Source organism: Tachypleus tridentatus, chromosome 1 (assembly GCF_004210375.1).
Source record: "Tachypleus tridentatus isolate NWPU-2018 chromosome 1, ASM421037v1, whole genome shotgun sequence".
NCBI lineage: Eukaryota > Metazoa > Arthropoda > Merostomata > Xiphosura > Limulidae > Tachypleus > Tachypleus tridentatus.
The window spans coordinates 38,834,356-38,895,303 of record NC_134825.1 but is presented as its reverse complement, the minus strand read 5'-3'; the positions used below and the strand labels follow the sequence as shown (position 1 = coordinate 38,895,303).

At 33.2% G+C, this 60,948-nt stretch overlaps 1 protein-coding gene and 1 long non-coding RNA gene across 4 annotated transcripts; both read right to left on the bottom strand.

The window, feature by feature from the left end:
- Nucleotides 1–6,348: 6,348 nt before the first annotated feature.
- On the bottom strand, nucleotides 6,349–19,600 carry LOC143246962 (uncharacterized). The gene is made up of 2 exons (XR_013026294.1): nucleotides 19,480–19,600; nucleotides 6,349–6,637 (listed from the first exon to the last, which is right to left on the bottom strand). It is a non-coding gene; the product is annotated as an uncharacterized LOC143246962 (long non-coding RNA).
- Nucleotides 19,601–41,133: 21,533 nt separating this feature from the next.
- LOC143246438 (uncharacterized) lies at nucleotides 41,134–60,057 on the bottom strand. Of its 3 annotated transcripts, none has more exons than XM_076493160.1 (4): nucleotides 59,762–60,057; nucleotides 57,953–58,176; nucleotides 44,402–46,194; nucleotides 41,134–42,920 (listed from the first exon to the last, which is right to left on the bottom strand). In XM_076493160.1, the coding sequence occupies exon 3, from the start codon at nucleotides 46,172–46,174 to the stop codon at nucleotides 44,627–44,629; it is 1,548 nt and encodes a 515-aa protein (XP_076349275.1). In that variant the 5' UTR covers nucleotides 46,175–46,194; nucleotides 57,953–58,176; nucleotides 59,762–60,057; the 3' UTR covers nucleotides 41,134–42,920; nucleotides 44,402–44,626. The 3 variants fall into 3 exon arrangements, with proteins under 3 accessions (XP_076349275.1, XP_076349285.1, XP_076349271.1); XM_076493170.1 differs by lacking the exon at nucleotides 57,953–58,176 and having other exon boundaries at nucleotides 44,402–44,498; nucleotides 45,618–46,194; XM_076493156.1 differs by lacking the exon at nucleotides 57,953–58,176.
- Nucleotides 60,058–60,948: the final 891 nt, after the last annotated feature.

Genomic DNA, 60,948 nt, shown 5'->3' with positions numbered 1-60,948 from the left:
AACAGTAAAAAAAGATCTATAGATTTGTAGTAGAATTAAGAATGTTGTGTTATATAGATTATGTGATATGTTTTATATCTTTGTACTCAGTTACTTCTTGAAGAAACTCATTCTGGTTAAATTAAATAGGTAGATGTCGTCTGGCAACCTTGGTATTTTAGGACACACGTTTTGTTCTTCAATTGACCAATAGGAACATGCAGATAGGTTTTACTTGGTCACTGTGTTGCTATAAAAATGCATTTATTTTAAATTCATTTCTTTGTTTATCGCTAGTGGAAGTAGAATACGACATTATCCTTGTTAAAACATGCTCTTAAGCATCTCTTCCTCACTCAATGATTTTACTATGTATATAAAATATCTTACTCGTGTGAACGAATCACTTGACTGTAATGTTTCACTACTTTAGCAGGTCGAAGTCTTTATATATCCATGTTAACTTTAAAACGTGCTTGAACTTTCAAGGTGATCAAACAGAGGTATTCGACTTTTGTTCGGAGTATTTCTTACTTATTATCTAGCCACAGAGATAATAAAATTGTAATAAAATTTTTATTTTGTTTGTTGTATCATCAAAAACGTCAGTATTCCCAGTATAAGTTTCATTAAGTAATCATAATTTGAACATTTTGTGGAACTCTCAAAAAGCCTTTCAACCAATGTTATTTCTGCAGTGCACTGCAGCATACCAACTAAAGAAACGTACATGCAATTACTGAAGAAAATAAGGCTTAACTATTTGTTTTTTTCTTTTTTTATATCTCTTAAAAACAGACATTACGTTTCTACGTTAATGTTGTGGCGATCGGCTATCAGTCATTGTCGTGGTTGGTAGACATATGGATAGTACACCATATATTTATCAAGAAGAGCTAAACTCAAAACCTCTAAATTACCAACGAAGAAATGGACTTTTTGAAGATTACTTTGAGGAGTTAAGTAGATTACCAGCCAATACGTAGAAAAAAAAACACGTTACTAATTACTAGAACACGAAATAATATCATTAATAATTCCACTTAGGCGATTCTATAAACTGTTAATCACAACAACAAGAGTCAGAAAAGTTTCTTCAAAGTAAAATTTATAAATTCTTACCATAAATGATATATGAAGTATTCTTACGATGATTTCAATGGTATACTTCTTTTGGCTATAAAGATCAGTGAAGAGGTCTTAAAATAGAAATTTATATGATGTCCAAATTTGTATTTGTTTGAAATGCACCGAAGGTACAGATTATTCTCTTGACTTAGGCAAAAGAGCTAGAGAAAATTATGTTTCATTGATTTCTTACTAACAGATGTTCTAAGATCAATTATGAAGCTATAGATTTCAGATCTATTTATTATTCAGTGCTGATAGTTTGTTTTAGCTCAATATACTGACATCTAATATTGGTATGAATGATGAAAATATCTAATGAAATTCAGGACTTTAAAAGGGACCGTGAAAGTGAAGAATTGTTTTTGATAGAATAGATTTATTGTTAAGTAAAACATACGTCTCTACTGTATCTTAAAAAAAGAAAAGCTTGCACTAGAGCATTCAGAAAACATGAGTACTGAGTAGTTTAATGTTGATATTGGATCAATGTTATGTAAATCACAATCGTAATCATCTTCTCAACAATTTCATTGGATCTTCTAGCGCTATGAAGAGAATTAAAAATTTTTTTTGTTTATTTTAGAATTTTCGCACAAAACCACATAAGGGTTAACTGCAGATAACTTTGAACTAATAGACCAAAGGGAAGACAGCCAGTCCATAGTATCTACTGCCAATTTTTGAGCTACTCTTTTCTGGCTGAATAGTGAAATTTGACCATCACTTGTTGCCAACTTAAAGTACGATTAATAGTCGTTTGGTTTTGACCATTAAGAAAGTTGCGGGTAATGGCATATCGAATGCCATTAATCACGTGGCAGTCAGTAGTGTCTTCAGAGTTTAGTTATTTTGTTAATCCAGTATTGGATATGACCACCGACTTTTTTAGACAACGGTTAAAATATAACCTTGCGAATTAATTTAAAGATATGACTTATTTTGAAGATTTGTAATATCTTTGTTAATAATAAGATAACCTTCAACTTTAAATTATAAAAAATAGAGGTTAGCATTCTTATACACAATATTGGACAATACACACATGGTGTTTTGCCGTTAGCTTTTGTTTTATTTAGTTTCAGTCATTTAAAAAAAATTCCTTTCAAATAAAAGTAGTTTCATAGTAAGAACCTTCATCTTCTTTTGTTGTCTTGGTTCAATGGTGCATTTAATGAAAACTTTTGTGTGCTGAGGAGAAGAAATACAAGCCGTAATGGAATCAGTCTAATTATTCACAGGAAACATAATTAATTTGAGGTGACATCAACAATATTTATAAAAACCTGCTGTCTTGATGTGCATTCAATGCCTTCCTTATATCCATTACAATAAAATCACATGCGACTCTATTGTGGTTACATTTTAATGTATCGTACACAATCAAAGTGTCCTGAATATTTGTCTAAGAATAATATTAAAAGAAAACTAACAAGCAAAAACTGCAAAACAATGTAATAACCTTTTTTTACGAAGAACATTGTTTATTGAATAAGATCAGCATATCATAATTCTGAGAAAAAATGCACATAATAAAGAACATAAACGTAACAAAATTTCGTAAAAATGTAGACGTTTTCGATGGTGTTTTACGTAAACGGTTATCACTATTAATACTTCGGCACGACGTGGACAAGAAAAATCTTATCTTAAGTAAAAGTAATTTCTAAAGACACCCAATTTAATAAATAGATGTAGAATTAAGTACATGCGCATTTATATTTGAATACGTCTATATTATATATTTTTCATTTTAATAAGGATAAAATATTTTATTTCATAAAACGATTGATCTTCACTTTTATTATTGTAATCCGAGGGTCGCGGGTTTGAATCCCCGTCACACCAAACATGCTCGCCCTTTCAGCTGTGGGAGCGATATAATGTGACGGTCAATCTCACTATTCGTTGGTAAAAGACTAGCCAAAGAGTTGGCGGTGGATGGTGATGACTAGCTGCCTTCCGTCTAGTCTTACACTGCTAAATTAGGGAGAACTAGCACAGATAGCGCTCGTGTATTTTGCGCGAAATTCAAAACAAACCAAATCAATCACTTTAATTATGTTGGAAAAAAAAGAAACCTCGGAAGCCTCGAGATGAATTTAATAAATGTTTAGTAAATATAATTTCTGGTGCATTGAGCTATTAACTTTGAGTTAAATAATTTTGCTCGTTTAAGGATTTTCATGGCAATGCCTCTCAGTTCAACCGTGGCCACGCTATGACGTGAAAAGGAAGAATTTTGCGGCTAGTGGCATTACCTCTTAGTTCAACCTTAGACTCGCTATAATGAAAAAATAAAAGTACACATTTCGGTAATATCCCAGTTAGGTCATTACTATCAAAAACATTTTTATGTTATATGCATATACATTTAATATCATAGTTGAGCCCTGCACAAATGTGTGCTTAACAATTGTTATACCAGCCAGCTCTCATATACTTTGACCGAATAATATATTTCAAAGAGATATATTAAATTCGTACTTTGTTACATGATCTCCAATCAAGCAAATGAGCCCCAGTTATTTTCAGATGCACATGTAAATAATGTTTATGGGACTAGACAAGTCGATCTGTTTACGATGTTATCCAGCACAAAACAAGATGAAACCACGAAGTTATAAATCTGAGTAAAAGATATTTTGAAACACGTATGTCACGTTGTCAATGTAAGTCGATTCGATAAGTAACTATGTTTAATGGGATATTTACATATAGATTAAAAATTGAGATCAAACAGGCTATTCTTCACTAAATTATTAAATATTACTGTAAACCTTTTGTTCGTAGATAACAATAACCGGAGTAGGAAGAAGATAATGGTTTCGAACTGCGCATTACTTTTATGAAACCCATATTTTAAATCCTTCTACTATAAACGTATTTTCATGATAACCAAAATGTTATCGACCAGCGTAAGATGAACATTTGCAGTTTACTTTTACAATTACAATTATTCTGCAACTTACAAAAAAAGCTAGATCAACTTAAACATAAACATATTTACCACTATATATATAGATACATATGACATATCTCACGCACAGCACTTTGACAACTTGATGATATTTTTGTTGCTCCTAAAAGTGATATTTAGAGCCAAAATCAGATAAAACTTAACATAAATATGTTCATTTCTTGTATACAGACACCTGATGTGTGGTTTTTACTCTTAAGATACATGAAAGTAAAATGCCAAAAGTAAGATTTAATTGTGTTATCACTGAATATTATTGTTATTAATGACATCAAATCGTAAAGAGTACTTTAACATGTTGTGTAAATTTTAAACAAAAAATGCCAATTTGGTTGTGTCTTGGGTGTATATATACTCTTCTAAAAAAGAAACGCAAAAGGCAAAATATGAGACAAATTGTTAACAAGTTTATTCCTTGTATGACATGTGTGAAACTTTGTACATTCACTGCTGAACATCCAAAGTCTGCAAAGGCGAAGTCCACGCTCACTAGGTGAAGTTTAACGTCACTCAAGGTCAATAACGAGTATGCCCTCCGTGAGCATCAATAACTGCTTGGCATATCTTGCCCATGGAAGCGATGAGATGATGAATCACATCCTGTGAAATGGCTGTCCACTCAGCCTGCAAAGCTGCTGCAAGCTGAGGTAGAGTCTGCGGTTGAGGTTGTCGCCGTTACAGACATCGGTCCAACTCGTCCCAAAGATGTTCGATGAGGTTTAAATCTGGTGATCTGAAGGGCCAGAGAAGAACGCTGATGTTGTGGTGTCTCAAGAAGACAGTGGTGAGTCGGGCTGTGTGAGGACGGGCGTTGTCATGTTGAAAAACGTCGTTGACTTTCACCATGATGGGTTGCACATGGGGCCTAAGAATCTCGTAGACGGTTGCGTACGGTCTGATCGGAAATCCTACGCAGCCCTGGTATGGTTGAGGCAGTAGACGTCGCAGTGGTAGTCCTATTCCGAAGGTGACGTAACCGGATGTTGCGTTCTTGTGCGGGCGTGGTCACACGAGGTCTGCCAGATCGTGGACGGTCACGAGTTGATCCATGTTGTTGGTGACGATTCCATAGCCTTGTGATGGTGCTTGGGTGGACATTCACAGCTCTGGCAACAACTGATAGAGATGTTGCTGATGGTCGCTTCCAAGCGACCAATGGCGTTGTTGCGTTGTGCTTCAGTCAGTCTTGGCGTAACTGTATTGCGTGTCGGTGGCTTAACACTGAGCTATGGAAACCGAGAACCCGTCACTTTTATAGGGATTTTGTACATGTTGCACTTGCAGAACATGCAGATCTCTCAAACAAATTTATTGGACACGCATGCGTTTTGGCGAAAAATCCGATGTTTTCCTCCGTTTTCAAAGTGCACAACTTTTATTGTCATTTTGGTCTGACAATCAGTGCTTTAACACGTGTAACATCACATACTCTGAGCTTGTAACTACAAGTTATTACATATATTTCTCTTTAAAATAACAAAAATACCCCTTTTGCGTTTCTTGTTTTGAAGAGTATATATATATATATATTAATTACGTTGTATCCTTTTTTGCGTAATCTGTTATTTCTCCAAGTCATATTATTTTTCAACGATAAGAATATGAGTAATAACTTTGGGAGAAACATTAATGATATATGGAGTTAAGGCTTACCTTAAGTTAAAGTCTTGCAGAGTTAAAAACTAGTTTTTTTATTGAAACAATATATATATATATATATATATAAGTATAGAACGTCAAAGTTACGAATTATTTCGGTTCTCAGACTATGTAATAAACAACCTAAGAAGTTTAGTAGTATTTTATCACATTAGGGTGTCTACCGAACATATGTGAAACAAACTGTAATTCTTATGATAACAGTTAGTAGAAATTTATTTTATAACTATCGACTTTCTGTCTTCTATTATATCTCTACAGTTATCAAGATCTTCAGGGATTATTTCAAATTACTACTGAACATCTTTCATGAACCTTACAAACTCTGGATTCTCGTTTAAAATTAACAAACTCTGACTGGAAAGTGCTGGAGCTGGAAGGTTTGTCTTCTCGCGGTAATGTCATTCGTTGCTTCTCTTTGTTTTAGATTGTTATGAGTGGAAATATATAATTGGGGTATTCACAGGTGAACTAATTTCTCTACAAGTCAGGGATAGAATCGCTAATAACACTAGGAATGAACAGAAAATTTGCGGAATTATCCGAGTCTACAAACTCGACTGAGTTTTCGAGTTCTTTGAGAAATAAACAGATTGGACAAGTTTTAAAGATATTTAAACAAACTTTATTACAAATACAGTAAAAAGAAAGACAGGTGTGTAAACAGGTGTACAATCGCCTCTGTTGGATCAATGGTTATCCTTTCTTCCTTCGTGGTAAATCTCTGCAGAGCCACTAATGATGAAAGCCAAGCAAGAAAGATTCTAAATCCTAGGTTTCTTCTTTGCATGAACCAACTGGTATTTTTTTATTGTTGGCGTTACCACTTGATTCATCATTCTTTCGTAACACTTGCAGTCGTAAACGTTACAATATCGTCTTTTCTGTGAACTAAAAGAATTATACCTTTTTAAAGGAAAACGAAATAATATTCATATGAAAAACAAGGAGTACAAGTTCATACTTGAAACTGTTTTGGACCATTGTTTTAATACTGAAAACTTCACAGAAGAAAAACTGTATAAAACATTTTAACTATCGCTAAAGATGGAGAAAGGTACACGATGTACAGAATATTTGATATATTAGCCAATCCCACAACAGAGACAAATTTATGATAAGATATTTTTACAACTTTACAGAAAAAAATTGATAAACAAAGGGTTAACTGGGTTTGTATTTATATAAAATAAAATAAATAAGTATTTTTCTATACTTATAACTTCACTGAAAGCTAAATGAGTATATGAATTATTAAAGATAATGCATAAATAATTCCACAACATAATTTACTGGGTTCGGAAGCTTTGAGTTATTACGTTCAACTTCCTTCAAGTTTTCAGTGAGGAAAACAGCTAACTGTATTTACTAATTCTATAAAAATATTTTTCGATTACCTATTGTCAATAGAAACGGAAAATATTGGATTAAGGTTCAGTTTCATATATATTTTTAAAGCAGTTTTTACTATAAAACGAATGTTAGTTTGCATTTAATCAAACAAAGTAAAATAAAATCAAGTAAATACGATGAAAACTTATTTGTATTATTTAATGTTGATATTGGAAGTTTAGATTCCCATTCATGACTATGTTACTTTATTAGAAAAATGGGTGCGTAAAAAAAGAAGTCAACTTAATGTAGTTGTTAAAAATAGTGTATGTGCGTACTCCAACTGAAAGAACGATGTAAGGGCACGTTCCCCTCGTGCCCTACGTTTAACTTATATGGGACCAAACTATTTGTTTGTACTGCCACTGCCTAAACAAATTCTTGTAATTCACCATAACGTAGTTTTGAACACTTCTCGTGTTTGAAATAGGTGATCATTGGAATTTGTTTGGTTTTCTATAGGTTTTATCTTTAAGGTGGTTCTTAGGATTACAACCTGGAAATATACAAGTCATGTTTGGTTTTCTATAAACTTCAGTATTAGCACAGTTGCTAAGACCAGGTATGACCAGTACGTTATGGAATGGAAAGTAGTTGTTATCTTCTAGTTCAACAGCTATTCGGATGTTGGAGTCAGAGCTATTTAGATACAGATGGATTCTGTAGTGTAAATGTGTCATCTTGTAGTTTGTATAGAGCATTATTAAACAAACAATACTTTAACGTTATAAATAATTTGATAAGGCTTCATACTTCTGTAGCTTCAGTTTCCTCGATGTTGTATTATATAACTTTTTTCTCTATTATTATTAATCGATTTTAAGGTCTCATGTCTAGAAGTGTAATTTTCCTATACATAAGGATAAACACTGGATGATTTATTCAGGTCGTCACGCTTTTGTAAAATTGTTTCAAATGTTGATCGTGAAGGAATCAAAAACGTTGTTTTAAAGAACAAGTGCAGTTAGGATCTTGAAAGTGACAAACATATATCAAATTTGGATAGTACTCTGTGTATCATTAAATGGATTCCTCTTATTAAAACTAAGAATACACGTATTTAAAATGTGCAGCATTTTAAGTCAATGACACAGCAGGATTTAGTCAGGTTTTTAATTTTCGCGCAAACCTACGCGAGGGCTATATACTCTAGCCGTCTCTAACTTAGTCATCATCATCCACAGCCTACTTTTGGGCTACTCTTATATGAATGAATAGTGTGATTGACTGTCACATAATAACGCATCCATTGCTAAAAAGGCAAGCATGTTTGGTGTGACGAGGATTCGAACAAGCGATCCTCAGATTACGAGTCGAGCCACCAGTGTTTGTGTTAAATATTCAGACTCAAATATAATTGTTTCGATTCTTTGGCTATTGTTGTGAAATGTTTGTGGAGTTGGTATTGTTTCGATTTTTTGGCTATTGTTGTGAAATGTTTGTGGAGTTGGTTAATATTCTTTATATGTTTAATGGTATCTTTAAACGTGTTGACTGCTGTAGTTCAGCAATCAATAGTTCACAATCTAAGTTTTTTTAATTGTGACCACAAGCTTGCGTTTTGAACATAAAACTTTTCGAAGGTCAATACTGGAAACTGATGTAATTTCCAACACCCACACAAAGGAGCCAAAAATATAATAATCTCCATATATTATCCATCAAACAGCGTTACCGGACCGTAGTTACAAGGCATGATTAAACATTACATTCATGAAGGAAACTGAAAATCAACTAGTTACCTGTAAAGAGGATTAATTTGAAATATCTAATCATGAAGTACATTTCCCTTCACGCCATGACGGACATTCAATTATCGCGACGTATTTAGTAGGATTCCTCCTGTTTAAGAGCACCGTTAATAAACTGTACAAAGTATTGTTAATTGAATTAAACTTCAGCATACAGTAAATTTGATTATATAAGAGTACTCTTCCGAAAATATTCAGGGACGTATAATAGTCGAAAATATTTAAAGCTTCATAATGCATTGAAACAGATTAATACATGAAACAAGAAATGGTATACACTTGAGAATTCTAGATGCATGATAACCCAAGTAACATAGACACGTGTCAATCATATGATGGAATTATAGGTCTGTGCATTGAATCGTTTTTTAATAAAATTATCGTTCCTGCAATTTTAGTAAATACCAATTTTTATCAGTTCGCGTAGCAGTTTAATCGGCTTTCAGATGTTCATATGTCTGAAATAGACATTTCTATCGAGTAAAAGATTACCCTTAATATAGTAAGCGCTTAGATTATTTAATCTAGCTGACTGCACAAAGTAAGGCATATTGTTGAGAATAAAAGCTTCAACGTAGCTTAGATGTATGAGCTTTTATGATTATAAAGACAATTATAGAACGTTCCAGATTAATACTTATCTCATACATTTACATATTTCAAGCATTGTGTTACGGACAGTTTTTTTCATCATTTTCTAATGTTGTATTACAGATCGTTTTCTTTATTACAGGTCGAATTTATCACAATCGTGCTATACACGCACATCGCTTTCCCTTCAATTTTATTGATGTTTTACTTATTTCTAGCAGAAGTTGATGCATGCTACATTTAAACGTAACAGATTACTACTGTATTAGGCTTAGAAATAGATTTGGTTTTTACTCGCAGCAGTTGTTTCTTCGCCCTTCTCCCTTCGTTCGCACTTATACTTCCATATTGTCTCTCTTTTCTGTGTGTGATTTCAACTTGTATTTTATTTTGTTTTTGTTTTGTATTTTGAGCGAGGCTACTCAAGGGCTATCTGCGCTAGCCGTCCCTAATTTAGCAGTGTAAGACTAGATGGAAGATAGCTAGTCATCACCACCCACCCCAACTCTTTTACCAACGAATAGTGGGATTGACCGTCGCATTATAACTCCCCGATGGCTAAAAGGGCGAGAATATTTGGTGCGACTGGAATTCGAACCCTCGATCCTCGGATTACGAGTCGAGCGCCATAACCACCTAGCCATGCTGGGCCTTGTATTTTATATTTCTTTCTTCAATCCACACGAAACACACCTGTTTTACTTATAACAAATGAAAACGTTTTATAAGTGTAAGATCATTTATAGCTTCCAAATCTACTGAACTAAGAAAGACGGCCCTTTATATCTGAAAAAAATTTACTTTTAGGTAGAAATTTAAAAACAATAATAATAGACGAAATTTTACGGTGAATAAGTTTAAACTGAAACCTTTAAATTTTTATTTTCTTAATCTTGTTGCATAAAAACAATTGATTTGGTAAAAATGTTTAATACTACAAATAAACCTTAGTGTGTGTGTGTTTTCTTATAGGAAAGCTACATCGGGCTATCTGCTGAGCCCACCGAGGGGAATCGAACGGCTGATTTTAGCGTTGTAACTAACGGATGCCGTATAAAGAAACTATACAAATACTAATTAAATGCCAGTCTAAGTCACAGGGAGAAGAACACAGTGCCTATATTTTGAATACAAACACATTGTACACATTGACAAACGAATTGTCTGTCCACGTACACACGAATGTTACACAATCTTAACTAACGTACTAGAAAGGAGACAAACTCTCAATCGCATGGAATTCATATGAATTTCTGATCAAAGCAAGCCACTTAACTAAATCAAGACTAAAATAAGTATACCTAATTTAATATACTGTTGTTACGTTTGCGGTTAGATTGTATTATTCAATTGGTTGTGTATCATCACAGTTAGCGATATTTTCTTTCTCAACACCAATAATATATATTAAGATGCTTGTCCTCATCTAAAGGAAACTCAGGTTAGTCCTAGGTCCATGTTTTGAGCGCAGAAATGTAAAATAACCCTTATAATAAATAAATAATAACAAAGAGGGTTTCAAAGTTGAGCAAGTCATGTCTTACAAATGGTATTCCATATAAAAGTGAAACTGTACGAATGGTGAGGGTGTCATGTGAATGCAAAAGTCACAGTTGTTACATGCTGTTGTCGGGGTGACATTATATTGTAATATTTGATTAATCATGACATCTCTTCAAATTCTACTCCTTCCTTGTAAAGATTACATCGCATCAGTTCAGTGTAACAACGAACAGCACAGCAGCAACCCTCATCTTGAAGGTGTCCCAGCAAGACGTGTGTTACCTGATTACCAGTACATCTATGATATTCGTTGTAAACATTGGATGATACTATGCAATACTGATTAACAGATTCTCGAAAACTTACAGTCCAATAACAAAGTCATCAGTGAAATCATACCACACTGTCTGTCTACCTCAGCATCATGGATATGTGTAGGAAATATTTTGTGCGGACTAGTGTTTGACCATATAATACGTCAGAACTCGCTGATACTTCATTAGTTCAAAAAATACTAACAGTTATCGACTTCCAATCTCGTCAAGAATTGCAAAACCAAATCAACGAGTGTGGTCACATTCGTAACCTTCAGTGCCTGAACCTGATATAGCTTTTACGAAACATTCACAAAACTGACTGACAGACAGCTGAAATTGGCAAATTTACAAGACCAGATTAAATAACATGCACTTGTGTTGGCTTAATCTTTCACTACACGGTTGTCTTCAGTGGGTGTCAGAGTTCTGTCTGCACGTGGTTTATCACAAGTGCAAACGTTTTATCACTTTTATTTTATGAGCCTCTACACAGAAACACTAGAACAAGTCCCTCTGTGAATGTTATGCACTTTGTTGTATACCCTGAAAGCTCTCTCGGCACTCCATCTTTTGATGTAATGACATTTTACTAGTTCACATTTCTTCACACTTATCACTTTAATGTTGGTTGAATGAACTGTTGTATGATCGATAGGCTTATTTGTATTTTTTAAAAAATAGAAAAATGAAACCGTTGTACAACTTGTGACAACTGTGGCGTTCACATTCTTATTATGCCCCCTAATAACCCTGTGTAATGTTATCTTCCTATGCATTACCATTTGAGAAATATGACGTGCTGAGGTTAACCTGAAGATGACGTAAGAAGGTCGTCGAAGCGTTGTTCTCTGCTTTATGTTGGTAACAGTGTTAATACTCATACCAGCCGTCCTGAGATACATTTTTACTTCAAGTGGGATTCTTGCCATCAACACTCGTAATAACCACTCTGTATAAAAAAAATAAATTCTAACCAGTATAGATCATGAAAGTAAAATTAAACAAAGACGAACGCGTGTTTAATAGTAATAAAAAACACTGTAAGTGAAACGAAATTGATAACATTGTCACAGAGAAACCAGGAACTAATGTTTTCTTATGTATTTACCCATTCAGAGACTAAAGAAATAAACAAAGGCATTTAAGTTAAGGGTTGTTAGTATTGATTTATTTGTGGATTTTTTTAAGATAAGATGATCATAGATGTATATGTAATTAGCTTAAAAAGTATTCTATGGGGTTCGCTCATCTGAAATTACTTTCCAGATATTAAGTAGTCAGAATAATGAGTTATTTTGCCTGGATACAATCTGTCTTATGTTTAATATGTCGTTAAAGAAAATAAAACAGCAGTGATAAAAACTAATCGCAGAAGTACTTTGCGATTTTCTTATTTCTTTACTTAAATCTTAATGTACCATTTGTTGTCAAAGAACAAATTTCGATTTGTCAAAAAGCGGTTCGATGCCAGTGAAAGAGCCATAGAATTGCTCAATAATTAGCCTTTTAGCTAATTTGGAAATAATGGAGAACGAAACTACTTACGTTAAATAAACAGAAAAGTCAAAAAGTCGGGGTTCAGGAGTATAATAGATATTAATAATTATAGAATACCAACCTAACCACCAAAGCTCAACACGTCGGAAAAAAAGACATAGAAAAATAGGATAAAACTAAAACAATGGGATATGATTCACAAAAGAGAAAATGTAAGATTAAGAAAAACCTTTTACTTCCATCTAACTGATAAGATGTTTATTCAGTTTCTAAAATTGAAACATTAATTTGTGGATCAAGACATGTTATTGGTCCCTTTAAACTATTACTCAAAAGTTTGATATCATGTCGATTAAAATATTTAAATGGATGCAGTATAGAAATAGTTTAACAAAGTTATCTTATCGTGCATCTGAAAATAGCGATTAATAACTTTATATTAGGAAATAGAATATTGAACTTACATCTAAACAACTGTTATGGGAAGGCAAGTGAATTACTTCTGGTCCTTACTTACTGATATATTAGTCGATGTTTTATAAACCATCAGATTACCAGCCTGTGTCGAATCACTTTAATTAAAATGAACATTCTTGGAATCGAAGGAATAACAAACGTTTGAAATGTCTTACATCTAATGGAAGCTCACTAAAGTCAAGGGTGTAAGTTACTGTAGTCTGGCTGTAATAATACCTAACTTTAATTACACATACCGATTTCAAATATAATTTTTCCGCAGCAGAAATGGCTGATACAGCATTGATTACCAATATGACAGCCGAGTTCAATACGTACGTTAATAATTAAGGATCTGTACGAATATAAATCTAGCTAATGACAGATTTGTTTTCTTGTAAGGTTTCTTGAATTAGTTTGAATACGTTTTTTGAATCAGACGTTACTTGTAATTACAGAGAGAATTCACGTTGCAAGCAATCAATCTGAAGACGATGAGGACCTTAATCATTTGTTACTTATTATTTATAAATATATAATGACACTGCTGTTTCCCAGCGAGCTATAACGACAGGAAACAAAACAAATTTCGATTTCAGCTTGATCGATCTCAGTATTATTAAAGAGCGTTTTTCTTGCGGAAAACATTTGAAACTTGGATTTGTATTTCTCAGGTTTTTCTTATTCTTTAGCAATGGCTAAGGCCCAGCATGGCCAGGTGGTTAAGGCACTCGACGCGTAATTTGAGAGTCGCAGGTTCGAATCATCGTTGCACCAAACATGCTTGCTCTTTCAGCCGTGGGTGGCGTTATATTGTGACGCTCAATCCCACTATTTGTTGTTAAAGAGTTGGCGGTGGGTAGTGATGACTAGCTGCCTTCCCTCTAGTCTTACACTGCTAAATTACGGACGGCTAGCGCAGATAGCCCTCGAGTAGCTTTGCGCGAAATTGAAATTATGAATAATGTTTTAAATTCTCAGAATAAACAAGAAAGCAATAGAGAAACTTAAAATAGTGGTATATTCATTTTGTAGTGTAGATGTTCACATATAACTCATTAAATATATAAACATTCGGCCATGTAATTACTTTGTGTACATTTTGATAGGTTTAGGTACTACGTAATTATTGCATAGATTTACATGTATGTAAATATATATTTTACTTTTATAAAAGAAATTGTAAAAACAAGATACGTTAAGACCAGGAAATGGAAAAAAACGCTACGTAGGACATAAAATTAACAAATATATTACTTCAAAAATGTTACATCACTGTTCATAACCATGCGAAAACCAAACAAGTAATTTCAAGGACTTCATTTTCAGACACTTTCTGTCAATGTTTAATATGCTAATCTCACAGGAACTGGTAACTTATAAACTGTCTACAACACAGTATTATGTTTCAATAATGCTCTCATTCCGGCTTCACTGGGTGAGCATGATTTGTTATATGATGTTCCAGTTGTACAGTCAGGCTTCATTAGGTTTGTTAAAATAACAGCTTCAACAGTTCTTATAATATTTTGAGTTAACAACAGATGATCATGTATGATATCATCCAGGAAGAGAAAGAGTGTTTTCAAAAAATTAACGAAGAATGAGGAAGTCATTATCCATGAATTCTGACAAAAGAAATACTAGTCTTCTCATGGATGAATCTACGTATGATACTTGTGTTGTAACGGATAAACTATGACGTGTTCTCATGGATAAATTTACGTAAAATATTAGTGTCCTCATAGATAAATTTATGTATAATACTCGTGTTGTCATGGATAAATCTATGTACAACACCAGTGTTGTCATGGAAAAAAACTACATATAATACTGATGTCATGGATAAATCTGTGTATAATACTTGTGTTGTCATGCATAAATGTATGTATAACACTGGTATTCTTATTGACAAATCTACATATAATACTTGTGTTCTCATAGATGGATTTACGTATAATACATCTATCGTCATGAAAAAATATTCGTATAATTCTTAGATGCTGTTTATTCTCAATAATACTAAAAAAATTAAAAATCACATAGGGTAGATCAGTTTGAATAAGTTGCCCTTAATGTAAGAAAAGAACAATATTTGCAAATTAGAGAAATGTCTGAAGTAATAAACAAATCTTGAGAACACCATGCTACAGGGTTATCCAAATATTTATAGGGAAGTGGCCTCTATAAAACCACTGTTTTCTACCTTAATTTAGTTTATTTCTAGCTGAAACAAACGGTTTGTTTTAAATACAGTCTAATGTTAATAATCAATCTTTTGTACAAGATCCTTTTCTTGATATATTGCCACCCTTAAGTCTTAAGAGATTTTTTTTAGTATATTTTTCATTAATTCTTTATTTACCCAGGTATCTGTATTCTTTAGCCATAAAATTATCTTGTAAAAAATTTATACAAAACTGCAGTATCCAATCAGCTTTCAGTTGAACATTTCCATCGGGCTTCAAATTTTGCCTTTTGTTTTAATTATAGTGATTATGTATGATTACATAAATTACGTATGGGTAGTTCTCTTTCTCATGTGTTGATCAATAATGTAGCAAAACGAGTCACTGACATTGGTTTACATCTTGAAAGATGTTTATTCTGGTTTGTAGGCAACGATTTCACCGAGTTTTAACAGTTTCGAAAAATTAACACGTTTTCTGAGGATATATTAATACTTTTGATCCAAGTATTTGCTTACTGTATAGTTAGAGAGTTTGAATTACTTAAACGCTAGAGATGGAAACTGCATACGTTAAATTACATTTGTTCTTTGACGTTAATTTCATTAATAGTTTTGATTGAAATCTTTAATGTGTATAGTGTATTTATTGGTTTTAAAAGTAAATTCTCCTTTTTATTTTCTGTTATACGCATATCTATTTCGTTTTATATGTAATATATTACTCATAAAAACCAGTTAGTTTGTTTGTTTTTTGAATTTCGAGTACTACTTAAATTAACTTTTAAACTTAGAGCAAAATTAATATTTAAATTAATGACGAAATGCACATCGATCGCGGATGAATTGACGTAGTTTATGAAAGTAGCTGTGTGATCAGAGCCAATCGTTTTATATAGGAGAAACTTTATATATGGGAGTTTCACCACTAGATAGAAATGGGATCATTAAGAACTATCCTACTTTCTATATATTGTTATAGATTAAACCGCCAAGGAATAAAATTTAGACTTTGTGGATTAACCAGTAAAAACGCTGTGTAAGTGTGTATATTCTGGTGGTCCATTTTGGTTATTTTAAGTGAAGAAGAGAATAAGATGGTTATTTACTTATAATAATTTTTGAAGTTGCTATTTATTTAGTTCGATTCCTTAGCGGAAATGTCGTACAATAAAAGGAATCATTCAAAGAAACTAGAAATTGCGTATTATGCACCATTGATTTTGTATCACACAATAAGTTTCATTATATTTAAGTTAATCGTGAAAATTGGTTACTCGCAAAAATCTAATGAATACATGAAAATTGTGATTATTTTTGCTACGGATTAAGACGCGATCTGGTGTATTCTATGACTTACACGATGGTGTAAGTATGACGATTCGTAGCAAGATAAAATTATTGCAAAATCAGTTTATAATTAGATTATTTAAGATAGTGATTATACCAAACAGAAGCATATTTTGTTGAATATTTTGTGACTTTTACACAACTTCTCAGCAGTAAATCTGAAGCTAACGCTAAAACCGGGTTTCGGTGGACGTTTTGAGACAATATAGATTGCCCATTGTTTAGATTTATACATAACAATAAACAAATGAATAATTCTTGTATACAATATTAGTTTGAGGGTCAAAATTTGTTAATCATTAGTGAAGCATAACTAGCTTCATATAGAATAACGTCATGAACTTAAATGGCTGAAAACTCAATTCTACTGTAACGACTGGTGTTAATAATATCTCAATCTCTGCACTTCTATAGCATGAGGTTATTTATTTCTAAGCTTATAATCATGAATTACAAAACAAGTGTAATTTTCTTTTCGTGTGGGTGACTTAAGCGCACAGATACAAAATGGACTCCTCTCCGTGTCATGGCCGTCATTGGGGTCGAGCCTCGAATTTCAGGGTTTTAAGCCCTTAAGTCAACTGCTGAGTCCCTAAGAGCCAAATAGATGCATTCTAATTTCTAGCTAACATTTACAATTTCCAGGAATTTCAACTTATTTAAATTAAGATCAAGACAAGGGAATAATTCGATAATATACTTTGTTTTCGCATTGTGATTAGTACCTACAATATTATGTTATTTCATCAAAGTCTTTGTAAAATGCAGCTGTTCAGTGATTTTACAAATTTTATGAAGTAGACGAATAGCTAATTTACTATTACTGGAAAATCCCATCAGTACACTGAAATACTAATGAAAGGCGAATTGAAATAGAGTACGAACATTAAATAATGCTATTGCGTATACATAAGAAATTAAGATCTATGCAAATCGCACCACGTTACATAAATTAATGATGAAATATAATAACCGGATCAACAGAGTTGAAGGTCTAAAATTTATTTCATGAAAAGCCAGTTAGTTAAATGGATTAATTACTGTATTTTTTAGATATATAGTTTCATTAACCCTTGTTCTTGTACAACAATTTTTTAAGCTTAAATGATAATGAAGTTTTCCTGACAAAATTATTTGAGTTTTAAAACAGACGTTCTCATTTATATAAAAAGGAAAAGAACGGAACAAAAATCTTTAGTTTCTAAAACTTAAAATGGAAACTAATGTTCCAGTTTCATTTTAAATAATAAAGTTTAAACAAATGTAATAATAATGGAGAAAATTCTTCGGTAAGTTAGGCGGTAAGTTCACGGGCTTTAAGTTCAAGACTAAAATATGAAGTTCGATTCTCTACGCTGGACAGAGTACAGATAACCCATTGTGTAGACTTACGCTCAAAAACGAACAAAATAAAATAAAGTAAAAGACACGTAAAATAGAGAATTTCAGTGGTTTAGTAAGGTGGATTATTTCTGCTAAACCATGTGATCATTGTGACATAATTCGGTGAAACATAAGGCTTCTTAATCATGATCTTAACTTTTTATCTCAATTTATGTATTTCAAGGAAAACATAAATAATTTATAAATAAAATTCACCCACAAACAAAACGTCAACACATATAGAACCTTTTGTATAGCGCTGCTATTATTGATCAGTCTCATAATTGAAGGTTTCACCTAATTATGCCCCCGCTAGTATGGCGGTATGTCTACGGATTTACAACGCTAAAATCAGGGGTTCGATTCCCCTCGGTGGGCTCAGCAGATAGCCTGTGTGGCTTTGCTATAAGAAAAACACAAAAACACAAAACACACACCTAATTATAGTTTCGATTTTCTTACCTATTGTGATGTATTTATGTTTTAGCTAATCTATTGTAAGATACTTTAACACTAGATTAACTAAATCACGGAACAGTGTTAAACAATTTTGTAACTCACGAAAAATAGTTCTATTTTATATCAACGTTACAATTAATAATGAAAGTTTAGTTCAGAATACCTACCACGTTTCAAAAGCATATTCATTTTATACGTATTCTTTTTTATTTTATAAGTTTGAAGAAACGTAATACTTTTGTATTAGTTATTTATCTCAGTCACTTTCATATTAAATATATTTATATTCGCGCTTTGAGTAAATAGAACCATCGAATATCAGGATTTTTTTTTTATCGGAAAATATAATTGTACGAAATATTTTTAACTTACCAAGTTAACAAGCATGTTAAAGCTATCAGTTTCGTTTCATTTTGACGACAAAATAATAGTAGTAATAGTAGCATAATAATAAAGTCGTGTTTCTACTCACATCTTATATTACGTGCAGACATATAAACTCCCATACAGAGTCTCTAGAAGGACAACCCAAGCATGGGCTTTGAAAATGAAAATCAATTTTTTCGAGAGAAATTAGTATACATTATGTGACTGTAATTTATATATAGGCATCATGAGCCTTTATACATTCCGAAAAAAACCTTTTACCGCACTATCAGCATATACTGGAATCACAGTATAGAAGCAGACACAATGAAGATGGGAAGGAATGTGTTCTTTCCTTTGTCATTTTCCTGTTTGAGCACAAACGTGTACGAGGTAAAGAAAATTCGTACTATAAATTAACTGGCTGAAACAAGACGCTTTTCCGTGAATAATATTTTAAAAGGTGAAAGAGGAATTTACCTAACAAGTCCGCCCCAGGAGAATCTCGAAGATTTAGACAAAACACCAGTTCTTTGTCTACGAAGCGCTGTACGAAGAAATGCCTTCTGTTTTAACTGCACACGTGTATAAAACATACTAATACCACGTGAGCTTCACGGTTGCCTTAGGCTACACGTTTGTAAAGTGAAAGACTTCACACTCTTCCCTTTTGTGACTATAATTAATCATGGCTCGTCTTTCCTTGTGGTTATTATTTTTTAACTTCCCAATTCTCTTGCGGTGACTTTTGCTAAAAGAAAAATGAAAAAGAAACAGTGGAAACATTCCTACAATAACCTGCACAGACTAATTAGCAACTAATACATTTGAAAACGTAACTTTAAGCTAAGTGTAATCTAAATATGTTGCACAGGCCTACGTAGAGTTTTTAAAAAACACTTGGTCCTTCTACAAAATGTTTCAGTTTCTCAAAAGGAAAAAGAGGATGAGTCACTGTTCTCATTTAAAAAAAGCAAAATCGTTTCTCTCATTTACCGGATTCTACTGACACCGCCCAATGTTATCTCTGACTCACATGTTAAAGAATCTATCTCGTATCCTCCAGTCGTCTCGAAGCATACATAATAAAATACCATCTACTGGAAAATATCTAGATTCAAAATATAATATAAAGTCTAGGAAATTACATTTCTGACTAGCTTTATCCATTATTTTATATAAACTATGTTATACCACAAGGCTTCGTTTATGAAAAAAAAATCATTTATTCTCAGTCGGGCTATGTATTCAATATAAACCACAAGACCGATTGTTCTGTTTCAGAACTAGTGTTTAACTTGCAGGTATTGCGTGCTTTGCTCAAAAATTGAAATACAGAAGTGACATCATGTTGGGGACGTTTCAAAGTAACTCACTACAATGACCTCAACGTTTGTTACTTTCATGGAATTCCATCTCAACGAATGGTATCAATGGTTCATTTTGAGTCTCTCCCCTTTTATATAGAGTCATTAATAATCACAGTTTGGCATGTGCCCATTTGTTCCTATCCAACCATAATTATACCTTTTCAGGCTTTTCTCTGCTGTCTAGCCTTGAGCATTGGTTTAGGTATTCGTAATATATTGTCGGGAGTAAAGATCGATCGATATTTGTTGTAGCCTACTCATTAGGGCTATGAATTTAATATTGATTCTTTTCTCACCGTTACTACTATAGTAAGAAATTCGAGAAAAATCTATCCTCTCTTTTTATCTACTCTCGCTTTTTTTTCTACTGTATTCATCGTCTTTTCTTCAGCTTTAGTTTTCATACTTGTAGGTATTCTTTTCATATTATCGAAGACTTTTCAACATTAACGTCCCAATCTAAAGCTAATCTCACTTCTTTCTTTCTCTTGCTCCCTTTTCATCTACTTTTAATATCTTGATTTCCTGCTATCAGTGTAAAGTGGATGCTTTTACTGAAGATATCTTGAGGCTCTTTTACTAATGTAAAGTTTCAACCTAAGTTGAAACTTTCCAAGATAAAACAATAACTTTTTAACGGGCTGTTTCATACAAGCCATGTACACTATATTTTATTCCAGTGTTTTAGAGACACAAAAATAGTATAATTCATACTTGAAACCGTCGTAAAAGAGTGACCAGTTATGCGGTAACGCCATGACAAATGAAACAATTTGAGCTTCTCTTACATGCCAAGTGGTTAAGGCGTTCGACTCGTAATCTGAGGGTTGCGGGTTCGAATCTCCGTCGCACCAAACATGCACGCCCTTTCAGACGTTGGAGCGTTATAATGTGATGGTCAATCCCACTATTTGTTGGTAAAAGAGCAGTTCAAAAGTTGGCGGTGGTTGGTGATGACTAGCTGCCTTTCCTCTAATCTTACACTACTAAATTAGAGATGGTTAGCGTAGATAGCCCTCGTGTAGCTTTGCGCGAAATTCTAAAACAAACAAACAAACTCCGCACTTTCCTTACTCTACCCTCACCTTACAAAGCAGACGTATTCAATACTTAAGCAGGGATCAGTTACTTGAGAATATCACAGCTACAATAATAATAAGTTTCATGATGAACGTGACTGTTCTGAAGATAAGTTTTAAAAAATATATATTTTTATACACATAAATCTGCCTTTAGAAAGTGAATACTGTAAACTTTCCTTAGAACTTATTACCTAACTACTTTGCATGAAGAAATTACATAATTCTACATGGTATATTAAATTAGGTGAATTATGATTAATGGGATACTTTCTAGGTCTGATCTATGTAGGCAGGTAGCTTTGCTCAGAGGTTTTTTCATAATATTTATTTATCTGTGTTTATTGGCACTATTATTAGTACATGAAATAAATCATTTCACAACATTTGGTTTGGTGACAATGACAACTGGTGTGGAGTGTATCTAACCGAAGTAACTGAAAGACACCAGAAAACATGAGTGTAACTGCCACTCTAAAAGATTGTTCTTCAAAGCACAGTTCTATAGTGAATACACCGTGTCAGACTTATATTGAACAATTTTTGTCCATTATTGCACTTGTAGCCTTGAGAAAACGGGTGTTGTATTTCTGTTTTAAATTGACTTTTGAAGTTACTTCTTCACATAACATAATGAACAAAACTTTTGGTGCATCTAATTATATCCTTTTATACTGAAGGCTTAAGAGAATAGTTTCAACTTACAGCATTAATATGCAGACACTATTATATTATATATTTTCATGTAAATAAGTATTGAGAGCAAACCTATTCACACGAAAATATACAAAATATTACATTCAAGTAAGTTATAGTTTTAAATATTTCCAAACAGAGATGAGAGATGAAAATATATATATTTTATTAAAATATGTACTGACTGTTACAAATACACGACTTCTTCGTTTTCAGTTACTAGAGAGTTACTATTTGATTAGTTATAAAGCACGAATTTTGCAGTGTAAGACTAGAGGGAAGGCAGCTAGTCATCACCACCCACGCCAACCCTTGGGCCACTCTTTTACCAACGAATAGTGGGATTGACCGTCACTTATAACGCCCCACGGCTGAAAGGGCGAGCATGTTTGGTGCGACGAGGATTCGAACTCGCGACCCTCAGGTAGTGTAGTTCAATCGTTGTGAACTGATGTTTTAACTCTAACCTTCAGAATTTTTTTTAGTGTTATAAGTGTATATTGTTACAACGAAACCACTCGTAGTTTGTAGAAAGTTCTAAGTCTCATTCGCCTAACGTATAGACCACCAAGTTATTGAAAGTGAAATAAAAGTGAAGTTAGACTGTGGGACATTTAGCCATTACGGGCGATTTCTAAAGTGAGAGTCTGGCATAGTCAGGTGTTTAAGGCAATCAATTCGCAATCTGAGGACCGCAATTTTGTCCTATCAAACATTCTTGCCTCTTTAGCCGTTGAGGCATTATAATGTTTCGGTTAGTCTCATTATTTGTTGGTAAAAGAGTAGCCCAAGAGATGGCGGGCGGTAGATAATGATGAATAACTGCCTTCCCTCTGGTCTTTCACTGCTAAATTAATAATGGCTTGTGCAGATAGACCTCGTGTAGCCTTGCGCGAAATTCAAACAAAACTAAAAACCGGTCTGCAGTGAATTTCGCAGCGTATATTGTAACAACAGATATAGAGGAGAAAAATTGATCTTGTTAAAGGGTGTTCTAAGGTAACTAAACCCTCCTTTGGCAAAACAGATACAAGTATTTAAAGCTATAGACATAATTGTGATAATACATAGTGTTACAAAGTTTTGTAAGTACGTTTGAATGGTTGAAATATATTATCTTTAAACAAGTGGATTGTTTGCTGTCATATGATTATGAAAATTTATCGACAACAAGTGACAGATTCCCACTGCAAAAAATCTGGCTCTATTAAACCTGACGCCCAAATTTATAAAAAGCTTACAAAAGTATATAAAATATGTTTTACAAAAGATAATACCAAACTAAACTTTAATGCTTTAATTACCTTAACCCTTTCATTTACTTTACATCCACAGAATAGAAAAACAATATATATGATATGTAATTGCTATTATATTATACATACCTACTGTGTTCTTTTTGGATTGTTATAAAATCTAATGACAACCAAAACTCAGGACTACATAAAAACTACAACAGTTTCTATCCGCCGTCTTTTGCAATGTCTCAAACGCGAATTTTGATAAAATGGTAAAAGTAATATGCTTATCGAAGCGATAAAGAGAGAACATAACTTTTGTATTTTTCATTCCTTTTACTTAAAAAGCTACATAACAATCTTAAAGGATAATGATTTGGATTAAAACAAACTGTAGTATTTTGTTATGGCCTATCAGGTTTACGATAGTCATTAAAAGCCGATTATTTTTAAACTCAAAACCTATACGACCACAGTGGCTCAGCAGTAAGTCTTAGCTCATAATACTGTAAATTGGGTTTCGATAAAGGCGATGGATAGGGAAAAGATAGTCACATGTGCAGCTTTGTATTTAACAAGAATAAAATCTACTACACGAAATAGAAGGTTTTACAGTCTCTACTCTTTATTGACTGTACTGTTGTTCTACAGAGTTAATTCTATGGATAATTATTTGAAACAATACTGAAAATATAGTTAGAATATGCAAGTTGACAAAACAGTGTACAGACTTGAACTCTGACCTAGTCTCACTTTGAAATAAAAGAATCTTAATAATGATTTTATGTTCAGTACGATTAAATATGAAGTAAATGGAAAATATTCTTTCCACTTTCCTCTCAAGTTGTTCATTTTGTGTTTCATGTCAAAGATGTGTAAAACAAATAAACAAAACATTTCAGATTTATCTTGTATACCCCACAAGATCTCCAGTGGCTCAACGGTAAGTTTAAATTCCAATGACACCAAAAACCATATTTTAATATCCTTTGTGGGCATACTCAGATATATTGTTCTCCAGCCTTTTGATTAGCAGTGAGCAGACACACAAAGTTTCACAATTCACCGTCTATAAGGTTTTTCGTTCAATACCAGAATTCTTCATATTAAAAAGTTATTTGATCCGATATCCCAGCTGACCATAGTTTTTATTACAACTGTTAAGTCCTGCTAGTTTCCAATATTTTACTAATTTCAAGCATTTAAACCTCAACATTTATATTAATATTCGCTCAGGTAGCATATGTAATTTTGACATTCAAAAGACATATAAGATAGGCTTGAAATTTATTTGCGCCAATAAAATATTTGAAGGAATTCTACCTAATCATACATTTCAAGCAAACAACATGTCAGTGTGAACCTCGATTTAGTTAGATATAGCTACTTGAGAGAAACGTGAGTCTCAAACACATTTAGTGACATGCGATGCGTTAACTTTGCGTTTAAAATATTTTAGTCGCTGCTGACTGAATTCAGTACGAACATTTCTTACTATAAACATTTCGGTGCAGACGTAATAGAATAATTATTTTTCTATATTTGCTTTACCATAATGGAACCAATGTTTTATTGTTCACAATATTGCGATTTTGGACTAAAATATACAACTATTGTAATGAGAATGGCATGTTATTACATAGTTTTATTTGTTTTCACTCATAAGTCCCTAGACTACGATCTACAAGAACTGGAACATAGTTCATTACGTTTCTTAGACTTGTAAGTTTGATTTCATATGTCATTCTTTGATCAAAAGTTCGAAAGACGTAATCTGCTTTAGTGGTAAGACATAGTTATAGTCTTTCATTTAAATACATAAGATAAAGCAAAGAAATGAAACAACACAAATCAAAATATTGTCAAAGAAATAATACTTTGGAGTTCTCTGGTTTCTTTAATTTTAATAAATTTACTATTTTTACCCAAGTGTTTTGTTAGAACATTGAAAATATTTTGCATGTTCTCTAAAAGCTGCTACTCGATTTCAGTTATCTTTATAATACTTGCATTGGAAAATAATATAATTATTGAGATTTAAAATATACAAATGTTGTAAGATACAATCCTTTGAGAAAAAATATGTTTGAGATAAGCATGAATTTAACGTCGCTAACAAAATCTTTAATGTCTTTGCTGTCTCACAAATGCTTCAGATAGATAAACGATTATTGAATTAAGAGGCACTTAACTTGTGATTCGATTGAATGAACTCAAAATACGTGGTATAAAGAGCTCAGTTGTATAATCAAGTTTACTCGATTAATAATAGAAGAACAAGTCCTTCCTAACAGTGATTGGATTTCGCTGGTTTTGTTATAAAAATAATGAAATCGATCATAAAAAAAAGAATTTATAACTGACAGCTGTATGTTTAGAAACGTGTATCTTTCCGTTAATGTACAAGGTTTTACATACTATGTGAATTTTATTTTTTGAAATTTAACAAATGTAAAATGACTTTTAGGATATTCATTATCATTTCAATTTTTTTTTTAATTATCCATACTATGAAGACTTTATAATAGCTTTTCTCCGCAAGTTGAAGCCTATAACTTTGGAACAAAACATTGATATATTCGAAGATATCTCTTGATTGTTTTGTAAGTATAAATATTGTCAGAAATTATAATCGGTTATTAAGTTTATTTTATGTCAGATATAGTATATTATTCACTGAAACTGTTACATTAAACAAGTATGATAGAAGTAGTCTTGGATTTCTAATATCTTGAGTTCAATTATATGAGACGTTGTTGTGGACTAAACTCATATGAAATGTTTGAAAGATTGTATACTTTTGACTCGCTACTTACCTAAAAGTGTTTTAAGCTATTTTGGTTATTTCTGCTCTTACCATATAATAAGATGACATAGCTTGGTATGATATCATTTACCTATTTTTTCTTTATTACAGGACTAGCATGGCCAGGTGGTTAAGGCATTAGACTCGCAATCTGAGTGTCGCAGGTTCGAATCCTCGTTATATTAAACATGCTCGGCCTTTCAGCCGTGGTAGCATTATAGGTTACGGTGAATCCCACTATTTGTTGATAAAAGAATAGCCCAAGAGTTGGCGGTGGGTGGTGATGACTAGCTGCTTTCCCTCTAGTCTTACACTGCTAAATCAGGGTTGGCTAGCGCAGATAGCTCTCGTGTAACTTTGCGTGAAATGCAAAACGAAGAAAAAAAAAAAAAAAGTTCCGTGTGGGAAAGTAGTAGGTTTATCAAATTACAACACTAAAATCGGGGATTCACATCTCTGCCGTTGACAGCATATAGAGCACTGCGCAGCTTTAAGCTGTAAAACAGCAATTTCACTTCATCAGATTTAATAAGCGACTAAAAAAAAAGGTCTCTTTACTTAATCGTTACATTTGGTGATAATTATGATATACACACTTTATGGCAGTTACGCATCACCCGTTGTGACAGTGGTATCTCTATGGATGTAAACTCAGGGGTTCGATTCCTCACGATAGACATAACAAATAGTTCTATGTGGCTTTGCTCTAAAAGAAAACTGATAAACAACTAAGCCTCATCTGTGGAGCCAAACTTTAAACTTCGCCTTAAGTTTACTGGTTAACAAAATTCAATCGATGCCTATAAGTAGCCTAAATGTATGAACTTTCATGGACAGAGAAAGACTTATATGTTAAATTATGTTATCTCACTTCTTGTTTAGTGCACAGTATATATGTTTCTTTAGATTACTGCTTCTGAACATTCCGAGTCTAACTGGCCCTCCCTAACAATTACAGGTATTGAAATGTACTGATTTTAGTAACTCAAGCTAGTAAGGTGACAAAATGTGCATGATTGGTAAAGCCTGATGATCTTTTTCATTGCAATGCCGTCAGATGGGGAAGATGGCACTTTGATTGGACATGGAAAAATTAAACATTACTCAGAAGCCCTTCACGTTCATAAGACATACTGATGAGTTAAGGTGCTCCAATGTTACGTCCTACAGCCGAGTACATTGGGGAAGTTGATGAAGTGTACAATACAAACAGTCAGTGCAATGGCAGTGACGGCATATTTTTTGTCATTCATCTGTGGACTTAGCTCAAGATCATTGCATTTGTCAGGTGTGCACATTTCTAGACTTCTATTAAAAGAAAAGGACAATAAATTATCTTTAGAGAGACAAAGAAATTTATAGCAGCTATTTACTATATGACCACTAAATTATGAAGGTAAAATGAAAGATGTGAGACCTTCAGTGTTTACGGATTTGACAAAGAGAGATGTGAACTATTTTCTCTAACATTTTACACAGTTGTTTCTTTTAATGGTATAACCCAGGCACAGGCAATGCAAATCTAATGTTGGGTCTCGATGCTTCAGAGACATTAAAAGTTGTGCCTACGATTCGACTTTGTGAATAACAGAGCAATCAACATAGCTGGGTTCAAAACACAAAGGTGAGGGTCTTGTCAAAATATTTTAGCTGGTTGCACGGATCATCAAAGGAGATTATATAAGAGGGAATTCTTGAGCATTTATCCTGGAGATCGCGATGAGATACATTTAAACATCTTTGTAGAAAGACTCTCAAGCGAAAAAAATGGAACTGAAGCACATGTAGTTTGTCGCAAAAGATGTTTCAGTGATGATACATTGTGAAATCTCACAATAAACCATTTTATTGAGCAACTGTAGGATTGGAGTCAGTTTAAATATAGCTTCTAGAAAAGTGTCGATTAGCAGCTTGAGTCCAGTGCGTGTTAAAAGAATATTATCAGGTCTGTGTCAATAGTAATATACGCTTGCAGTAAGAACATACCATTTTAACTATTAAACACCATTTTTGTCCGAGCAATTGGAGCAAACCAGATGTGAAGAAAGAGGAGTGTCTCTGATTCAATTTCTTCACACTAAAATAAAGAGGTTATCTCTGCTCTGAGTTCAATCGTTCGTATCTTAGGGCTGGAACTATTGTGGAAATTGCCAGCCAGTTTTATTTGCATATTCAACAGGGAAAACTCTGGTTCTGTAGCAACATCATTTAGTACAAACACGACTGGGCCCCAAAACAGAGGGCGGTGTATGTGTACATTGAAAAAGGTATAATAATTCTCTCTTGTGTGAGAAGTTTATTCCACTGTGTACTATGGAATTAAAAGACTAAACTGTTACAGTCTGCTGCAGTTATAAAATTGACACATGAAATACACTGTTTTATGTTTGAAAAGTAGGTGACACTTGCTTAAGCATTAATCTATCCAAGTGCAAATGTTGTATCAGGAGTGATACACTATCCAAGTAGTTAGGATTGCAGCTATTACATTATGTTCAAGAATAAATGCTCAACTTTCAAAGCTATTGAAATATTGAGATGAGGATAATAAAAACAGAGATATGGACTCAGGGAGTTTAGCAGGGTATTTTTATAAGTTTTTGAATCAAATGCTTGATTAAGATGAATAAAAAACACACATTATTACCAAATAGAGACTGGTGACACAAATCTGTTAAAAAAAAAAGGTTTATCGAAGAGTCATAAATATTTATTGTGCCAAAATTGTGTATATATTGAAAGATGGAATTTTATAATTTTGTAGTTTCCCCTGATAAGAAGAAGAGAACATCAAGATTCTATGTGGACCTCAGATAAATAAAAGTGGTAACGTGCTTTCGTGTCTTTTCTTCACACCTGAGACTAATACACTTAACCGAAAAAGTATTGATAATATGTATTTAATATCTTTAAAATGCATAATTAAATTTTATACTTATTTCTCGTATAAAACACTGAGTTTTTCCATGTAAATTCAAAAACGAAATGTCTACCTTATAACCTTTTGTTGTCTTCATATATCCATATTCAAATATCTCATCATATGCTTTTAAATATACAACTCAATATAAAACACTTTACACAACTCTTATCTTTTCTATGTTATGGGCTTCTAGCCTTTCTTTTTACAATACATCTTTGTGTATCTCTTCGGTATTGTTACAATGTTTTATTGAATGTTATTTTTACATTTACGCTCACTATATACACATTTGTCTTCTCATGTATATTGCAATTTTAATTTATAGTAACAACAACTGTGGATCGTGCATCCAGACTGTACACTTCTATAGAATTGAATTCCAGTGAAATTATCTGCTGTGCTACTTGGTCATTGTCATTTACCCAAGATATGATAGTTGACAATGATTATGTTTATCAGCGTCCATACCATTGCTAATACTGAGCTATTTGGTTACGAAATAGTAAAGCATCACTTGCATTATCCATAGCTATGAACCTTTTGAAATTTATATATATATATCAAAGGAACCTTTCTACTCCTTTGATTATTTCTTGTCAATCACTCTTTTCTCAGTCCTTAGGAAGATTATATTCTGCATCTAATACTTTCTATGACAAGTAAGGTGTTAAGGCGTGCGACTCGTAATTCTAGGGTCGCGGGTTTGCATCCCATTCGCGCCAAAACATGCTCACCCTTTCAGCCGTGGGGGCATTATAATGTGACGGTCAATCCCACTATTCGTTGGTAAAAGAGTAGCCCAAGAGTCAGCGATGGGTGGTGATGACTAGCTGCCTTCCCTCTAGTCTTACACTGCTAAATTAGAGACGGCTAGCACAGATAGCCCTCGAGTAGCTTTGTGCGAAATTAAAAAACAACAACAAACAAAACAAAACAAACAGGTAAGGTGAAACATGATGTTGCATCGTGGGACCTCGTAAATGAGAGAGTAGCATTTCAACTAATGTTTAACTATATAGTAGTTTTGTATTCGTCTTCATGGTGAGTCTGCAAATAGCTTCAATTATTCAGTAATAAAAAGGCATTTTAATAAGGATGAGGCAGATGTTCTTTGTTTTCATGATGGCCTAAGAAGCTCATGTATTCGCTGGAAAAAGGAACAAGTCTTTTTTGAATAATGCTCCCAATTGGTTGATAATCTTTGTTAAACTTTACGGTATTATATTTGTACCTATCAAATGCAGCATCGTTTTGACTAAAGTATTCAGTTTGTCACTGTATTTCTACAAGATTCCCAAATGTTGTGGTTCCATGAGATTCTTGTATTTCTACCATAAGTTTCACTTTGGGTTTAAAATGTACATTACTTGTCACTGCATCTGTTCAAAGACTTACAATTATCTGAAGAAAAGCAAATAGAACTAGCATAAACTGATGGTGAAAAATTGTTTCTGAGATTCACTGTCTTTTCTATTTCATAAGTTGTGATGATATACTGTAAAATATGTCTGTCTGATATTACAATAGTTTCTTTCTAAGTTCACAGAGGGGCATAATTATTAGTATTTTATTCTTTTTTCAGATATCTTGAAAACTGACATGTGGATTTCACTCTTCTGGTGCCACTAGTTTTCTTTAACAAAAGTGTTCAGCCATGTTTTTCCAAACCTCTATGTACTTAGTAGAACTTCTTACATAGTCTTACTAACAGTGGCCTTGATTTTTGTTTTCTACAATACCTTTGAATACGTGTCTGCGTTGAACACCTTGAAGCTCTTGAGTGTAATAACATTATGTCTTCATTGAAATGCAATCTCTTACCTGGAGTGGATTCGTTGTGAGTCACCTGGTGATCAAATGTAAGTATAATCATTGTCTTGGTGTCTGTGCCTGTGCGGGTTTTTAGGCTGTATAACAGAGCCAATCTACTCAGTGCTTTTCTGATTTTGAATACAAGGCATTTCTTCTTCTTCCTTCATAGTAATTCTGTGATAAAGAGCTACCACTTGTTTGAATATGCTGTCAGGTCCCTTCAGAGCTTGCCAAAGATTTAAAGTTGGAGCCGATTCATTTCTGGTAGGTAGAAACTGCTCTTTCTGGCATAGTGAGTGTGATCATACTGAAAGAAGAACAGTAGCAGTATACTGAAGTTACGCGGATCTAAATTAAATATTCCATGTTTTTGAAAGAAGTAAGATAAACGTTACTTCCATGTATGACCACCAATACTGGAAGTTGTTAACCCTTTACTATAAGTAAATGTTTTAATATTATCATGGTATTTATCACTAAATAGAACATTTGCCAGGTGGTCATTATAACTAATCTGAATAAACAGCAACATTTAGATGGTTCAGATGACTGTCAAATTATTATAGGTAAGTAATATTTGGGATAGAAACCGTTTCAAAATTGATTGTAGAAGTTACCCATGGTTCAGCAATTTATCTGAAGGCTTATAACGCTACAAAACAGGTTTCGATACTCGTTGTTTGCAAAGAACAAATAGCCCGCTCTGTAGGTTTGTGTTTTGCGACAAACAAACAAAGTTGTAGAGTTGGTTTGTGGGCACAGCTTGCTATAGCACATTATCTTCCAGCCATTGTGTATTCTCTGTAGTTTAGACCCATAATTCCTTTTTCAATCAAATATTCGGCCATTCCAAAGAAAAGCCATAGCAGAGTGTCCTATTATATTTAGAAATGTCAGAGGTATATGAATGTCTTCTAAATGCGAATTTATCACGTATTTATGCTCTGGTACAGCCCACTTTAGTTTCTTGAGGTTAAATGGCACACTTGTTGAAGGATATTTTGATATAAAATATTTCTGTATTCTAGTGTTCATAGCCTGCATTATGGACATGTAAGCAATGATGTTTTATCCAGGATATTTTATACTATGATTAGATTTGAAGCTTTTTCAATCACTATGGGGGTCCACATCTTACCATTTAATTACGAATTTTATACATTATTTGTATCCTAAACTTTCAGTTCAGATGAACAGTAATCAATGAATTTATCAAACAATTTTAGATCCTCATTGAATTGTGAATCTGTGGCATTTTCTATTATAATGATTATTCATGAGTTTGTCATTGTTTCTGGAAAATTAAAAGAAATATATTTTGGAGATCCATTTTTTCATGGAAAATGAACAGGTGGTCTTCTCTGTCATGCAGTAGTTTATGTAGTATTGGAGGTGTTTTTATTCTTTACTGATATCGATGTGTCTGCTATGAAGCAAACAAGTCTTCCATGTACCAGATTTGGTAGGGTCACAGTTTTATTATTAGGTTCATCATAGCTCTCAGAGTGTTATCTGAAAAGTGTTATCAATCTGAAACACTTCTTTATAGCTGATAGAATGCTCAGCATTGTCGAACAAGTGAACAAGTTGTTTTCATTTTTTTGTCTCGTGGACAAGACTAATGTCCTTTGAATTATCTATATTCTCATCACTTACAATATACACTAAATATTATGTACTGGTATAGACCCTATATCTTTTGTCAGCTTCCTCTTCCTAATAATCAATTTCTTTAAATATAGCTTCAAGTAGACATTGTCTACCTTCGCTAGACAAATGAATATATATACATGGGCTCTAGAAAACAAAATATTATATCTCTAATTCATTGGCATTTACTCTCTTGTAGGCAGTTTGGGACAGGCTGATCGATAGAAATATCAATGCAATGTACATCATTGAGGCAAGTTCTTCTTTTGAGGCTTTTAATCTGCAATAGTTAGTACGTCTTCTCTATGAAGATAATTCTGTCAAGTGTGTATTATATAAACATATTATATAGTACAATAGAAATGGAAAAGTTATTCATTGTACTTGGTAGTTATTTAACCACTAATGTCTCTTCTAAATGTGTACACTTATATATTCACATTCAAAAATTTTCATTTATATAAAAATCTTACAATAATTTTTACATAAACTGAAATTAGTATACACATATTTGTAAACAAATTCCTTATGAAGGTTGGTTTTCTCAATACAGTGAAATAAAGGTTAAATAATCTAATTATACTATATACTGAAAATATCTGACTTGTTTTTATAATGCGACACAGATTACGAGTCGCACGCCTACGAGCTTGGCCATGCTTTCATAATGCACAACTAGCTTTAACTTTATACATACTAAAATAAAATCATTAGTGTTTTGTCTGAAACAAAATGTGTGTTTTTCGTATAGCAAAGCCACAAAGGGCTATCTGCTCAGCCCACCGAGGGAAATCGAACCCCTGATTTTAGCGTTGTGAGTCCTGAAACAAAATAAAATCATTTTTAAGCGAAGCTTATTGTAATTATAAATAAGCGCTTAGTTTATTAACTTTATGATATTTTTGTGGGTTTACAAAATATTATATTTTTTTATTGTCGGTCTTATTCAACGTATGCACGTGATTTGATTAGCTATATAAGAACTGAAGGGAAGTTATAGATAAAGGTAAAACTAAAATTTTCCATCACGTTATAAAATACACGCCCGATAAAAATGGTAACGCAAATCTCATCAAGTTGTTCGTTCGTAATATTGTTTTCACAATTTAAAAATAAATGTATTTGCTTGAACTTTGAAAATTAAAGGTAGTAGTATTTTTATGATATTTACCTACATCACTACATGGTGAATAACTTTTTCATTTTTAATTAAATGTTTCCTGGGTTGTTTGTGTAAAATACACGACATATAATTGTTTTATATCAAGAACAGACTATTTAAAAACCACTAATTAATTTTGTAGATTTCAGTTTCGATTTGCAATATATGTGTAGGTAATCTTTTCAGGTTATATATTTGTAACTGTATGAAAAATTGTCATTGAAAACGAGCAAACCCCGTTTAAATAAACTGTAAAAATAATTCAGTAAACTTTTAACATCAGTGAAATTATTTATTATCATCTAGTTTCCGGTATAAACTACCTGATAATAAATAATTTTTACTCTTGTACTTTTTTGAGATACAACAATCATATTACTTTCCTTTATTTCTAACGACAAAAAAAATTTGATCGACGTTAGGGTGATGGTAAGATGTCCTCAGATTCGCCTACCTTTTCTACCCTACATACTCGTAAATGTTATTGCTATCAAATATTTTAATTATCGCTATAGACATCAATTGGAGAGTGACAGAATAAATTATCTAGTAGCAGAATTTTAGACTTAGAGTTGTATTAAACTACATTTGAAAGAGTATTTCGAAAACTACAGGTTTTTGCAAACACATAGAATTAGTGTTAGAACCACGTATTGTGCTGGTTTAGATGATTTTGCTTTTATTTTCAAAATTTAGTATTAACATCTGAACCCTTAGCTGGCTTCTATAAAATATTACTCACTTTATATTAAAGGAGTTTACAAATCACCTTTAAATAATTTACGGGATGAAAATGTTTATCCCTAATACAACTAAATAATTGATATTTTCAAACTGAATGACACCGTATTTGAATATAGACTAGAGAACCAGACAGATTAGGTTATCCCTTACCGTGAAATACTGATCAAAGGAAAGGCAGCCAATCAGCACTACCCACCATCACAAGGAATTTCCCGGTTTTGAATCTAATAACAAGATTAAATATCATCCTTAAAACGCGTCCACTATAAAAGTGCAGAGTGTGAAGTTGTCCTTAGATCATTTACTGTTATCTGCGTCTTAGCATGAACGCCATAAAACAAAGTTTATACTTCACACCATTTTATAAACTACTGTCGAATGTGTAACAATACCGTTGAAGGAAGTAACTACTCTTTTTAATTATTGTTGTCCACAATGACTATGTTACTTATTTTTCTAAAAGTGTAAGGCATGTTATTTTAAGTCCTTATTAATCAAATAAAATTAATAAACAATTCTTCACTAATTGAGTGGTTAGAGTGTATGCTTTCTTGTGTTAAAGCCACATCGGGCTATCTGCTGAGTCCACCGAGGTAAATCGAACCTGTTGTTGGGTGGCTAGATATGTTTAAATCTGCATAATTATTTTAGTGTCATTAAAACTAGAGCTTATTTTGATTGAATGTGATAATGAAGCAAGATTTCATGACTTAGAAATAAAAATATTGTTTTAAGTAAATATCACATTGAAGTGTTTTCACTACACGAAGAAAGACCCGTCATGGCCAGGTGGTTAAGGCACTCGACTTGTAATCTGAGGTTTGCGAATTTCCGTCACGCCAAACATGTTCGCTCTTTTAGCAGTAGGGGCATTATAATTTGATGGTTATTCGCACTATTCGTTGATTAAAGAGTAGCTCAAAAGTTTGTAATTCTTTACTGTCATATATATGGTTTACTATCTATATTAATAATTTTAAGCTATATTTCGTTTAAAATGTGCAAACATACACCATTAAGTCTTAATTGTGAAACCCTCACCTATTCACTAAAGTCGTAAAAGATTCTCGAGTCTAAGAATCTGCAATGTACTATATTGTATGTAAGTGCCAGTATTGTTGTGCAAGGTTAAGTTTCTATAATCTTGCCTAGTGATTGCAAAAAGATAGCCAACGCAACGCGCAGAAGGACAGTATATATTGTCGATTTGCTACAGTTTGTATATTATAAACCTCGGAAGCAATAACTGTGATTAACACTTATTAATATGGAACATCAGATATTGACCAAGAACGTTTAAATATTTCAAACATTACAAATCTTCTAACTTGAGCGAATTACTATCGGATGATGGAATTTTGTTGAAAACATTACAAAGTTTTACTGGTAAAAAACTCGACTTACAGCTAGCTCCCAGTTTACTTGAAAGTAACTCGTTCATTGCGAATCCTAGATAAGATATCAAGGAAGTTCTAGACCACATAGAAGGCTAGATATTGTTTGTAAGTTTATAAAACTTTTGTATATATATCAATATTTATAATAATTATTTCTAATAACCTTTATTATACATTGGGTTAGTGTTTGTATATTAAAATTAATTCGTATTAAGAAAGAAAACTGTGTATGAATCTTTTTGGCAAATGTATTATAAATCTGGTACATGTATTTAACTTTTAAGTCTATGTTACAATTTAACTCAATTTCAGGCTACTTTAGATTATAATGCGTAGCATAATAAATTGGAGGCTTGTCCGAGATAAATTATAATACATAACATGGTCAACTGGTTAACGTACTTTACTTTGAATATAAAATTTCACAATTAACTATCCCACTACCACCAAATAAAGAAATAAAACAAAAGGCAAAATGTGAGCTCCATCCTACGGAACTATCGGTGCGTTATAAGTGTGACGGTCAAATCCCACTATTCGAATAAAGTAGTCCACGAGTTGGTTGTAGGTGATGTTAACTAGCTGCCTTCCCTATAGATGTCAAGTGCAGCTAGCCCTTGAGTAGCATTGTGATATTCAACAAAAACCTTTTAGTTGTTGCTTGAAGCTAAGCACAAAGCTACACAATGGGGCTATACGTGCTTTGCCCATAACAAGTATCGAAACTCAGTTTCTAGACTTGTAAGTCAGCAAACACACCGCTGTGCCACAAGGGTAGGTAAACGTTTTTGATGATTGACCATATTATTCTAATTTGGTTGTTTTTGTACATGTAATATGTTTGATTTAATGAGCTTTAATCTAACGAGATTGTTGATTTATCATTAAATTCTAAATTTTACACCCGTTTCAAAGTGTATACAATAAATTCTTAAAAAAGCTACGTGTTATCTAAATTGTAAGACAATGTATAACAATGCCGTTAAACATACTCTGCATTGTCATTCATAGTCTTACAAGTTAGATTAAGACGAAAAGTTTGTAGGTTTTTAATAATTAAACGCTTGGTTAATATTTCTAATCCGTACTTCAAAATAGCTAACCGTATGGTTGTTTTAAACCATCTTTGAAACAATGCATTAAAAAACAAGTCTCTGATTAACTTACCTTAATGTTCTTTAAAGATGTACGTTAATTCCAGAGTGAGATATAAAAGAGAATAACACAATAAAAACCGAAACTATTTAGTTTGTTCAGGCCCAACTTACAAGTCTTGGTGAACGAATATCGTGTTTTACATGTTTTAATTCGTGATATATTACTCAAATATAGTAATCATATACACAGATTATTATTATTAACGCCAAAATGGTTTTACAAAAATCACTTTAGGAAATGAAATTCACAAAAAAGTATCGCTTACTTTGTATAGTGTTTCACATCATTTCAAAAATATCAAACTTTTATTGTAGAAAAACTTTATAGCTGGGAAAATCTAATCTCAAAAGTTGAAACCATGTAGGAACAGCAATTTATTCATAATTAAATAATTTGGCTAAAAGCTTAAAATATTCGCAAACATCATTTTGTTTTTAATTTCCGTTAGAAAGAAATGTATGAATATGTATCAAACTATATTACAGGGCTTGCTTTGGTTACACTACTGGCGGATGTGAATTAAATCTACAGTTAATGTGGTATTAATTACTTAACTTACAGAGACGAAGGGCGCAGTTATGCTTCGCATATATCCATTACTACAACAGGGCGTGAATTGTTGTTAGTGCACTACCATTACCATGGTTACTATTACACTACGAGAGATGTAGCTTAAAGTTGTGGTAAACGATAGAACTATTAGTGAACTCTCACTTTAAAAACAGAACAAGAAAAGAGGACGTTTTTATTTTCGTGGTTACCGAGGTATTTAATTTAGGTGTAGAAAGCGTGGTGACGTTTGTTTGTTTGTTTGTTTGTTTTGGAATTTCGCACAAAGCTACTCGAGGGACTATCTGTGATAGCCGTCCCTAATTTAGCAGTGTAAGACTAGAGGGAAGGCAGCTAGTCATCACCACCCACCGCCAACTCTTGGGCTACTCTTTTACCAACGAATAGTGGGATTGACCATCACATTATACACCCCCACGGCTGGGAGGGCGAGCATGTTTTAGCGCGACGCGGGCGCGAACCCGCGACCCTCGGATTACGAGTCGCACGCCTTACGCGCTTGGCCATGCCAGGCCCCGTGGTGACGTACTGGCGAGCTGCATATAAAATTAATACACAGAATATGGTTCATTATTCTTTAAACGCCGCCTGGTTTAATATTACGCCCTATTTCAATATCTTCAGTTTAATTTCGAGGGGACACAGCTGTTCTGTCGAGTTTCTTATTCCATAATTTGTTTGTTCCACGTTGTTAACTTTCAAACGTTGTCTTCACTTATAATTAATGCGAATATTCGAAACTTATCCTTCAAGTTGCAAACAAAAAATACATTGAAATGTGATCGTGGTAATACACTGTTTCAAAGAGAACATTTCAAAACTTTATGTCTATCATTTTAATGTTCGGAAGAAATTTATTACATATATATACATGTATAAGTGTGTAGAATTACAATCTTTTTTTTATATACATACAGTATTGTAATTACACACAAACTGTAAAGAGCTAATGAAACAAATAATTAACACTGCGAAAGTTTGTTTATTTGTTTTTTGAATTTCGCACAAAGCTACTCGAGGGCTATCTGTGCTACCCGTCTCTAATTTAGCAGTGTAAGACTAGAGGGAAGGCAGCTAGTCATCACCAAGCACCGCCAACTCTTAGGCTACTCTTTTATTAACGAATAATGGGATTGATCGTAACATTATAACGTCCCCCCAGGCTGAAAGGGCGAACATGTTTGGCGCGACGGGGACCCTCAGATTACGGGTCACACGCCTTAACACGCTTGGCTATGCCGGGCTGCGAAAGTAAGAACTGTAGTGGTATGTAATGCTTTGTGGACAAAGAGTTTTACAAATATTATAAATCTACCAAAATAAAGAGAGAAACAGTGTGGAGTGCTCTACTAATACTAACTCTAAATAAAGATATTTTCATTAATAATGTCTTTTTTTCTAACGGCCAGACGGGTTAAGGTGTTCAACTCGTAATCCCAGGGTCGCGGGTTCGAATCCCCGTCATACCAAACATGCTCGTTATAATGTAACGGTCAATCTCACCATTTGTTGGTAAAAGAGTAGCCCAAGAGTTGGCAGTGAGTAGTGATGACTAGCTGCCTTCCGTCTAGTCTCACACTGCTAAATTTTACTCGCTGTAACATATACGTAACAGTAACATCTGTTATACTGATGGTTGTTTATATTTCTTAATGACGTTTGTTTATTAAAGTAAACTGTTTTTGTGAAATATCACATATTTAACTGAACACTTCGGTTTACAGAAACAATATTTACCTAACAAAGAGAGGTTGACGTGACTCTTACCAAGTGTTTTCGTGTTTTTTTTACAGTCTGTGTTTCTTCTTCGCCAGTTGTTGGCATGCATCTTTGTGGAATGTTTTATCTGAACAAAGGAAAGCGAAATGTCTCTGATCAAACCGCAGTACGACTTAGGCACATGCGGCACATATTGAACAGTATATATATATAAAAAAAAGCTTTACGAACTGAAACACAGAAATACCAATTGTGAATTTTAAATATATTTGTATTTCTTCGTAATCGTTTAATGATATAATTCAGAATTTTAACTTAGAATATAGGTAATTCTTCATCGTTTTATCCATTTTCCAGGTTATTTGGTAGTTAAAACTTTAACTCGGTAACATGTTCAAATAAAAATTATTAAGAAACACATCGTTTGTAGTTAAAAGTTTCTTTTAACCCAGTCATACATAGAACTGTTACACTTGTAAGATATGTATACAAGGTTCTTTGAGTGCTTTTCGTATTACGGCCCAGCATGCTCAGTTGGTTAAGGCTCTCGACTCATAATCCGAGGGTCGCGGGTTCGAATCCCCCTCACACAAAATATGTTCGCTCTTTCAGCCGTGGAGGCGTTGTAATGTGACGTTCAATTTCACTATTCGTTGGTAAAAGAGTAGCCCAAGAGTTGGCGGTGGGTGACGATGACTAGCTGCCTTCCCTCTAGTCTTACACTGCTAAATTAGGGACGGCTAGCGCAGATAGCCCTTGAGAATCTTTGTGTGAAATTAAAAACAAATCAAACCTTCTATCATGGTGATGCATCTTCGTCCATTCAAAACAGGAAAAATTATGGAAAACTGATCGAACTCAAAAATGAGTCCTTAATTATAACTGTCTATTCAACAAAGACAGCAAACTGCTGGTTCTTTCTTTTCCCTTTAACAATGTTGTTTGCTCAACAAATAAAAATAAATGGATAACCTATTAATATGTTTTACCTTCATTATTAGTGACTTTGTAATCAGCTAATATAAATTGAGATATTCCACTGGTGTTTCTATGTTCAACAGTGATGTCTAAGGACACGGTCAACCCTGGCAGAAATGTATACAAGTGTCCCTATCGTAACACTATTATTCTACTCTGCAGTTATCCCCGAAAAAGTAAAATGCTCAAAATGTATCTCAGAACGACTGATATGGGTATTAACACTTACTAATAAAGCAAAGAACAACGTTTTGATCTTCTTAGTTCATCTTCAGATTAACAGATGACATAACGTTGTTCTCTGCTTTATTAGTAAGTGTTAATACCCATATCAGCCGTCCTGAGATACATTTTTGCTTCAAGCGGGTTTCTCGTCATCACAGAATAAATTGCTCAGGATTCCTTGCATTATGTTTATTCAAGCCGTCTACACCGAGTTGGAGTAGCTTGATACACGACTCATACGTTGGAATCCTCATATCAAAGAGTTATTCGCTAGTCTTTCTCTAGTCTTTTTTGTTTAACTTCCATACATATTTGGCCTTATGATATGGTATTTCTAATAAATAGGAGAGTACAGTAATTTTGGGAACACCTAAACCACTTTACATTTGATCTTGTGATATGTTGAGTACAGGTTCTTTACTATTTACCTTAATTACAATAGTTTATAGTTTTTGTATTGATTGTAAAGAGTTCTACCATCCAGACACTTTGACATTAATATTGTTCTCTTGAAAATAAATAGAAAAGCAGAAATGTTCTCAGTGAATATTGGATAAAGATAGACAACGTCTTCTGATAAAGTGAAGAATAACACATTACAAGTTCACATTCTCATGTTTCTTTATTATACACACAGCTGTATTCAAGAAACTTAAATTAAAGAAAACTATTGAGAGACATTTTGTTCACAGTGAATACAATCTAATGAAAACCAGTTGGATACAGGTCCGTAACCGAATCAAAGTTCGATGAGTAATAACTTGGTGAAAGTAAATTTTTTTGAGGACTAGTAGCTTCGTTTAGTCTATCCATTTCTATACGTAGTAAAAACGTATTTCGATATTAACCATAATTTTACTCTATGTATTAAAATAACAACTTGCTCTGGTGGAAACGGTAACCATCATACTCCCGAAACTAACTGGCTGTGGACCTGTCATATGTTAAATATGTCACTTTTTTACTTACTTTCACAACAAAATCAACAACTTGAAATGACATAAGTGAACATTGTGGCAATAAGCTCATATAGAACCTGGCTTATGGATAAATAACACTCAATTTGACTCAATATTTAATGTTACAAAACAACATCTTGTTGTGGGCTGATAAGATCCACCTCGTGAATAAATTACCTTAAAAGTAACAGTCTATTCATTACAAAATTATTAGCGGGTTTGTAACAAGAAACAGCAAATCTAAACATTGAGAATATTAATTAAATTATTAAAGAATACACTTCTATCACTATTTGGTTACATGAACACAGGTACGAATATGCTCATTTTTTCTGAACTAGGTTGCTTTTAAAAAAACAACATTTGATTGGTTAATATGATCGTCAATACGAACACCCAAACAATATTTAATGTTGTTCTTGCAGTAACATCAAACACATTTTTAAGAAAGATCCAGTACAAAAAATATGGTAAGACAAAAGATACACTAACTAATGAATTTGAAGATTACCTGCCCTATGAATACGAAAGAGAGAAATTTGTTTTGTTTCAGTTGTAAACTACGTTATGAGATATTTCTATTATATCTACCACAGGAAGGAGAGTTTATAAGCATTTAAGTTTATCAGTGAAGAGAAGAGTGTTGGATTTTAGTTGTCTAGAAGATGTTTGTTTTTGAATTTCGCACAAAGCTACTCGAAGGCTATCTGTGCTAGCCGTCTCTAATTTAGTAGTGTAAGACGAGAGGGAAGACAGCTAGTCATTACCACCCACCGCCAACTTTTGGGCTACTCTTTTACCAACGAATAGTGGGATTGACCGTCACAGTTTAACGCCCTCACAGCTGAAAGGGCGAGCATGTTTGGCGGGACGGGGATGCGAACCCGCGAGTCTCAGATTACGCGTCGCACGCCTTAACACGCTTGGCCATGCCGGGCCAGTCTATAAGTTTTACATATAACACCGGTATTTCAATGCAGTTTAATTTCTCAGTGTGACTTTGATTATACTGACTATAAATAATAAAAATTCCAAATAATTTATAAATATTCTTTAAAAATACAGTAAATTCTCGAATACGGGATCTTATTATTACTACCATGTTTTTTTTATTACAAACAAATTCATTTATTTTTCATTTCCAGAATCATAAAATATTATATCCTCAAAGTGTGTGTGTTTCCTGATAGCAAAGCCACATCGGGCTATCTGCTGAGTCCATGGAGGGTAAGCGAACCGCTGATTTTAGCGTTGTAAATCCGTAGACTTACTGCTGTACTAGCGGGAGAACCCTCAAAGTGTGTAGTTGAATAAGATATTCACCAAACAATATAAAATATTTAATAATGAATACAACAGTAAAGATATTTATATAATGTGGTGTACTTCTCCTTTTGACAAAATACCATCGAAGTCTGCGGTCTGTGATATACATCTGTTGAAAGAAAATACAGCATTTTCAAAACAAATATTAAGTTTTTAAGAAATCCATGACACTGTCAATACTAAAATAAAATATTAGGGATTCTTCTTGCAGTTTTTAATTTAAAATTCTATACAGACATTAGTATTATGAAGTTTATTTGTTAGATATGAATATTAAAATATTCTTTACGTTACATCAAAAATTGAGAGAAAAACGTTTTTGTCAGTTACCAGCAAAACGGTGATTCTAACACCGTCAAGAGCAGGCTGTCCTAGCTAGTGGTAATAAAGTTTGTTTGTTTTTTTGAAATTCGCACAAATCTGTGCTAGCCGTCCCTAATTTAGCAGTGTAAGACTAGAGGGAAGGCAGCTAGTCATTACCACCCACCGCCAACTCTTGGGCTACTGTTTTACCAATGAATAGTGGGATTGACTGTCACATATTAACGCCCCCACGGCTGGGAGGGCGAGCATGTTTGGCGCGACGGGGATGCAAACCCGCGACCCTCAGATTACGAGTCGCACGCCTTAACACGCTTGGGCACGGTAATAAAATTTGTTTGTTAAGATACTGTGAAATTATTACATGTTAATCATGAGAAAAAGTCTGTCTGAACTGAGCCAAAACATCTGAAGATGCTGAAATGAAAACCTTAAGAACACAGCATTATATTAAGGCCGAATAAACGGACTAAACAAACATCCAGTTAAAACTATTTAGTTTTATATTACTGTTCATTTTTACATCGCAATTTCCAAACTGATATGGTAATTAGGCCATTGTTTAATTGAAACTTAAAATAAATTTAACGTTTCTTTTCCACATATACAAGGAACTCATGTAGAAAGACAAGCGATCAATAAGATGAGGACCGTGCATCTCGTATCGTTTTCAATAGACAATAAGTAATCATTACCCTATTCAAAAGTAATGACCTGGAAAATTAGTAGTTGGACATGGAAAACAGCTATTAGATTAAACCTATTCAATCTATATTTGCGTACGATAATCACCGTGTGAAATCTAATACTTTTGCACTTTTGTCTTTTTATTATATATATACCAAAGATAATAAAGCTATCTTAAGGGTGGCTAATCAGGTTTATATATATTTAGTATTATGTAAGAGTAGTTTAAATGTAGTACTAGTTTAATTTTATTGTAATATATTATTAGTGCAAAATATTCTCATTTGTTTTTAGTTGAAATAAAAAGATTCAGTTTGTTGGACAACCCAGATAAGTTCACCTTCCCTATTAAAGGGTAGACACGGAAATCTTTATATATAAAATAAACAACTATATTTCGCAAAATGCAGTAATGCAATCTTGGACTAAGTTATGGTCATAGGAGACACAGATATTCTTTCTCGTCGGAAATTAGTTATATTTATTACCAGGATAAGTTTATTTATTTGTTACCTAAACGACAAAATCATACAAATGTATTTTACTTCGGAAGAAATTCATCTTTACGAATTTGATACTCACCATTCCTAATAAACAAGATGTGCACTGTCTTTAAAGATGGTTCCCTGTAACTGTTCTTCCTTAATCACAATTAGAGGTCAGGTCACTTCTTGATACACTAAGAAGAGATGGAACAAAACTAGGAGCTCAGAAAAAGCCACTGATTTAGGAGAAATTACGACATAAATGTTTATCATACAATTACAATGGATCGGTTTTACGTGACGAGCTGTATAATATTGTTTACTACACAAGTCTACCGGGAAAAGAATTTCTCCCTATTTTTACCACCCACTCTCGCTCCGACGATACTCCCTCTCTTATATGGTTATCCAATCGATACCGATGTTCATACTGGGAGTCTGGGATTGTGCTACTACATTTTATCTTGCAGTCGTTCACAATCTTCTGGCGATACCACAACACTGCAAGGAGAGTAACAACAAAAACAACACCGATAGCCGCAAAAGTCCAAGTGAGGATCTTTTGTGTTTGATGTTTATTGCAACCGAGATCGTTCATGGTTAAACTTTTTAGCATCAGATCACGAAATGCCAGAGGATGTTCACAACGAACTTGGGTAAAGGCAAGATCGAAACTATCCGAAACATTTCGAGTTTGAAATTGGCGTAACAACCAAGAAAGGCTACAATTACAAACCAGTGGATTGTCACGAACATCAAACCATTGTAAGTCACTCCAGGGCAGAACGTCTTCTCTGAACGTCTGGAAATTACTGCCACGAAGACTAATAGAACGAAGCAGAGTCAAAGAAGAAAAAGAGTTCCTGTCAATACTTGTAAGCCTTTTGTTGTGATTAAGAACTATATGCTGTAATCTTGTAGCGAAAGAAAAGGCTTCATGTTCTATTCTTTCCAGATAGGGAGCGCTATTGATAGTAATAGTTTGAACGTTGTTTAAACCATGGAAGCTTTTTGGTTTAATAGCTTTCATGTTATTTTGACCAATATTGAGTTCTAGTAATTGTTTAAGGTAGATAAAAGAATCTGTTGGTAAAGAATCGAGAATATTGTCTTGTAGAAGAAGATATATTAACTTCGTCAGTCCTCTGAAAGTATTTTTGTGGATTTCACGTATTCCGCAACTGTCTAACTTCAATTTCTCCAGGTTGACAAGGTAGATAAAACTATCATCAGGTAACGATGGGAAATTGTTTAAACCTAAATCAATACTAAGAAGATGAGAGATAGTTCTAAATGAGGAAGTAGGTACATACCCAAGCTTATTGCCCTTGAGTAACAGAATTTTCAGACTTTCTAAACCCATAAAAGCATCTTCCGAGATTGTTGCAATATTGTTCTGAGACAAATCCAAAACTTCCAAATTTACCAGTTCAGTAAAAACACCACCAGGGAGGTCACGAATAAAATTTTTTGTGAGCTTTAAAATTTGAAGACTACTCAGTCCATTAAACGTAGAATGATATAAGGAAGAAATCATGTTGTGTCCCAAGAGAAGGATACGTAGTTTTTTTTGTAACTTGAAGTTGTTACGGCCGAGGGCCACTAGTTGATTACTCGTCATGTCTAAATATTCCAAGTTGTGGTAGACACTAAACGCTGCCATTATTCCTTTGATGCTATTTTTACTAAGATGAAATTCTTGAAGATCAGGATTGAGCGTTATTGGGACGACATCTAAGCCAGCTTCATCACATATTACTACAAGTCTCTCCTCGTTGCACTGACATCTGATGGGACACAGGCCTTGCACAACATCCATGCAACAGAGTGTTAAAATCAGAGAAGCTACAACAACGATCGGACTTTCCATGGTCTTCTTTTTAATTTGTCCTGACAAAAAGAAAGAAAAGTGGTTGATGTTTTAGAAAGCAAAACTTAATTCACCTTAAGTTGTTTCTAATCATTGAAACAAAGGTACATTTAACATGTACGTGATTTTGAGAATCTCATCGCTGTTTCCCAAAGGTTTCCACAGTTTGTTTCTATTTGTTCTGTTTATAAAATTCAAACAAACTTCTGTTGAATGAGTATCAAGTGCAAAAGATGTCAGATGAGAATAGTCTTAAAATTAAAATATTACCATAAGAACAGTAATGACTGTCTGTCCACATTAGGTACCAAGCAGCTAGCTTTAAGGTTTTTGATCACCTGAAAACCAGAATAAATAAAACCGTTCTCCATATGAACGTGATTAAGAGACACGTATACACATATTCCTCAGCTCTGCTAGGTCTAATTCTTGAGTTAATGTCTTGAATAGAGTATTCAAACTATTAAATAAAGTGGTGTCAGTAAGTTTGTCATCTAAAATTATATTCATGTTTCAACAACTGCTAATTTCTATTTCATTTAATTTCTTCAACACATAAAAAACAGACCTTATGTAAAATATCAAAAGTCTGTAGCGCTAATTGTTGAAATTGGCCAGATCTGCAATGCAAATTAAAATCTCAAACACACACTAAACAGCATGTAAACACTGTTGAGTTATAAACATGCCAACGGAAAAGAAAGGTGACCAAAGCACTTGAGCAAGTGGGTAAAGTAAAAATAAAAAATGTCACAAAACCACAAGTTTGTTAATATAACTATCCGACTTACGTTGTTGAACATGTATAACTCTCTCTTGCCTTCACTTTTTTCAGTTACACTGCCTCGGCTAAAAGCCTTTCTCATATTATCTTGGTAATAACAAGTAATAACGATAATGATTTTGCAACACTACTCGCGAACTAAAAATACACTATAGCCATATTATATTATTACAATCACGATCTGTGAGTTGCCAAGTAACAGTTCGCTCTCGTATCACATACAGGTGATGATTGCTTATGCGCATGCGTGAAGTGATCAGCCTGCAGATGTATCAATTAGATAAAAATGTTGAGGGCGAAAAATATACAAGGAATTCAATGTGAAGATTACTCTCAAAGATTTATAACGTTAACCGAGAACAGTATAATATTGAAAACAGCAACACGAAACTATATTGTTGTAAATGGATTCAGTAGATTCTCTTGATCTAACTTTTAACTATAATCTAACCTTTGAAAGCGAAGTTTTCGGTTCTATAAATATTATTTGATGGTTTTATAATGGTCCAAGCAATTCCACCATAGCAACCGGTACCTAAGACATAAGTCTCCTATGTGTCTGGAACGGCTTTGCTAGAGTGCTCTGGACTGAAAACAAGAACGACAAGTTACATAATTTACCAATGAATTGTTCTCAAACTAAGTGGCCCGGCATGGCCAAACGCGTTTAGGCGTGCGATTCGTGATCTAAGGGTCGCGGGTTCGCATCCCTGTCGCTCCAAACATGCTCGCCCTTTCAGCCGTGAGAGCGTTATAATGTGACAATCAATCCCACTATTCGTTGGTAAAAGAGTAGCCCAAGAGTTGGATGTGGGTGGTGATGACTAGCTGCCTTCCCTCTAGTCTTACACTACTAAATTAGGGACGGCTAGCACAGATAACCCTGGAGTAGCTTTGAGCAAAATTTAAAAAAAAACACACAAAAAACAAACTGCTGCGAGACAAGTGTAAAAAATTAAATAAAGAAATTAGAAAGTAGGAATGAGAGAAACAAAAAAGTAAGGAAATAAGGTAGGAATGGGCGGGAATATATCTGATATTACAACAATTGATTATTTATTAATGAATATATTTGATATTACAACAATTGGTTATTTATTAATGAATATATCTGATATTACAACAATTGGTTATTTATTAATGAATATATTTGATATTGCAACAACTGGTTATTTATTAATGAATATATCTGATATTACAACAATTGGCTGTTTATTAATGGAACCTGAAAGCTGGTGCAACCATATTTCTGCTGAATTTAGGAACTTTTGTTCCTACTTCCTACTTTTTATTTAAATGTTTTTACTCTTTTAATGTATGTCAGCCCAGTTCTATAAATATAGAAATTTCTTAAACAGTTTCACAAATGCATTAATTTCTCTGGAGATTGAGTCAGTTTACCTAATAACATCAAAAATAACACAATAATGCATAATGTAAGATAAAACATAGTATATTGTACTAATATATATAAGTAAACAGACACACACACACGGTAATGGAAAAACACAGATGGAATACAGACAGTCATAAGTAACGAGTCAGGTAACTTCGGTAATCTATTTATTTTTGGTAGCTAAAACATTATAGCATAATATACACAGTAAAAGCTAATAAATTGTGTATTGTTTTGTTGTTTTTTTAATTTCGCGCAAAGCTACTTGAAGGCTACCTGCGCTAGCCGTCCCTAATTTAGCAGTATAAAACTAGAGGGAAGGCAGCTAGTCATCACCACCCACCGCCAACTCTTGGGCTACCCTTTTACTAACGCATAGTGGGATTGACCGTCACATTATAACGCCCCCGCAACTAAAATGTCGAACATGTTTGGTGCGAGTAGGATTCGAATCCGCGACCCTCGGATTACGAGTCGAACGCATTAATACACTTGAGTATGCCGGGCCATAAGTTGTGTAATGCAATAATATTTGACATGTGAACTCTTTGGCTTACACATATACATATATTAGGCACTCAACTTAGTGTACCTGAATCATATCATGTATAGGAGAATATTCATCTTTTGAAAACAAAGATGAATGAAATAAAATGAAAAGATTGAAAACACTTTTATTTGGAAATATAATCCGCAAACAACAACAAAAAGTTGGGGATATCAGTCTTTCAGACCGAATCCAAATAATTTAGATGAAAAGTAAAACAGGACAGTTGGCAATGGAAATGAAATAAGAACCCATTATATCACTAATAGTCCGCAGGAAATTGGAGTAATGCCAGTTCCCTCCTAAAATCATCAGAGATACAATGTCTTTGAAAGAATATAATTCATTATAGTAAAAACAGCTGTTAATAAGATAACCACTCTTAATTTCTATATCTGTAAAACATCCAACATCCACCGATAAACTATATATTATTATTATTAAAAATAAGCAATAGAATCTGTTTAGATGGTTCAATAATAACCGAGCATTCATCTACTGCCTTCAGTAAACTCAAACAAGTATAAACCTAGACAGCTGAGATAAACCCAGCTTCTTGAAGTGTTTGTATGTATGTATATATATATATAGATAGAGGGAAACACTTACATGTATAAAAATGAGAACACGTCACATTTCAGTTTTTAATATATTTATATGGACTTCGAAGTTGTCACATTGTGAAAGGAAAAGATTTTATTGATAGATTCAGGATTTTATTGTAGTCTTCCTGAAATTGCTTAACATGTTTTAACACATAAAAGAGCAATCTCTCCAAATATGACAGACACGCACACTGTAAACTTCACTGTAAACATCGTCACAAACAGATGGTTTTAAAATAGAATGACATATTACGGGAAACAGTTTTATAAACAAGGAAAAAAAGCTAGCAAGGATATCATGACTTAAACAAAAAAGTAGTTGAATAGTAATGTATTTAATACATGTTGTACTGAGTTTGAATCGATGGTTTGTTTACCTTTACTCTGCATGAACTGCATTTACCTACACACATTTTAGAGCTAAGAAAATAAAATAGTCTACTGTTTAGCTTAGTGTATCTTTAATATTTTAGACTGAATTTGTAACTAAGGGAATCAAATAAGTTCGTGTAAAATAACTTATAATATTTAATGTTCACTATTTTCCACATCCAACACGCATGCGTGCCTACATTGTGTTAAAACGTATACTCAAATCCTTAATTTCTTCTTTATATTAAGTCATAATGGCGTCACAATATATTCTTAAACTAACCTTATTAATATTAAGTGGGATGCCTTTTCTTCATACTCTAGTTTGCCTTGGAAATCAGTATTATTCTAAATAGTTATGGAAGTTTCGTTATTACTGTAATATTCCTCTTTCTCACTTTTTTCTTTGTTTTGCTCATAGTTAAGCACAAAGCAACGCAATGGGCTATCTCTGCTCTACTCACCAAGGGTATCGAAACCCGGTTTCTTAGTGTTGTCGTCCCCAGTGAAACAGCGGTATATCCGTGGACTTACAACGCTAGAATACATTTCTGCTTAATTACGAACAAACAAATTTTTTTTTAGCATTGTGAGTCCACAGACATGCCGCTGTGCCACTAGAGGGCTATTATGTTGAGTAAATAATAAAAAGTCATTCTGTACTTATAAATTGCACGACTAATTACAAAACAAGCACATTAGTAACAGCACAATAGCGTATATTCTCTAAAGAACTCCGATTTAAAACAGCATTCCATGAAATGATCTTAACTTGATCATTGCATCAGCAACTTTTTAGAACTGAAATAATAGGCTCAATTATAAAATTTAAAATACAGAAGATTGAATGAATTATATTAAATTTTTTATATGAAAATCAGCAAGTCACGTGACGACTACAACCGATATAAAGTCTCTTCAGAAATACATTTTGTACTTTTTCACACTGTTTGAATTTTAAGTAGCGTGATGCTACAGAAAAATGATCTCTTTTGGGAAGGGTATGTTACAGCTCTTTCCGACACGGAATATTTATGCACTGAAATAATAAAGATATGTTCAGATAGAGAACTTAGAATTTTCAAAACAGGATAAATCTTGTACTTAAAGGAATTATAAAACAAAGGAATGTGGATCAATTTGAGACCCTAGCACCATCCAGAATGAGACCAGCGAGAAGCTATACCTCAACAATGATAACCAAGTGTGACGTGAGAATAAACGAACTTATATATCAGAGGTAAAAGCCATGCACATGGTGTAGACAATAGCTTGTAATGTAATAAAGAAGGATCTCCGTCTGAAAATGCGACATAAGCCAGATATGCAAGAGCTGCTTCCACCACATGTAAGTTTAAACATTGCTTGCCTCAAGCAAATGGTGTATTAACTGAGTATTCATGCTATCTCATACGAGGATATATCAGTGAAGTCACAGGATACAGCTAGCACATAAGAATGTCTATGCGAACTGGCTATTGAAACGAGCGTTTGAAAATCGTCTGTCTGTCTTGTAAACTAAACAGTCAAGAGAATGCCATAGAGATGAGGGGTGTGCATTCGACATGATGATCTTACTATAAAGCTCTTTGTAATAAAACTTACACTCAAGGACTATTATGAAGAGTGCAGTCTTAAGACAGTGCAGAACCGGAAATAAATGTAAAGTCTGTAACGAGGTAATGAAGTTCCAAGTTTGTTTTAACATGATGTATTCAACCTCTATAATTAGGTTAACATTGCTACATATATCGAACACGTTATTAATCATGCAGCTCCTGAATTAAACATAGGTTTGGTAAAATAATTTTAACAACAGATAATTTAACCAGGGCTCAAAATCAGATGTAAAGTGTAATATTAGACTGAAGTTGGTATTTATGAAAAACAAAACTGCACAAGGAAATAACAGAATAATAACGAAAACATTTCATATTGTAAGAGATTTACCGTCATACGTGTATTTTAACACTCATTCTTCTTTGATTATAGTTTTCTTTCTTGCATGTTGCGTATATTCTTGACTGTGTGTTGCGCAAGTCCCGCCTGTTTTCGAAATTTGTAAAAGATTGTTGAGAGTAAGAAACAACAATATTTGTTTTACCGAATACTGCCGGTATTTTCGAACATTATTAACATTAGAAACTCGCGTGATTCGTATATAAAACTGACGCACCGCTAGACAGAAGAAGAATATTATTGGTCAGCTACAGTTAGTGTGCTATAAGCCTCAGAAGCCCTAACTGTGATAACGCTTATTAATCGGAAAACTACAGAATTTGATTAGGGACGTTCATAGATTTTGAACATTACAAACCGTTTAACTTCAATGAATTAGCTTCGGACCTTAGTATTTCTACAAGAACATTAGATATTATCGCCAGTGAAAATTTTTAAATAAACCATTACACATAGTAACCTTATTATAAATTGTATAGTTGTTTGTATATTAAAATATATTTGCGTTAAGAAAAACAATTGTGTGTATCAAAGTTGTTGTCGAATCTCATAAATTTGATATATATTAACATTTAATTAACTTTTAAATTAAAAGTTAAATTTCCGGGTTATTTGAAATAGTAATACCTAACATAGTAAATCGGAGACTCCTCCGAAATAAATTATAATATGTAACATAATAATATGTTTTAGGAAAATAAAGTTTTACAGGTGTACACTGTTAGTGAAATTCTGAAGAAGTCGTTATGATTAACAGGAAAGTTTTGTGTGTATATAAAGATTTATTCTAATTCTTACAAAATATGATTTTTAACTACACATCAGCATCGTACACCCGAGTTCGCGAAACGACGAACACTTTTATTGCACACTGATTAACGGTTAACTCGCACGGAAACTGGAGGATCTTAATAAAACTGCAGTTTTGTGAAACGTATAATTTACTTTGTTTTTCCTCAATTCTGTAAATATAGATTGTTTGTTCAATATCCATTCCGTTGGTTAAAATATCGCGATCTACAATAGAACATTTACACGTATTATATTTTACAGGTTGAAAGAGGATGGTTAACTTTACAATAAAATTAAGAGAAACCTCTGGGTAACATTTTCACCAAGACAAATTTGAGAAGTTTCAATTAAGTTCTTAGGTCTTCCTCATCGTCATTTTTTGTCTGCAAACATTTTTTCAAAAATATCCGAACGAGAAAAGAAAATTTATCAGATCACTTTCTCTTTTTCATATTGTGAGGTGATGGTTATCAAAAGCAAATGTTACAGCCTTTCATCGCGGTTAAAGCTTCGTTTTCTATTAGAAAGATTAGGTCAAGGTGCCAAGTGAAAACACAGAATATTTCTTGTGTCTGAGGCCACCAGACATATGACGTGAAATATTTTAATGTGCAAATATGATGTCATATACACTGGGTCCTATAGTACAATGTATCCAATGATTGAAAAGCTATACAACGATTTCGTGACTAAGTATTCCTGAATCGGTAAATATACAGATGCACGAAATAATGCAAAATAGAAAAAGAATGTGCGCACACAGATCATGGGAATCCTGCGTCACTGAGTAGAAAACTCCTTTCAGATTTCTTACAAAAAAACAGTTTCTGAGTTTAACTAAACTTGAATAAAATAAAATATGGCATTTATTTTACAACAAACAATATACGTGTATTTGTACAAAATAAATCCTAGGGTATTTCAAAGTTTTTTTGTATAATATATTAACCTCAGTTACAGCTAAAGTACATCCATTCTGCCAAAAATTGCTTTCATCAGTTAATTAATCTATATGAAAGCTATATTTTAGATTGATATTGCAGAAATGAAATTACCTTGGAAGAGCAAATCCACTCAACAAAATTCCATGGAGACAAAAAAATATTACCCAATGAGTTGAGTTTTGTCAGTCAAGTATTACTGAATAGAACTTTTCTAGGGGAGTTCATTATCATCCACATAGTGACAATTAAATGAAACAAACCTAATAAACTACCAGATACTCCAAATAAAATCAAGAGAGGTAATTATTGATGTCGTTCGCTTTCAAATAGTATTTAATGAGTAGGTTGGTACAACAGTATTTATCAATTATAATTGTACAAGTTAACGGAACATTATCCAATAAAAGTGTATCCCAAACCGTACAAACAATGAAACAATCTTGTCAAAATTAATTACAATATACCAATTATAATATAACTGAATTTTATTCTAAATATCTTGCCACAAATCAAATTTGCAGCTACGAAATACCAATAGGACAGTTTTCAAACAGTCAATTATCATCTTGCACGCAGCGGAAACATTTTAACACAGTTAGTTACATTTAATCTAATTACCAAATTTTAAAATGGCCTTACAATAAACAAATGTTACTTACTGTTTTGTGACAATAGAAAAATTTGAAATCTCACGTGAGTTAAATATCATACAGATAGCTTGTCTAAAGAAAGGCAAATTCACCCAATAGAACGAACTTTCGCCTATCGAAATTTCTTTTAATAGCTAAATGTTTAACGACAAGATTAATTTGTCACCTCGTAAAGTTGCCTTGTGATAGTGTCGCCCAAAAAGTTGTTTGTGGAAAGAAAATGGAATTTTGGAGAATGCTAAATATCTTCCAAGTGTTTTCCCTTTATGTACCAAGAGAAATCTAACATTCAACATTCAATTTATCTCAAGAGTAGCAAATAAAACTTGCTAAATTAATATATAAACTCAACAAAGTGTTTCTCGAGACAACTTACTTTATCTTGTGGATTTTTTTTATTTTTTAAGAAGAAAATGTCACACAATAATATTGTCTCCCAGAGGCACAGCGGTAAGTCTGAAAACTCCCATTGAAACCAAGTTTCGATACACGTGGTAGCAGAACACAAATAGCCCACTGTGTAGCTTTGTGCTAAATCTTAAAGAAACAAACAAACACAATAATATCACCCTGTAACAAATATATACATTTTATGAATGTGTTATAAAACACAGGAATATTGTGTGACAACATTATGTATAAATATCTGATGTACCTTGTTCAAATATTATTCCTATAGAACAAATATATTGTGAATATTGTTCTATTAAAAAAGAACATAAGTTGACAAAATTAACTCAATAAAGTTTGTGTTGCAGTCATAATGGCTTTCTCAAATTGTTCCAAGATCATTTCTGTTATAAAAACATTCACACACAGCTACACAGAGCTACGAGTACCAGCAGTGAGAGACTAGAGGAAACATATCAATACTATCCACCACCAACAAGTAGCGGGATTTACCAGGAAATTATAACGCCCCAACGGCTGAAACGGTGAGCATGTTTAGTAATGTGAAATCGACCCCCGCGATGCTCTGATTGCTAGCTGAGCGCGTTAATCACCTGGGCACCAGTGAAACTGTATTAACATATATTTTCACGTGTCTTATAGCAAATTTACTTGAAACACTTACATATATCATGAAAAATAAACAACAGGCAAGTATCATCCAAAACATTTTGTTCGCAATAGTTTACTACAACTCATTAAAATGTCAGTGCAATACTTAAATTTTACAAAATGAATAGCTTTGAAAAGTCAAATGTTACTTATAAACACCGTGTCTAGGCAAAGTGTAGCCAATAAAACTGTCTCAAAGTTGTAAAGCACGTTCAACATGTGGTGAAATATGATTCAATAAAAGCATCTTGTGACAACGAAATGGCAGTATAATTACCTCGAGGAAGTTAAATACAACCACAGATACGTTTCTATTATTAAACCAGTGGACAATGATAATCAGACTAGTCTCAACACACAATATTCTGTAATGAAACTGTTGCACCAGAAGCAATGTATCAAAACTAGGATGGCAAGGGTTCTTTCACTTCTTTACAGGTTTTCAGCTGAAAGTTGTTAGGTTCCTGGTCTAGGTGGTAGATTAATTGGATGAGAGCATTTTACACTTCGTTGCGTATTATAGGGATTCATAACGAATCTTGTCAAATAGTGACTTTAAGATATATTAAAAGGGGTGGATAGATTCTTGTAACAGTAATATGAAATTGGTTATAAATAGTGTAAGACACGTGCCCGCTCTTCTATAAACAATTACTTTTTCTCCAGATAATCGTCTTACTTCGTAGATGTGCATTCAACTCTTGTAATATCAGTCATCAGAAAGTTTCGTATCATTCTAAAAATATTCATACGTTGAAAAAAGTATCTTCTACCATTGGTTCGTCAGAGATTCAACATATTATAAAATATGTAAGAGATTACATATTGAATGTATGTTATATACATATTGTGTAAACATAAAGATCACCTGAACAAGAAGGACCACTACAAACAGCAGAACGAAGCTTGTGATGAAACAAAATACGTCTGTTTATAAAACAAACCTGAGACAAACATGGTGCATAACAAAACGAAGTAGTCGGTACAAGGGCTATGGTCTCTTCAGGGAACAAAGGTATGTTGTCTTAGAATGTTAAAATAAAGGGTTCATTTCTTCGCGATGGACACAGCAGATAGACCAGTGGGGCTATGGTCTCGAAACAAACAAATACACGCACGGACTATAATGTGAGCTATAAGACATGTTCTAGTTTTTGCAAGTGACTGTGGTATTGAGATTTTCATAGCTGTCGGGATGTACCATCTATCAGGTCTCCGTTTGTAAAAATTCACATGTAAATAATAAAATAATAAGATGATAAAATAAAAAAGATAAAACAGCAAAAAGTGGGTGTTCGAGCCCTGTTTGGTAACTCATTTGCAATTTTATTTATTTTCTATTTCATGCTATTAATATTACCTTATTAATTCGAGATTTTAACTCTCACAATGGGGGCTGGAACGCCAAATTTGGGAGGTGAGATTTCTTACTTTCGCAAGTGTAAATATTTCTTTTTGAAGCAGGCACTGAACGGGATATAGATATGGATCGTTGATGACTTGAGCACTAACATTTCGATTTTTTGTCTCCTTATTTTTATATTTTACCCTCGTATTATATTCTATTTACATGTGAGGCTTCGCGAACGGAGAGTAAGGCTGACAGACGGTGTATGTTCGCGCTCTGTGGGGCCTATTTTCGCATTCGCCTTCAAAAACTACGATACATCTCATAGCGCTCACATTATGGACTGTGCCCAGGAGACTTTGTTTCGTTGTGCAGCGTTTCATTTTAAGGTTTGTTTTATATTATAAATACGTATTGCACAAGCCACATAATTCATAAGTAAGGGAAAAAACACTTTGAAAATTAAAGTTGACATCCACGCATGCATTCTGCATATAGCAAAATAAGAGGTAATCGATATGTAGAAAGAAAGAAGTTGTTTCTTCAAAGTTCTGTAAATATTTTAGCTCTTTGAAACTTTTAAAATTAGTTTTTATTCATATATTTGTTTAATTAAAGTTCCTGTATCACAAAGTCAGTATAAGTTTAATTAAAAAGTTGAAACGGAAAACTTGTCTGTCATAAAATTTTGAAACTTATTAATAGCTACTAAAAATTAAGAACAATATACAGATTTTTAATTTATCTAATTAAGTAGTTAATTAAAACGTCTTAGAGTGCATCATTCATCATGTCTATTTGTGGTCACAGGTAGAAATAAACAAACTCCATATCTTTCCATTTAGTTTGGATTAGTTACGGAGAAACGTTGCTTTGATCCATCCTTATGCGCTACTTATGTAAAGTTTTATTTTTCTCTGTGTGTGTGTTTAATTTTTCAGTTATTTCTCTTTAAATTTATTAATGGATTAATTTAATTTTTTTAATAAAACATTGTATTTAGTTTCTTATTTTATATGAATCTTACTTGAAATGAAACATATTTGGCTACGTTTTAACACTAAGAATTACTTAAAGAATTGGATTAAAATATCACTCTAATCGCTTGTTAAAGAGAAAAATTTCTTTCAACATTTTTAAGTAAAAAAAAAAAATCTAATCCTTTCCTAAAGCAAATATTCTGCCACAAGGAGTCTGAGATCATAACAGATAAAGTAGTATACAAATCAACCAGTAATTACGAATTAAACCACCAGGTGAAATTCAAAATCCCACCTAACACAGAATTTCAGGATTTAATTTTAGTTGAGAAAGATTACCTTTAGTAACTGGCGTTTAGGATCACCAGCGATTATATTCTGTAATCCCAAATTTATTTATTCAAAAATGTTTACTCCCTTGGAGGTTAGACTTGGATTCTACTTCTTAAAACTCGATTCTGGTTGGTTATTTTCATCTATTTCTTAAGTCTACGAACGTACAACGCTGAAATCAGAGGTTTGATTTTCCTCGATGGACTCGGAGATACCCTGGTGTGGCTTTGCTATAAGAAAAATACACACACACGCATGTAGTTCTAATTAAGTGTAAACTGTTTTGTATTTCCTATGTGTTTGCATACAGCTCATTCAATTGACCTAATTGAGCTATATATTTCTTACTCTTGTAATGATAAAAAATTGATCAGTTTCAGAACAAGGAATGTAAATAACACATCTCCATTTACAAACTAGCAACAACGAACATGTGATCGTAAAAAGAACGTTAATAATTCTACAAAGAATGAAATCACAACTTTTTATTTAGACATATTTGACTAAAATAATATACGTCAGGTTCTATAGCATCGTGAAAAGCAACTTTACTAATGGAATTGGTTATTGAACACTTCGGTAGATTATCGCATGAAAAATTGTTACATCTGAGCACATTTAAGGATGCATTAGCTGAAATAACCTGTTGGACTTACTTACATATTTGCCCCTATTTTGAGCACATGAATATTAAGTAACAAGTATCTCGATGTAACCCGAGACATCCAGTTTCTACTGACATCAAACCTCATTGGTGTTAAATATCGTCGTGATGGCGTCCAACAAGAAAATTCGTATCACGTCTCATTGTTTATATGGTATATGCAATCCTAAAATAGCATCCCTGCGATATCGAACAAGTAAAAATATCAAGCTACTTACAATACTTTATTCATGATTACACTCGACCTATAATCTGAGGGTCGCGAGGTCACAAAATATTAGTTTCCGCTATGTGGTTATGATTTAGACCATAAAAAATATCCAGTTTTAGTACCCGCTATGTAGTTAGCATTTAGATCACAAAATATATAACTTTATAAGGTTATCATCTGGTTCGTAAAAATATCCAGTTTTAGTACGCGCTATGTGATTATAACTTAGAACATAAAATATCTACTTTTAGAACCCACTGTGTGTTTATAATTTAGACTATAAATATCTAGTTTTAGTACCACTATGTGGTTATAATTTGGACAATAAAATATCTAGTTTTAGTACTTACTATGTGGTTATAATTTGGACAATAAAATATCTAGTTTTAGTATTACTATGTGATTATAATTTGGACCATAAAATATCTAGTTTTAGTACCCGCTATGGGGTTATAATTTGGACAATAAATATCCTGTTTTAGCACCGACTATGTGGTTGTAATTGAGACAATAAAATATCTAGTGTTAGTACCCACTATGTGGTTATAATTTGGGCAACAAAATATCTAGTCTTATTACCCATTATGTGATTATAATTTGGAAGATAAATATCCTGTTTTAGCACCCACTATGTGGTTATAATTTGGGCGACAAAATATCTAGTTTTATTACCCACTATGTGGTTATAATTTGGACAATAAATATCCTGTTTTAGCACCCACTATGTGGTTATAATTTGGGCGACAAAATATCTAGTTTTATTACCCACTATGTGGTTATAATTTGGGCAACAAAATATCTAGTTTTATTACTCACTATGGGGTTATAATTTGGAAGATAAATATCCTGTTTTAGCACCAACTATGTGGTTATAATTTGAACCATAAAATATCTAGTTTTAGTATCTGCTACAGAAAAATAATTTCAACATTTTACTTACTTGTTTGTGATGGAAACATTCTTTTAGTCTCTTTCATTACGTGTGAGAACGATCTTCAACATGCCAAACGTCTACGTTAAAAGCTATATTATTATAAATAAAGCTATAGTACAATGTTTAACCCTTTGTGTTTTTATACAAACCCAAAGCAGTTATTAATGTTACAAGCATTTGACTTCGCTGCTCTTCTCACTTCATGTTCGAATCACAATGTTGTCGATTTCTCATTATTGCTTCTGTGAGTGCTGAGAGTCATGGCAGGTGCTCAACGTAAACTCTTCGTGCTCCCGCACGTGCTCAAGCATCGTGCTGTATAAGCAACGTCTCTTGGTTCACCGCTTATACGGCTAAGCGCAATCACGTGACCTTTCATAGCGCAACCTCAGCTGCTATATCTGTTTTTTGTTAGCTCCCAGTCAATTTCCACAAATCAAAACAAAATCTCAGACGTCTGTAAGTTCATTTCTTTGATTAAACGCTTTATTCAAAGTACCAAAATGACAACACGTTTCTTACCTCAATATTTAGCAGAGACTTCCATTTGAACTTACCACGTAAATAAAACAAGAACTAAAGACCTATGATTATGTTGTTCTCTATAACATTGCTTCTGAAAATCATACAGTTTTAAAAATACTTTAAATGACGCATGGTAATTACAATTCATTAAGAGCACCTGATTTCTATGGCAACGTGACATAATACTGACAGTCTAGCTACCTGGTGTTATGTTGATGCTTTTCAGTTTCTTTTAGTTGGATTTGTAGCAATGGAAGTATATTTTAGGCTATAAAAACGTGTACAATAAAATGAAAAAAATAAATTTTTATCAGCAAACCACAATGAATATTGTTGTAATGCGTAAGGTGGGTATTGTAGAATTTCAAGGATTGTATTGTAGGACCATCCAAGGTAATTTTTTTATCATCAGATAACAAAAACTTCTTTCACTTTTCTACGTCCCATGTTTGGTGCTTCTCAACAAAGTTTAACCAAGCTGTTTCGTGGTGTGGAAAGAGGCGTGGTCATTAAAGACGTTTACGGTTTTTAAAGCCTTTCTCTCGTAGACGCCGTATTATTGTTCTTGAACTGTATTCTGCGTCCGTAAGGGCCTTAATCTTGTTCGACGATTGGCTTGTGTCTTGCCGGACAACCCGTCGAATCCTCCTGCTCAACGACGGCGAAAT

What these genes read in the sequence shown, in the direction of transcription:
- LOC143246438 (XM_076493156.1), bottom strand. Translation starts at nt 59,798, where the DNA reads ATGAAAGAGACTAAAAGAATGTTTCCATCACAAACAA. An exon ending in AATGTTTCCATCACAAACAA is followed by an intron (nt 46,195 to 59,761) that starts GTAAGTAAAATG and finishes TCTTTTTGTCAG; the next exon opens with GACAAATTAAAAAGAAGACC.